Here is a 72,089-nt window from a genome sequence, read left to right on the forward strand (position 1 = left end):
GGGCCACTATGGGGCATAATACTGTGTGCAGGGGCCACTATGGGACATAATACTGTGTGCAGGGGCCACTATGGGACATGATACTGTGTGCAGGGGCCACTATGGGGCATAATACTGTGTGCAGGGGCCACTATGGGACATAATACTGTGTGCAGGGGCCACTATGGGGCATAATACTGTGTGCAGGGGCCACTATGGGACATGATACTGTGTGCAGGGGCCACTATGGGGCATAATACTGTGTGTAGGGGCCACTATGGGGCATAATACTGTGTGTAGGGGCCAGTACGTGGCATAATAGTGCAGGAATGTGGTTTGGGCACTTGTGGGAGATGGGGGGGTTGAGTCGGTTGGAGTCAGGGGGAGGCCCCATGTGAAATGTTCAGCTTGGGGCACAACCATTCCTAGTTACACCACTGGACAAATGTTATGCTATACACCCCTCACCACCCTGCCCTCCGATACTCTTATATTGATGTCTCTTTTGAATGTTACTTTCTGACATTTAACAATTCTCCATAGATACAATCATTGCACTTATTTACACTTACTCTTTGGATGCTGAGTCTGTACTACACGTACAAGATGGCTACACATAGTCATGTCTCTATTTTTCTCACCTCCAGGCTCTGCCAGGCTGAGTTTGCTCCAGAGCTATTATTTCTTTGACAATGACGTTTTTACCATGTGGACGACATTGATGATCGAAGACCTTGAAATCCTCACCATCTACAATGACACTCACCATATTGTGTTCAAGCAAAGCTGGATGGAGAGAAGCCTGCCTGAGTTTGAGTGGTCGTTCTACGATATGTCATCGACCAAATATTTGGATGAAATCCTGATGTACATGAAAATGATCGTTAAAAAAATTGAGTTTACCTGTAAGTAATATGTAATGAGTAGAGATGGAGACAGGAGACGAGGCCTGAGATCTAAGTGTCATGCACCTTTATGCATAATCTGTATAGGTGGCCGGTGGACACAGAGTATTACACTACAGCAATACGTAACCTTCCAAGTCTACAGCAGTATCAGGCACAATCAAGCATGGCGGTGCCATCAGTAAACCTGTAAAATGGTGGAGCCAACCTTAGAACAAGTGTTTGTAGAGTCCCATTGGGAGGTTTACGATACGTTTGTACCTGTAAGAGCTTGTCTTCATAATATTATAATGGAGCGAACCACTGGAGAATGTGTGCTGTTCATGGTATGACCCTAACTTAGAAAGTTCTGGATAGAGAAGGGGAGGAGGCACTTGGTCTCTTTCTTCCCAATCCGGGAGGAAGTAGTAAGAGAGTAAGAAGAAGCCCTGGTTAGGCTGGAAGTTACCAACTCTAGGACAGTAGTGTGGTGTTCTGTAATCAGGAGATGGGATTTATCCCTGCTTATGTTGTAAAGGGTTGAAATGTGCGAGATCGGTATTAGAGATGGGTGAAATGATTTGTGAAATGAGCCGGATTTAATGCAAATATTCCAAATGTTTCATTTCTTACTGAAAAAAAACCCTTTGGAATATGGTTCAGGCAAACTAAAATGGCCACCGAGGCATCACCTGACATCAGCTGACAACCTGTGAGCCAATACTGAGCATTAGATGGGGATGTTACATTGTTGATGTCTCAGACACAATATAAGATTTTATCAGAGGAAGAAAGAGCCATCTTGGGATGTGTTCAAGCTGAGAGACACTTCTATCTTCATTGCTGCAAAATCCAGAAGACAAGTGCTGCAAAGTTTAGTTAGATTTAATCAATTTTAGGTAGATAGCTGGGAAATCATAGGAGTGGGGGGAGGGAGAATTTCTGCACTGTGCTGTGATGTGGTCGATCGCATTATTCCATGCCATATTGCCACTCATGTCTCAGAACAGATGACCAGTTTGAGCTCCATCATTGTCTACGGGAAATAGAAAGGGTCAAAGAAATACAAAAATTGACTGAGCAATAGAAAAACATTGTCTAACCAGATGGACTGATATTTCTATGGCACCATGCTGATGGGAGGGTCAGAATTTGGGGATCAACAAACCCTTCCTGTCAGGTATCAGCAGTTCAGGCTGGTGGAAGTGGAGTAATGGTGTTTGGTGAATGTTATCCTGGTGCACCCTGGGTCCTCCGAAACTCTGGATAATATCTGTGTACACCATGATAAATACTGTGGTCCAGAAGGCAATGGTCCAACATGTCATTTCATAGGTGTCTCTAAACAAGTGGCCATGCTGTGTATATTGCAAACATTTCTCTATGCTCAACATGGCAGAGTTACATGTAAGTGGCGATGACCGCGAACAGAAACATCCAGCTACAGCACAGCAGAGCACCAATGTCCCCTGATCTCCCCAGGTCATAGTGTATATCTCATTCTGTCTTATTCTCATCTTCAGGGTTTATGTCTATCTGTCAATTTGTTGTTTTCCCAGTTCCTGCAACACTTCAATTTCAATCTGCATTTATCACCTCTGTGGAAGATCCTGAAAGTAACTATTACAGGATTGCTGTCAATGGAGAAGATTTGGTTTACTTAAACATGATAGAATATGTGTGGGTTGCAGAGCACAGCCCTTATTCCCAGGCCACAGAGCAATTCCTGAACGAGGTCGTCCCGCGCAATCTCTATAAGGATTACATTAATATTTGCAAAAGAATGGCCGAAATATTTGGAGAAGCCGGGAAGGAAGCGTTATCAAAGAAAAGTAAGTCAGTCCGAAGTGGTCATGAAAACATTTCCATAAGTCCCGGTGTCATCCACTCTCAGGTCACAGAATATCTCCCCAACTACCCAATAAAACTATACCATGAGAGCAAAAGCAAGTGGTTGAGCCTGAACCATATTGCAAGGGAGCCACATGTATTCATGGCCAGTCCTTTTACTAGTTGGCTCCCATTCTTCTCTATGGGAGTTAGAGGAACAGTTCCGGCCACATTGGTTGGTGCGAGGAGCAGTTATATGAGCTAGGAATAACCCTGTAAGTAACTGCTATTGTTCTCTAGGGGGAGTAGTAGACATAATGGCCGATGTTGGCCAATGTGACTATAACTAATTCAAAAATTCCCAAAAATTTGCAAAGGTCACCTAATTTTTTAACATTAGCTGACTTCTGTTCCTGTCCTTAATGATTATTTTATTTTAGTGATATGTAGAACATTTTAAGTAATGTCCATCTATCTATATCAGGTAAACCAGAAGTCTATTTCATCATGAAGTCATCAAACCCAGAGCCAGAGCTTGAGTGTTTAGTAACTGGTTTCTATCCAAGATCAGTCAATATAACGTTATGGAAGGACAATGAGAACATGATGGACAATGTGATGGTCTCCGAGACTCTCCCTAATGGTGATGGAACCTACCAGGAAAGAGCAATAGTGACAACAGGTTGGGAAGAACAGACAACCGTCTACTGTAAGGTGGAACACATCAGTCTGGAGGAACCACTGGTGAGACAAATAAGTAAGTGATGGATGGACTGATGGTCTGGTAGGACTGGGAACGTAGAAATCTCTGATTTTGTTACTGTTGAGCTTAAAAAAGAAGAAGGAAAAAAGGAGGAACCGATACAATGCTGCAATGCCAATTCCAAATAATCAATTTGGCTGCATTTCCTGTGTGACTTTAACACAAATACTAGATACAAAGTATATACATTACTCAACATTGAACAAGGATCACATATCAGAAGGTGAAAGTTACACAATAGAACATTTCCCCTAATATGTGATCTGTGTTCTGTTGTGTAACTTTCACTTTCTGATGTGTTCTGTGTTTCCCTGTGAATAAAATAGGGTTAGATGAGTTTCCCAAATCATTGCATTCCCATTTTCGTCACATTGTACACAGCGCCCAACTCTTTTTAGAAAGTTATTTTACACATTTATCTATTTCTTTATTCTATATTTCTTTTCAACAGGTAATGCAGCCGTATTATCACTTCTGATTTAGGTTCTAAGAGAATGCGACTGCAGAAGTGACGACCAATATGGCTGCCCGTCTAGTAGACACGTCTGAAATAATGTCATTCACAAAAAAAAAAAAAAAAACCTGTCATACCTTTATAGTCTTTTAATTGTATTGTCAATAGAATTGTGTTACATTTCTGGTCATTTTTACAATTTAGGTTTCGGCCTCATATTGTGGAAACAGCAGAAACAAAATGCTGCGTTTTACAATACCGGCAAACTGAATGAGATTCTGGCTAATCCCGTTCACACACTGCGGAAAAGCTCAGCATGTCAATCTTACCTGCAGACACACTTTGCGCTTTCCCTATAGATTTAATAAGGGAAGAAAAAAAATACAACTCATTTCCGCTTCATTATTTCCCGCAGTATTTTTTAGCTGTCAGTACATGGAGTCTTAGTCTGAAAGTTCGTAGAATTAAGGCTGGTCTTACACAACCGTATTGAATGTATGGTCCGCAAGTTGCTGATCGGCAACATAGACTCCGCAGATGTCCGTGTCCTGCCGCCATAGAGTTCTATGGGCCAATCCATGCAGTGCTGCAATTCACGGCCATTACGGACATGTCCTATAAATTGCGAACCATGTTTGTGGCCCGGCCACACCACGAATAAAATATCCGGTGGTGTAAGAGGCCACATTGAATATAATGTGTGAAAACCCTCAATTTCGGACCATTTGCAGACTTACATTAAGACCAGCCTAAGAAACAGATATTCAACCAATATTAACAGCAGGAAATCTCCTCTTTTATCAGATATGAAGCACAATGCGGTAACTTGGATTGTTATTGGCGCCATACTGGGAGTTGTTACCTGTGTGACTGGACTGATCTGGCTTGTGAAGAAGAGGCGCAGGTAAGACGTCTCCAGCCAGGATCAACTTGATGTCATTAATGATAAACTATGCAAGACAAAACCTTAAGACAGCCATAGGCCTTCCATTGTTGTCAGCAGAAAGCTCTTCCTCCTCATCCCCCCATTAAACATGCATGCCTACTCGGAGTGACCTCTGAATGGGCGGAGGGGAATATCTTTCTGGGAACAATAGGATCGGGCATTTATCTTTGTTCCCTAGGCCCTATCTATTGAGGAAGAGCCAACCCTGCCGAAATCAGTGAGTTCAGCCGCCATTAATCTATTGTGTATGGGCAGCTCTAGGAATTGTGGTTTTCCTGTAACGTCATCTCCTGTCTTATTGGTTTTGGGAGAAGTGAAGAGAACAAGGTTCATATTGTTACTATTTTATAATCCCATTGCACAGCTGCCATAGTCTATTACTATTCTACTATATTCTGTATGGTCATATATGGAAATATTGTCATTTATCTACACAGTTTGCCATAAACTAAGAACACTAGACAGTCTAACAATGTCCTAGATTTGGGATGAATGTGGCAGACTTGTACGGTAGATTTGCCCCCAATAAGTCTATTTTATCCAAACACATCAAGAAATTTCAAATACAGCATGTCCACAATCCAGACAAAGCTACAACTCATAAGGAGCGATCAAACCTGGAATACAACGATACAAAGAATAGAAGAATGCACAGAATTCATTTGAATGGGTTTGGAAAGTGTCTGGCCGTGAGCGCCTGTAGCGTTTTATGCTCTCCGCGGCAAAACCGTTTTTTTTTTTAAACCGGACACAGAGTCTTGCATGTCTGACTTTGTGTCCGGTTAAAAAAAAAAAACGGTTTCGCCGCGGAGAGCATAAAACATTCACGGGCGCTCACGGCCGGACACTTTCCAAACCCATTCAAATGATGTGATGTTCAGATGTGAACCCGGCCTTATAAGGAAGCATTAATATCCAGCGTATAATGAGTACAAACAGGAAATCTATCTCGGTGGTTGATCTATTTTTATATTTGATACTTTAGATTTTAGACACGATGCTTTATTGGATCTACAAGAAACAATTCCATATCATACAACTGTTTCATATATCTGTACAACCAGATTGCAGAGTGTAGATTGTAATAAGGCACATACTTTTGACGTCAACATTAAATAACCAATCACAGAAGCCACGTGTCCTCAGCCATCTGGGTGCACTCATCATTATGGAAGGCACGATGGATCAACACCAGTATTCATCTATCCTTGCAGACCATGTTCACCCCTACATGCAAAATGTTTGTCCTCAGGTTGCTGGCATCTACCAGCAGGACAATGCCACGTGTCATAAAGCTCGCAGTGTACGTGCTTGGTTCGGGGAGCACCAGGATGAGTTTACCATACTCCAGCATATTCCCCGCACTTGAATCCAATTGAGAGTCTGTGGGACCATCTCAATCGGGTTGTTCACACCATGGATGCTCAACCGCGGCACTGGAGTCGGCATGGCTCAACATCCCAGTGACATCATCACAACATCCACCCTCTCTTCCTGCAGGTCTCGCAGCGGTCCGCTCTGCCAAAAGGGGGTTATTGTGGATTTGGACAGGTGGTGACATTAATGTGACTGGACTGTGTAGTACCAGATTGTAATATACCATCAGTTGCCAATTAGATATATATACTTCCATGTTATAGGAAGGCACCATATGATAGCAAAATTCCAAGGTGTAAATCACTCGTGTGAATAAACCCACAGGATAGAAAAATATATATTTTTTTTACCTTTCTGCTCCATCATGTCTGTCTTTTCATGTTAAACAGGACTTACACATCAGCAGCCGGGAGGACCATGGACAGAATTGTATGGAGGACTACAGACGGGAATGTGTCGATGCAATGATGAATCTTTTCTACAATAAAGTTTAACCTCTAAATAACAACTTTCCAGAGTACTAACAACCAGACATATTAATATTGGATTGATAAAATCTATAAAAACCTTTACAATGAATATTTTATTGTATATCTGCTTTCTATATCCAATATTAAGCAACTATTCATAAAGTCCTACCTACATCTAGAATTTTAAGATTTTCTTGCTGTAAAACCTTTGTAACTTCTTCACCTCACTAGTTGTCCTGTTGCTCCTGATATAGATATGACAGCGCACTGATCCTGGGGGTTCTCTCTGCTTTTGCGCCCTCCCTCTTCTCAATGGATAGCAGCAGGGAGGGTGAGGGGCCCTTCTTAAATATATTCTGCTGACCAACTGCTTCTTTGGTCATTAAAGGGTTAATTTTCTCTTCTCTGACAATGGAAGACTGTGTATCAAAAATCGCCTTTTCCTGTCTTCAATGCACCAGAGGATAGACGGAGAGAACAGTTACAGTACACAGACGGCCAGCCAGAAAGAAGATCAAGAAAGTTATATCAGCCCTAGTGGTGTGAGGTTCCCCTGGATTCTGGGGCCACTTGGAGATGCAGCTACTGTCACCCCGATAGTCATGACAGTTGCAGCCATTGTCACCCCTATAGTCATGACAGTGTTTGGCAGGCAGTTCTGGAGTGAAGTAGTATTGGCATTTGGCTTTCTGTGAGTGATTGATATATATCCTGAATATATAGATACCCTGTTTCCCCGAAAATAAGACCCCCCCTTTCACCTCCTGGACCACCTACAACCGGCAGTCATGCCGGCGCTCTGCTAAGCCGCTGCATAAGACATTGCCGAAAATAAGACAGGTCATATATTTTGAAAGATAATTTAATATAAGACACTGTCTTATTTTCGGGGAAACAGGGTATGTATCCTGACAGAGTATCTTCATAGGAAAACAGGTTGTGGTCAGAAGGGGAGGAAGGGAATTATGGAGGTCAGAAACTGAGCAGAGCTGGAAGGAGACCCGATAAAGGAAATTACATGTTTGTAGGTCGTGAAAAAACCTAGGGAGGAGGTTTAGGAAAGTGAGAGTCAGATGAGGAATTGGGTTGTCATTGGAGATGATAAAAAAAATATCAAAATATGTATTTCGTAACAAAGCAAATGAGGAAATCATCAAAGAACTGAGGGGGGCGGGGACACCAGATATATCCGTATAGTATACAATGTATATGGTCAGATTGTAATTACTGTAGTGTTATATATAGTGTGATAGTGATCTGTATATAGGCACTGCATGTATAGCCTTCTTTATAGGATTATTATAGGAACAATACTATACATGAGATGTATCCCAGTCATAAAGAACTCTCTATACCTGTATACTGATCAGAAAGAAACATTCTCACCCGTTTCTTCTGTTCACCCCTTAAATATGAAACATTTAAAAACCCATCTACATTATACCTGTGACATCACCCGCCTGCTATGCGCCCCCTCCTCCAGGATCTGCACCCCAATAGCACCATTATATTTTCACCTTGCATTGGCCAGAGTGGGCGGTCCTTACTGAGGATCATGTGACTGTGTGCTTACTAGTTATTGGCTGCAGTGGTCACATGATGTCAAAGGCAGGGTTCCGGACTGGTGGAGGATTCAGAATTAGAACTAGAAACTTTTCAGTGTTACGTTGGGCACCTTGGGCAGATGTCTTATTGATACCCTCTGCGAGTAACCCCGTGACCTACCTACTGATTCTCTGCTCGGAGCACAAGCTGTAACATAAAAGTTACCAGAAAATAACAACAGGTCACTAAAGTCAACCAGAAATTTGGCTTCGGCTTAGAAGTCATCAAATGTCTCATGAGACCAACAGGTATGACGCTCACATTTTACAGGTTACGGAATATTAATCTATTAAATACATACAGGGTCAATAGGTCATCCCCAAAGTTCCAGAACATGTTACAATGTAAGTTCACCACTAGTTACTACTGATAGCTCCACAGTCTGGAAGGTTCAGTCTACCAAGATCCCTATAGAGAAGAAAAGTGGAAGTAAAAAGCCTCCGATGATGAGGCCGGAAATCTCTCCGATACTCATGAAAGTCTATTCACCGATTCTTGTGGACAAGACATTAAAAAGTAGCAAATTGGGTTTTTCCTTCCTTCTTTGCTTCCAGGAATGTGACCAGATTTAGATCATTTACGACACTTTGCCTTCTAATCCATTTTATCTTGTTTACTCTTACTCTTCCTTTATTTCTTCTACATCTTCTCCCGATATATCGACCCCCACATGTGCATCGTAAGGTGAAATCACATGATAGAAATATTCTTTATTATAAATTCCATTTTACACTTCCATACAAACAGGATGAGGCTGAAGAAGTGAAACCCGGTGTTGGCCGAGTATGACACATCGATGGTTTACTTGTCGCAGTTCCAAAATCCTGAAATCTGTGACTTTGATAAAAACCTCCGCTCTGCAGTGATTTGTTCCACACTATGGTGACTCCTGCATTGTACGATTATTTATAGCGTTGATAGTCTTATATTCTGAATTTATACTTCCTTCTGGGGAACCACAGCCACCGCGGGAGAAGCTTCTGCCATACGGCACATAGGTCAACATCAGGTGGCGGAGGAGAGACGGAAAGTGACTTGGCAGGTATCATTCACACACTGACTGGTAAGTTACCCAAATGTGAGTGCTCAAGGCTCCTGCATGTTACATCCTACACAAAGACTTGGTTAAAAAACAAGTTTCTCGACTTTCACCAAGAGTTAGGAAAGGACAAGGCAGAAGAGAAGGGAGGGGGAAAGAAGAATGTTCTGTGTTATATCCACGTTATTTCCTTCTGTTACCACGGGGTATAGGATACTGACCCACAATAACTTCTGGGGAAAGAGTCAATGTATCAAGAGACTTTATATAAGTTTTACATAAAGAGGAATTGTCTCAGATTAATAAGGAACATTCAGTGTAGTGTCTAGAATAAGGTTATTGGTTCTCTACTACTGGTTTGGCCGTACATGTACCCAGCAGGGAGACAAGGGAGGAAGATGACGAGCCGCGCCTCTGCCCCTCTGCTGTATGACATCAGTACTACATGGCCCATTGTAGAAGTTACTTTGTCATAAAAGTGATACAAATATGTTGTTACTGTAATCGTGCCAAACATCATTCAGAATGCAGATTGAATGCCAGAAAAACAAAACACAAGAAATAGTGATAATGTTTTTTCACATGGATGCCTCAAAAATGTTAATGTCAGCTGAACAATGCACTATATGTACCGTAAGATCAGGGCCGCACCAGTAATGAGGCGAGGTGAGACGGCGGTCTCAGGCGGCAGGGGTCGACAGTCGCGGCAATTTTATTTATTTATTTTTTTTGCTTTTTTTTTTTCTAAGCTAGCGCTAGTTTACACCTGTGCATCATCACGCCACCTGTGCTGAGACACAGATATCTTATATTGCCGGGTGCCTCAGTATTGAGTTGGGGGGGAGACATCTTTAGATCATCCGCCTCAGGCAGCAGAGAGGCTAGGTTCACCACTGCTTAAGATGGTGGCAGCTAAAAACAAGTTATGAATTTTGGAAGGTGTAAAATATGAATAAATTCAGCAAGGCTTAACCTGCAAACTACCCGGCGTCCTTAAAGGGTTAAATACACTAATATTTCATTGTTTCTTGGTTTTTCAGCAATAAGATGAAACCAATGACAGCCACGATAAAACTGACAATGATCCTTCTAAGTAGTGTCCAAGGTGCAGGTAAGAAAGTTGTGACCTTCTTCAGGTGCTGTACGATGGCAGGTTACACTTCAACCAATACATCCATGTCTGGCTTTATGGAGAACTTTTAAGTCTGAAAAGCCCAATATCATCCATCATCTGATCGGCGCTGTCATCTTGAGCATTTTAATGTTTTGTCGTTCCAAATCTGTTAATCCATTCCACAGATATAAGCCCCGTTAGTGTTGAAGCAAATTAGAGTATTGTGCCCAAATGGGAGATAACACCCTATGGCATACAGCACACTGTGACCCCGCCCCTGATAAACCACAGTGTTACCGCCCACTTGGCTAGTAGATCCAAATTTCATTAACACTAACAGGGCTTATATCTTTAGAATGGCTGAACGAATGTGAATAAACCAAACACCAATATACTTGGGGTGATAAGGTGAGGCATGTTATTGGACTTTCAAACCTTTAACTTTCTTTTTATGTAGTTATATCTCAATCTACCGTAAACTGAGTTCTGTAAAACCTAAATATTCCAGGGACAATCACAGACAGAAGTGGATCCCTGGGCAGGATCAGTCTATGGGCCCCTGTACGGGATCAGCCAATGGGTCCCTGGGCTGCATCAGTCTATGGGTCCCTGGGCAGGATCAGCCGATGGGTCTCTAGATAGGATCAGCCGATGGGTCCCTGAACAGCATCAGTCTATGGGTCCCTGGGCAGGATCAGTCTATGGGTCCCTGGGCAGGATCAGTCGATGAGTCTCTGGACAGGATCAGCCGATGGGTCCGTGAACAGCATCAGTCTATGGGTCCCTGGGCAGGATCAGTCTATGGGTCCCTGGGCAGGATCAGTCGATGAGTCTCTGGACAGGATCAGCCGATGGGTCCGTGAACAGCATCAGTCTATGGGTCCCTGGGCAGGATCAGTCTATGGGTCCCTGGGCAGGATCAGTCGATGAGTCTCTGGACAGGATCAGCCGATGGGTCCGTGAACAGCATCAGTCTATGGGTCCCTGGGCAGGATCAGTCTATGGGTCCTTGGGCAGGATCAGTCTATGAGCCTCTAGTCAGGATCAGTTTATGGGCCCCTGGGCAGGATCAGTCTATGGGTCCCTGAACAGCATCAGTCTATGGGACATTGGGAAGGATCAGTCCATGGGTCCCTGGGCAGGATCAGTCTATGGGACATTGGGCAGGATCAGTCTATGGGACATTGGGCAGGATCAGTCCATGGGTCCCTGGGCAGGATCAGTCTATGGGCCTCTAGTCAGGATCAGTTTATGGGCCCCTGGGCAGGATCAGTATATGGGTCCCTGGGCAGGCTGAGTCAAGTGGGCCACTTGAGGTCCAATAGAACAGTGGCAGGACACCTTCTATATTTATATTATTTGTTCAATTCCTAAAAATAACTGCTGTTAAAGTCGCAGTGGACCCTCTTTATCTATTAGACCCCTATGCAGATGCACAGGTGGGTCATATGATAAGTCACACCCTCCCCTGACTCCACCCCCTCCAATACTCATATTAATATCTTTTTTGAATGTTCCTTTCTGACATTTAGAAACTCTCCATAGATACAATCATTGCAGAAGACTCTTGTGTATATATATATTCTCTAGATACTGAGTGTAATATCTGCACTGCACATACAAGATGGCTACACATAGTCATGTCTCTATTTTTTACACCTTCAGGCTCTGCCAAGCTGAGTTTCCTCCAGAGTTATTATTTCCCTGACAATGACACTGTAACCTCGTGGGCGACATTGATGATCGAAGACATGGAAATCTTTACTGTATACAATGATACTCCCCCGATGGAGTTAAAGCAAAGCTGGGTGAAGGGAAGCCTGGAGGAGTTTGACTGGTTGTTCTACGATATGTCAGTAGCCAGATATTTTCATGAAATCCTGATGTACAGAGAAATAATCGTTACAGAAGTTAAGTATACCTGTAAGTAATATAGAATGAGTAGAGATGGAGACGTGGACCGAGATCTAAGTGTCATGCCGCTTTGTATAGTTTATGAATAGTAAAGAGTAGGGTTGAGCGATCGGGATCCGATCCCGATCTTTTCCAGCAGGATCGAGGTCGGAGGTTATTTCCCACAATGCTTGGCTACTGGTCAATCATTGTGGGAAAAGCTACAGTATCAGATGAGCGAGTACTATTCGAAACTGACAAATCCTCCCTGCTGTGCCGTATACTCGGCTCTGCTACATCTCAGATGTAGCAGAGCTGAGTATACGGTAAAACAGGGACAAAGCAGGAGAGTGGCAGGCTGCGGTAAATAACTCTGTGCTACGCTGCTGGGAGGACGACGAGGCACTCACCATATAATAAGCCATGGCTGAAGTTCGCGAGTAGATAGATACTACTATACATTGACTTGTCTATCTACTCTTCTGCTTTGTCCCTGCATAATCCAAATTGCATAATCCAGAAGACAAGTGGAGCAAAGTTTAGTTAGATTGTACAATTTTAGGTAGATAGCAGGGAAATCATAGGAGTGGGGGGAGGGAGAATTTCTGCACTATCTCTAAGAGACGTAGAAAGAGGACAAAGATAAATAAAAATTGACTGAGCAATAGAAAAACATTATATAACCAGATGGACTCCTATTTCTATGACACCATGCTGATGGGAGGGTCAGAATTTGGGAATCAACAATCCCTTCATGTCAGGTATCAGCAGTTCAGGCTGGTGGAAGTGGATAAATGGTGTTTGGTGAAGGTTATCTTGATCCTCCGAAACTCTGTGTATACATGATAAATACTGTGGTCCAGAAGGTGCAGAATGGTCCAACATATAATTTCATAGGTGTCTCTAAACAAGTGGCCATGCTGTGTATATTCCAAACATTTTTCTATGCTCAACATAGAAGTTACATAGAAGTGGCGATGACCGCTAACAGAAATGTCCAGCTACAGCACAGCAGAGCAACATTGTCCCCTGATCTCCCCATGCCATAGTGTACTGTATATCTCATGCTATAGCTCATGTCTTATTCTCATCTGCAGGGTTTATGTGTAACTGTCAATTTGTTGTTTTCCCAGTTCCTGCAACACTTCAATTTCAATCTGGAGGTGTCGCCTATGCGGAGGATCCTGAAAGTTACTATTTCAAGGTGGCCGTCAATGGAGAAGATGTGGTTTACCTAAACTTGACAGAATTCGTATGGGTTGCACAGAACAGCCCTTATTCCCAGGCTGTAAAGGAATTCATGAACGAGGTCATCCCGCGCAAGCTCTATAATTATTACCTCAATATTGGGAAAAAAATGTGCCGAATATTTGCATTGGCTGGGAAGGAAGCGTTATCAAAGAAAAGTGAGTCCATCCGAAGTGGTCATAAAAACTTTTCAGTAGGTCTCGGTCTCATCCACTCTCAGACTGCTTAAAATACATTTCTAACCACCCAATTAACATATACCGTGGGTACAAGAGCAAGTCGTTGAGCCTGAACCATATTGCAGGGGAGCCATCAGTGTTCGGGAGGATTAAAATACAAGTAATTCAAATAGTATTTAAAATACTCGTCAGGTATTTGTGTTTGTAATTACAATATTTTTATACAGTATTTTACGGATTTTAATTATTGTCTAAATTCAAAACAAATGTTGTCATTTAAATAACCCGCCTCACCGCCCTTAAAAAAAAAAAACAGCAGTGCGATTCACGTCATCACTCTTGTTTCTCGTATCTCGTGCGAGGTGCGACGAGCGGAGGGAAAATTCCAGCGCGTTCCTGAAACGCAAGTCCGCCTTGTAGTGAAATGTGATTTAGTTTTTAGTTTTTAATCATCTCGATCCCCTAAACCATTCTGTAAAATAACTTCAAAAATGGAGGAAAATCTTAATATCAGTGACGGAGACGCAACCCACAATGATCAGATCTCGAGGCTCCACATCTCCCTGCAATTTTGGACTGAACTTTTTTCAAATTAATAAGACTGGCAGGGGCAGGACAAACAGTGTCTAATGCTTACTGCAAGGCCTGTCCAAACAAGTCACTCACCGGTCAAATAACCCTGTCTAAGCTTCTCACCTCTGCCAGATCAGTCCTCTCTGCGCCAAGCTGACGAGATGCAAGTACATCGAAACAGCTGTCCTTGGCTGAGAAGACTTTATGTGGTATAAGCCCAACATCAATGCAAACAAAGGCCTCTGAGAAGGTCGGCATGATGTTAAAGGGAGCGCCCTCTATAGGCTTGCTTGGCTGAGACTCCGTCTTCCTAATTACATCATGGAAGACAGACTTGCACCTTCTCAGTCAGCGCCCTCTATTGGTGTGCATACTTGAGGCACTGGCATCCTAATTACATCATGGAAGTCAGATTTGCATATTCTTCCCAGGGTCAAATAAACTCAATGTCCAACGTCCTTAAGCACTTATGGGGAAATTATTTAATGACATCAGGGTTTGGTTTTTATTTTACAATCCCCAACCCCAAAGCAAATTTTTAAAACCAGATGTACGGTTTAGGGGCGCGTGAGCTGAAAGCGATAAAAGACTTTTCCTTTTTTTCTTTGGACGGTTTATTTTTTACCGCACTATTAAAAATTAAAATAAAAAGTCGATTTAAAATTAAATATAAAATTCTATAAAATAGAAAAAACAAAATGAATATCCTTTTTTAAAGCAAGTAAAATATGTTCAAAGAATTTTTTCACGTGTCTCGAGATTCACGAGAATTGACGAGAATCTCACCCGCGCTGCGTTATATATATGTGCGCTATATATTACGCTCACGTAACATAAATAATGTAGAAGAACTTTGAGTTTTGGAAATAAACTTAAACTTCTTTTTCCATTTAGCCTATAATCAATTGTTCCATTTTTAGTTTTTATTAAATTTTTGTTTAAATTTTTCAAGTATTTTAGTATTTTTAAAATACTTTTGAAGTTGTATTTCAAATACTTTCCCAAAGTATTTTGCCAAACACTGGGAGCCACATGGGACCATAACAGCTCCAAACAGTAATAAGACCATTTCCCCCTGTTACCCCTTAAAATGTTGCAGTCAATGGCAACTATGGCAGCTGTAGAGTTGTATACCGGCAGATCTCTAACCAGTTGGCTCCCATTCTTCTCTATAGGAGTTAGAGGAATAGTTCCGGCCACATTGGTTGGTGCGAGGAGCAGTTATTTGAGATGGGAATAACCCTGTACTGTACTGTAATAACCCTATTGTTCTCTAGGGGGAGTAGTAGACATATCTGACTATAACTAATTCAAAATTCCAAGAAATTTGGAAAAATCACCTAATTTTTTTAAATTTTGCTGACTTGTGTTCCTGTCTTTTAATTTTAGTGATATGTAGAACATTTTTAAGTAATGTTCTTCTATTTATATCAGGTAAACCAGAAGTCTATTTCATCATGAATTCATCGAACCCAGAGCCAGAGCTTGAATGTCTAGTAACTGGTTTCTATCCAAGATCAGTCAATATAACTTTATGGAAGGACAATGAGAACATGATGGACAATGTGATGGTCTCCGAGACTCTCCCTAATGGTGACGGAACCTACCAGGAAAGAGCAATAGTGACAAGAGGTTGGGAAGAACAGACAACCGTCTACTGTAAGGTGGAGCACATCAGTCTGGAGGAACCACTGGTGAGACAACTAAGTAAGTGATGGATGGACTGATGGTCTGGCAGGACTGCGGATGGAGAAATCTCTGATTTTGTTACTGTTGAGCTTAAAAAAGAAAAAGAAAAAAAGCAGGAACCGATACATTGCTGCAATGCCAATTCCAAATAATCAATATGGTTACATTTCCTGGGTCACTTTAGCACAAATACTAGATACAAAGTATATACATTACTCAACATTGAACAAGGATCACATATCGGAAGGTGAAAGTTACACAATAGAACATTGCACCTAATATGTGATCTGTGTTCTATTGTGTACCTTTCAGCTTCTGATATCTTCAATGTTCTATTGAGAATAAAATATCACTTCTGATTTAGGTTCTCGGAAAATGTGACTGCAGAAGTGATGACCAATATGGCTGCATTTTTAGCAGACAAATCTGAAATAATGTCTTTCGCAAAAAAAGATTGTCCTCTCTTTATAGTATTATAATTGTTTTGTCATATCTAATAGAATTGCATTATCACATAACTTAAATTTCTGTTCATTTTTACAATTTAGATAAAACCCTCTTTCGTTTTCGGCCCCATATTGTGGAAACAGCAGAAACAAAATGCTGCATTTTATAATACCGGCCGAGTGAATGAGATTCTGGCTAATCCCGTCCACACACTGCGGAAAAGCTCAGCATTTCAATCTTACCTGCAGAGACACTTTGTGCTTTCCCCATAAGAAAAGCAAAAAAACACGACTCATTTCCGCAGTCTTTTTTTCCTGCAGTATTTTTTTGCTGCATTTTACAACATGGAGTTTTAGCCTTAAAGTCAGGAGAGTTAAGAAGCAGATATTCAACCAATATTAACACCAGGAAATCTCCCCCCTTTATTTTCTCCATTTACAGACATGAGGCACAATGCGGTAACTTGGATTGTTATCGGCGCCATACTGGGAGTTGTCATCTGTGTGACTGGACTGATCTGGTTTGTGAGGAAGAAGCCCAGTTAAGACGTCTCCAGTGTGTATCAACTTGATGTTTGTGATCCTAAAATGTTTAAGGCAAAAGCTGATTTAGGCTAATGCCCCACATTGCGGAAACGCAGCTTGTTTTGTTGCAGATTTTGCTGCGGATTTTTTGAGCCAAAGACAAGTATGGATACAAAAGGAGTAGGAAATATATAGGAAATTCTTAAACTTCTCCCTTCTCCTCAATCCACTCCTGGCGTTGGCTCAAAAAAACGCAACAAAATCTGCAACAAAAAAAGCTGCATGTCCGCAAGGTGGGGCTTTAGCCTTAAGTTGGACATAAATCTTCCATTGTTGTCAGCAGAAACCTATTCCTCCTATGAACATACACGCCTACACGGAGCGACCTCTGAATGAATCTACAAGACACAATTCCATATCATACAACTGTCTTACATCTCTGTACAACCTGCAGATTGTAATAAGGCACATATAGATGTCTACGAGCTCATACTATACATCTCTATGTCTACAACTAGTACCAGATTGTCATATACCATCAGTTGCCATGTTAGATTTATATATACATCCTATGATAGCAAAATTCCAAGGTGTACATCACAGGTGTGAACAAACCCACACGATAGAAAAATATAGATACAATGATTTTTTTAAATCTTTCTGCTCCATCATGTCTGTCTTCTCATGTTAAACAGGTCAAACCCATCAATAGCCGGGAGCACCATGGACAGAATTGTATGGAGAACTACAGATGGGAAGGTGTCAATACAAAGATGAAGCCTGGACTTTAATAATGTTTAACCCCTAAATAACAACTTTCCAGAGGACTAACAACCAGACATGTTAATATTGTATTAATAAAGCTATAAAAAAAACCCTTTACAATGAATATTTTAATGTATATTTGCTTTCTATATCCAGTATTGCGACTTTTTGAATAGTTGCTTAACTAAATCTAGAATCTCCTATGATTTTGTTGCTGTACAATCTTTGTAACTCCTTCACTTGACTGGTTGTCCTGTTGCTCTTGATATAGATGTGACAGCACACTGATCTAGCATTTTCAACCAGAGTTTATAATTTCCTAGCCTCTGCTCATGACTTTGTCTACATGTTGTTGGCGTCGATGATCCACCTATATTCAGTAAATTGCTGCCGTCAATGGTTTGCCTGCTCCAGCGATTTGGCATCTGTCAAACTGGCCTGCCGCTGAACTTGTTCCTCGCACCGTGTCTGTGATTGTTCCGGCATCTCAGCTGCTCGCTGGAACATCCTATAATAAGTGTATTGCTGGCGTTAATGATCATCCTCAGCTCCACTTCAGAACTCTGTTGACTTCTGACTTCCTTCATAGCTCTTGTTATTTTAGAATTTTGCGACAAATTAGATTTTCTTAATTTTTAAAATGAGAAAACTGCCAATTTGGATTAAAGGTGGTTTCCCATCCAGTGTGTCAGCACTGCCTGGAGCAGATCAGATAATATGCAAATGCATGTACACAATTCACTGAGCTTTAGCTGAGTGTTACATAGAGAGATAACAGCCCTGGGAACTCAGATAAGCTGCTGCAAGAGCAATGTAATATAGTATGTGACCATAAATTCACAATAGTCGTGAACCCATGTCATTTACCGGGATAAAAAGTAACTGTGTTAAGATGTGTTAATGGAGGTTACAATCTATTTATGTGCCAAATTTCATTCCAATATATTAAGCCATTTTTGCGTGATTGAGGAACAAACCCACAAACTTTCACATTTATAATATTAGTAGGATATTCTGCCTTCTTGTAACATCTCTGCCTGTTCGGGTCTCTGCGCCACCCTCAGCTCGCATGCGGCAGTGCAGGAGGCGTGTGCAGTTTAGAGTTTTTGGTTGCACTGTGTGAACATGGCTCTAGTTCTTTAATTGAATTTGCACCACACCCGTCTTCTGCTCTTGTCTGCCTCTGTCCATGAAGTAGTTAAATTTGGTCTTGCCCTGTGATTGACAGCCTGTCTTCCTGTCAGGTTCAGGGCGGGTTCTTCCTCCCCTATTTAGTCTTGGCTCACATTTACACCGGTGCCTGTTATTGCCTCGTGCTTTCTGGCTTTCTCTTGCTGTCTATTCTTGTATTCTGATTCTTGGCTTTTGGTTTTCCTATTGACTAGTCTTATGGATTTCGATTTGGCACTGCATTGCTCGACTGTCACTGACCCCTGGCTAGCTGACCTCCCTTTGTTGTTATTATTGTCTTGTCTGCGTTTGTGTGTCACATATATAGGAAGGGATCGTCTCCAAGTTGCCGCCTATTACGTAGGATAGGGCCTGGAAATAGGAAGGGACAGTGGAGGCTTCAGCTTAGGGCTCACTGTCTCTTGTGCCCCTTCTTCCAGGGTTCTCCAGCAGCTACTAGGGAATTGTCATCTAAGCAATTCCCTAACACTTCTATTCTTCTTCCATCTTTATAAATTTTTGTGTCATAAAGCAAATATGGTTTGTCTGCTCTGGCGTTTTGGAAACTGTCAAGAATGAAGCAGAACAACAATAAGAAGTCATATCTACAGTACCAAACATGGAGGAGAGGAACCTGAGGAACCTCAACAGCAAGAGGAGGAGAAAAAGTAGAGCAAGTCCAGGCAAGGTCCAGAAAAAGGAGACTATTTGCAGTGCATACCAAACAGAATATGGCTGAAACATTTGAGGAGCCCAACTGATGGAGAGCCCTGTGCAAGTAAGAACCTAGCTATAGACAGCAGGAGGGTCCGGACACTGAGAATAGATTGTAAGGGAGAGTTTCGTGAGGGATGATCGGATTAGTAGTGAGATATCGACATTCACATGACAATGAATCCGCAAAACAATAAATCTTCTGGCCATGTCCAAAGTAAGAGGTTCAGGGGAGAGGAATAATTCCCGAGGAACCTCAGCAGCAAGAGAAAAGATTGAGCAGGCACATGATACCCCAAATAAATAGACAAGACAATGGCGAGGAGACCAAGACAGAGCAATGTCCATAAGGTCACTAGGGTGAGACATACTGAGGAGGAGTTGGTTTTCTGTGTCAAATATTACAGAGAGATCCTGACAAATCACTAGAGACTTGTCACCATTAGATTTCACCTCCACGAGATCTTCTGAGTTATTTGTCAGGGACATTTCTGCAGAGCGAGGAAACCATATTATAAAGGATCCAGAGCTAGGTTAGCGGAGACAGTGGATTGGGTGAGAAAAGACGAAGAGTTCCCCAAGTATAGAAATGGAGGGGAGATTCGAGACTGGTCACATGAGACTATAGAGTACATGTAATAGGGTCATGGTGGTCTATTGAAGAGAAGATAGAATAATACCAGAGGAAGAAAGAGAGAAGATAAAGATGATAGCGAGTAATGAAAGCTGGAATGGACAAGGTGCGATTGAATGGGATCATTGATACCTGTAATGGGGGGCAACTAATGTCACCACTATAGTTACGACAGCCAGGTCTGGAGTGATGTAGTATTGGGGTGTGGACTTCTGGGAGTGATTGATGTGTATCCTGAGTATATAGATATATATCCTGACAGGGTAGAACATCTCCATAGTAAAGCAGGTTGTGGTCAGAAAAGTAGGAAGGGAATTATGGAGGTCAGAAACTGAGCAGAGCTAGAAGGAGACCCGATGAAGGGAATGGCTGTCTACATGTCTGTGAAAAACCTAGGGAGGAGGTTTAGGAAAGTGAGAGTCAGATGAGGAAATTGGGTTGTCATTGGAGATGTTAAAGTAATCAAAATATGTATTTCGTAACAAAGCAAATGAGGAAATCATCAAAGAACTGGGGGGGGGGGGGGCAGATATATCCGTATAGTATACAATGTATATGGCAAGATTGTAATGACTGTAGTGTTATATATAGTGTGACAGTGATCTGTATATAGGCACTGCATGTATAGCCTTCTTTATAGGACTATTATAGGAACAATACTATACATGAGATGTATTCCAGTCATAAAAAACTATCTGTACCTGTACAGTTGTGCTAAAATGTTACATACCCCAGCAGATTATTTGGGGGGTTTTGGCCTTTTTTGAGAGATTATGAATGATAAGACAAAACCTTTTTCTCCGCTCATGGTTCGTGGTCGGGTGAAGCCATTTATTTTCAGACTTCTGTGTTTTCTCTGTTTAAATCATAATGACATCCAAAAACATCAAAATGACCCAGTTCAAAAGTTCCCCTCCCCCAGTTCTTAATACCGTGTATTGCCCCCTCTGCTTGAAGTCTTTTGTGGTCGTTGTGGATGAGGCTCTTTATTTTCTCCCATTTTTTCTTGTTCCTAGGCTGTCTTGCATGTCCTGAGCTCTTGAGATTTCCCCAGAGGGGCTCAATGATACTGAGGTCCAGGAGACTGAGATGGCCACTCCAGAACCTTCACTTTCTTCTGCTGTAGCCAATGACAGGTCGACTTGGCTTTGGGTTTTGGATCATTGTAATGTTGGAACGTCCCAGTCTGTCCCATGCGCAGCTTCCTGGCTGATCAGTCTCCAGTATTTGCTGCATTCATCTTTCCTTTGACTTTGTACAAGTTTCCTGCACCTTTGCAGATCACACATCCCCACATCATCAGTGATCTCCTCGCGGCTTTACAGTAGGAATGGTGTCCCTTCCATCATAGGTCTTGCTGACACCTCTCCAAATGTAATGTTTATGGTTGTGGCCAAAAAGTTTTGTCTCATTGCTCCGAGCGACCTTGTTCCAGAAGTTTTGAGGCTCATCTCTGTGCTATTCGGTGTATTGAGGACGAGATTCTTTGTGGCATTTGCACAGTAATGACTTTCTTCTGCTAACTCCACCTTGTAGCCCATTCCATTTCACGTGCCTCCTTATTGTGTATCTTGAAACAGCCGCACCGATAGTTCTCAGAGAGTCCGGGATTTCAGCTGATGTTATGTCTAGGAGTTTCTTTTCATCCTGAACAATTTTCTGGGCAGTTGTGGCCGAAATTTTGGTCGGTTTTTACAGAGCTAGAAACTTTTCAGTGTTACATTGGGCATACTCGGGCAGATGTCTTACTGACAGTGCTGCACCTCCAATGAGGCGACCTGAAGCGACCGTTGCAGGTGGCGGTATGCCAGGGCCTCGGGAGGGCGGCATTTTTGCTGACCTAAGCCAGTCCAGGACAAGCTGTCCTGGACTGGCTTAGCGTCACCATGTCTGCAGCCCAAGCGAGCGGTGTATTGGGGTGGCCCTGCTGGACGCAGCGCTGCTCCAGCGGCCGCCCCTCACACTCAGGCAGAGAGCAGGTCCTCTCCCTGCTTGCTCTCTGCCTGCGAATGCCGCTCGCTCCGCTCGGCCACGCCCCCTTTCTGCTCGGCCCACCCCTTTCTTGCGAACCGCCCCCTCAGCTCTGCCCCTCCTCTGGGGGGGGGGCTTTCTGATGCCGCTTCAGGCGGCAGAAAGCCCAGATTCACCCCTGCTTACTGATACCCTCTGCCAGTGACCCCGTGACCTACCTACTGATTCTCTGCTCGGAGCACAAGCTGTAAATTAACATAAACGTTACCAGAAAATAACAACAGATCACTAAAGTCAACCAGAAATTTGGCTTCGGCTTAGAAGTCATCAAATGTCTCATGAGAACCAACAGATAAGACGCTCACATTTTACAGGTTACGGAATATTAATCCATTAAACACATACAGGGTCAATAGGTCATCCCCAAATCTCCAGAATAGGTTACAATGTAAGTTCACCACTAGTTACTACTGATAGCTCCACAGTCTGGAAGGCTTCAGTCTACGAATGTCCCTAAAGAAAAGTGGAAGCAAAAAGCCTCCGATGTTGAGGCCGGAAATCTCTCCGATACTCATGAAAGTCTATTCTCTGATTCTTGTGGACAAGACATTAAAAAGTAGCAAATCCAGTGTTTTCTTCCTTCTTTCCTTCCAGATTTAGATCATTTACGACACTTTGCCTTCTAATCCGTTTTGTCTTGTTTACTCTTACTCTTCCTTTATTTCTTCTACATCTTCTCCCGATATATCGACCCCCACATGGGCATGGTAAGGTGAAATCACATGATAGAAATATTCTGTATTATAAATTCTATTTTTATATCCATACAAACAGGATGAGGCTGAGGAAGTGAAACCCAGAGTTGGCCGAGTATGACACATCGATGGTTTATATGTTGCGGTTGATTAAACCTGAAATCTGTGATTATGATAAAAGCCTCCGCTCTATGGTGAATTGTTCCACACTTTGGTGACTCTTGTATTGTATGACTGATAGTCTTATATTTATTTAAATTTCCTTCCGGGGAACCACAGCGACCGCGGCAGCACTTCTACTAGACGACACATAAGTCAACATCAGGTGATGGAGGAGAGACGGATATCACACAAGACGGTGACTGGTAAGTTGCAATTGTTATTGTATCATCTTTCTCCTTATTTATTGGTTATTTAAGAACTTAGTTCTTACTGTACTGTGCAAAAGTCTAAGGCAGATGTGGAAAAATACTGCAAAGTCCTAATAGCCCTTTGGATGAGGAGTCCTGGAAGTGATGATATGACGCCCACAATCCCGAGTCCTGATCTCATCCTCGTCCAGTCTGTCTGGGATGACGTGAAGAGACAGAAGGATTGGAGAAAAACACATCCACAGAAGATCTGGGCTTAGTTTTCCAAGATGGTGGGAACTGGGAACAACCTCACTGCCGAGGACCTTCAAGCACTGTCTGCAAGAACTGAGAACTAGTGGAAGGAACGGCCCACAATAACTTATAGGGAAACAGTCAATGTAATGAGAGACTTTACGTAAGTTTTACGTAATTGTGATTGTTTCAGATTAATGAGGAACATTCAGCGTAGCGTCTAGGATATGGTTACTGGTTCTTCTCCATGAAGATTCGGTGGTTTCACTATACATGTACACAGCAAGGAGACAGGGGAAGAGGAGGACAAGCAGCACCTCTCCCCCTCTGCTGTACGACATCAGTACTACATGGTCCATTGTAGAGGTTACTCTGCTTCATGTATCGTAGTCCATACGGCAGAGGCAGTTAAAGGAACACGAGCCCGCACCTCTTACCGTACATCATGGCGGTCCCATCTACTGCTTTTAGAGCTTATGTACTCTACACTAATATTTCATTATTTCTTGGTTTTTCAGCAACAAGATGAAAGCAATGACAGCCGCGATAAAACTGACCGTGATCCTTCTATGTGGTGTCCAAGGTGCAGGTAAGAAAGTTGTGACCTTCTTCAGGGGATGTACGAGGGAGGGTTACATGTCATACATGTCTTGGCGCACTGATACATTATATAGAAGAAAAAGTTAGATCAGTAAGGTTTAGTGTCAGGAGGCTGCTGCGAAAGAAAGACCACAGTGCTAACAATCCACCTATGACATATAATATAAGATATTATATCTATGCAATGTCAGCACTAACTGAGATCCTTTTGTGATCCAAAAATTTCTATTGATGGATTTTAGTTCTTAAACTAATATTATTGGTAAATTTCAAAATTGTGCTTGGACGATTCCTAATAACTAGAGATGAGCGAACACTAAAATGTTCGTGGTTTGAAATTCGATTCGAACAGCCGCTCACTGTTCGAGTGTTCGAATGGGTTTCGAACCCCATTATAGTCTATGGGGAACATAAACTCGTTAAGGGGGAAACCCAAATCCGTGTCTGGAGGGTCACCAAGTCCACTATGACACCCCAGGAAATGATACCAACACCCTGGAATGACACTGGGACAGCAGGGGAAGCATGTCTGGGGGCATAAAAGTCACTTTATTTCATGGAAATCCCTGTCAGTTTGCGATTTTCGCAAGCTAACTTTTCCCCATAGAAATGCATTGGCCAGTGCTGATTGGCCAGAGTACGGAACTCAACCAATCAGTGCTGGCTCTGCTGGAGGAGGCGGAGTCTAAGATCGCTCCACACCAGTCTCCATTCAGGTCCGACCTTAGACTCCGCCTCCTCCGGCAGAGCCAGCGCTGATTGGCCGAAGGCTGGCCAATGCATTCCTATGCGAATGCAGAGACTTAGCAGTGCTGAGTCAGTTTTGCTCAACTACACATCTGATGCACACTCGGCACTGCTACATCAGATGTAGCAATCTGATGTAGCAGAGCCGAGGGTGCACTAGAACCCCTGTGCAAACTCAGTTCACGCTAATAGAATGCATTGGCCAGCGCTGATTGGCCAATGCATTCTATTAGCCCGATGAAGTAGAGCTGAATGTGTGTGCTAAGCACACTCATTCAGCACTGCTTCATCACGCCAATACAATGCATTAGCCAGTGCTGATTGGCCAGAGTACGGAATTCGGCCAATCAGCGCTGGCTCTGCTGGAGGAGGCGGAGTCTAAGGTCGGACCTGAATGGAGACTGGTGTGGAGCGATCTTAGACTCCGCCTGCTCCAGCAGAGCCAGCGCTGATTGGCCGAATTCCGTACTCTGGCCAATCAGCGCTGGCCAATGCATTCTATTAGCCCGATGAAGTAGAGCTGAATGTGTGTGCTCTCCTACATCAGAGCCGAGGGTGCGCTTGAACCCTTGTGCACACTCTGCTTCATCAAGCTAATAGAATGCATTGGCCAGCACTGATTGGCCAGAGTACGGAATTCGGCCAATCAGCGCTGGCCAATGCATCCCTATGGGAAAAAGTTTATCTCACAAAAATCACAATTACACACCCGATAGAGCCCCAAAAAGTTATTTTTAATAACATTCCCCCCTAAATAAAGGTTATCCCTAGCTATCCCTGCCTGTACAGCTATCCCTGTCTCATAGTCACAAAGTTCACATTCTCATATGACCCGGATTTGAAATCCACTATTCGTCTAAAATGGAGGTCACCTGATTTCGGCAGCCAATGACTTTTTCCAATTTTTTTCAATGCCCCCGGTGTCGTAGTTCCTGTCCCACCTCCCCTGCGCTGTTATTGGTGCAAAAAAGGCGCCAGGGAAGGTGGGAGGGGAATCGAATTTTGGCGCACTTTACCACGCGGTGTTCGATTCGATTCGAACATGGCGAACACCCTGATATCCGATCGAACATGTGTTCGATAGAACACTGTTCGCTCATCTCTACTAATAACCAATAAGATAAGATAATCCTTTTATAGTCCCACCATGGGGACTTTATACAGGACCTTTTACCAAGTCCGAAAAGCCCAATGTCATCCATCATCTGATCGGCGCTGTCACCCTGAGCATTTTAGTGTTTCATCGTTCCAAATCTGTTCCTCCATTCCACAGATATAAGCCCTGTTATTGTTGATGCTAGAGTATTGTAGCCAAATGGGAGATAACACTACATGAAATACAGCAGACAGAGACCCCGCCCCTGATGAACCACAGTGTTCCCGCCCGCTTGACTAATAGACCCTAATTTGCATAAACACTTAAAGGGCTTATATCTTTGGAATGGATGTGGATAAACCAAATATCAACATCTTTAGGGTGATAAGATGACACACGTTATTGGCCTTTATTACCTTTAATTTTCTCTTCATGTAGTTTTGTCTTAATCTGCCAGGTAAACTGAGTTCTGTAAAACCTAAATATTCCAGGGGCCATCACAGACAGAAGTGACCCCTGGGCAGGATGAGTCTGTGGGCCCCTGGGCAGGATGAGTCTGTGGGCCCCTGGGCAGGATGAGTCTGTGGGCCCCTGGGCAGGAGGAGTCTGTGGGCCCCTGGGCAGGATGAGTCTGTGGGCCCCTGGGCAGGATGAGTCTGTGGGCCCCTGGGCAGGATGAGTCTGTGGGCCCCTGGGCAGGATGAGTCTGTGGGCCCCTGGACAGGATGAGTCTGCGGGCCCCTGGGCAGGGTGAGTCTGCGGGCCCCTGGGTAGGATGAGTCTGTGGGCCCCCTGGGCAGGATGAGTCTGTGGGCCCTGGGCAGGATGAGTCTGTGGGCCCCTGGACAGAATGAGTCTGCGGGCCCCTGGGCAGGGTGAGTCTGCGGGCCCCTGGGTAGGATGAGTCTGTGGGCCCCCTGGGCAGGATGAGTCTGTGGGCCCTGGGCAGGATGAGTCTGCGGGCCCCTGGGCAGGGTGAGTCTGTGGGCCCCTGGGTAGGATGAGTCTGTGGGCCCCCTGGGCAGGATGAGTCTGCGGGCCCCTGGGTAGGATGAGTCTGTGGGCCCCCTGGGCAGGATGAGTCTGCGGGCCCCTGGGTAGGATGAGTCTGTGGGCCCCCTGGGCAGGATGAGTCTGTGGGCCCTGGGCAGGATGAGTCTGTGGGCCCCTGGGCAGGATGAGTCTGTGGGCCCTGGGCAGGATGAGTCTGTGGGCCCTGGGCAGGATGAGTCTGTGGGCCCCTGGGCAGGATGAGTCTGTGGGCCCTGGGCAGGATGAGTCTGTGGGCCCCTGGGCAGGATGAGTCTGTGGGCCCCTGGGCAGGATGAGTCTGTGGGCCCTGGGCAGGATGAGTCTGTGGGCCCCTGGGCAGGATGAGTCTGTGGGCCCCTGGGCAGGATGAGTCTGTGGGCCCCTGGGCAGGATGAGTCTGTGGGCCCCTTAAGGTCAAACAGAACAGTGATAGGGCCCCTTCTATATTTATAAACCCAGTAGGAAGCTATGTGCTGCTGTTAAAGCATACACACTATTCATTAAAGTGAGAAGTACCCTGCCCCCTTGTGGAAACCCCGCCCCTTAGCTGCCAAAATACTCATCAGGCATACGGGTTTATTGTCTATTTATCAGTAAATTTGTGGGGTTTGTTGTGTTGTATAATTCCCCAGGACCCTGGTTGATTAGATCAATGATTTATTGGGTTTTTGTGAAAGGTTTCTGGAATGTATTTAGGTTAAAACGAGGGTTATTGTTACATTGTGAAATAGGTGATTAATCAAGGCTCAGGGGTTTTTATCAAAACATGGGGGTCAAAACAGTCATTTAGGGATAGTGATTATCATGCTGAATCATTGTATTATCCATGAGCTGAAGTTAATGTCTCTGAGTGGGAGTTAATTTGTAGAATGTGTTATACATGGAATGGGAATCTGTGTAGGAATTTATTAACGCATTGTACACCCCTGAGAGGTTGTAGAAGTTTTGCCTTTTGTGCTGCAGACAATCACCCAGCAGTGACCCAGCAGTGACCTAGCAGTGACCCAGCAGTGACCTAGCATTGACCTAGCAGTGACCCAGCAGTGACCCAGCAGTGACCCAGCAGTGACCTAGCAGTGACCCAGCAGTGACCCAGCAGTGACCTAGCAGTGACCCAGCAGTGACTCAGCAGTGATCCAGCAGTGATCCAGCAGTGACCCAGCAGTGACCTAGCAGTGACCCAGCAGTGACCTAGCAGTGACCCAGCAGTGACCTAGCAGTGACCCAGCAGTGACCTAGCAGTGACCTAGCAGTGACCCAGCAGTGACCTAGCAGTGACCCAGCAGTGACCTAGCAGTGACCCAGCAGTGATCCAGCAGTGATCCAGCAGTGACCCAGCAGTGACCTAGCAGTGACCCAGCAGTCACCCAGCAGTGACCTAGCAGTGACCCAGAAGTGACCCAGCAGTGACCCAGCAGTGACCTAGCAGTGACCCAGCAGTGACCCAGCAGTGACCCAGAAGTGACCCAGAAGTGACCTAGCAGTGACCTAGCAGTGACCCAGCAGTGACCTAGCAGTGACCCAGCAGTGACCTAGCATTGACCCAGCAGTGACCCAGCAGTGTCCTAGCAGTGACCTAGCAGTGACCCAGCAGTGACCCAGCAGTGACCTAGCAGTGACCCAGCAGTGACCCAGCAGTGACCTAGCAGTGACCCAGCAGTGACCTAGCAGTGACCCAGCAGTGACCCAGCAGTGACCTAGCAGTGACCCAGCAGTGACCTAGCAGTGACCCAGAAGTGACCCAGAAGTGACCTAGCAGTGACCTAGCAGTGACCCAGCAGTGACCTAGCAGTGACCCAGCAGTGACCTAGCAGTGACCTAGCAGTGACCCAGCAGTGACCTAGCAGTGACCCAGCAGTGACCTAGCAGTGACCTAGCAGTGACCCAGCAGTGACCCAGCAGTGACCTAGCAGTGACCCAGCAGTGACCCAGCAGTGACCTAGCAGTGACCCAGCAGTGACCTAGCAGTGACCTAGCAGTGACCCAGCAGTGACCTAGCATTGACCCAGTAGTGACCCAGCAGTGACCCAGCAGTGTCCTAGCAGTGACCTAGCAGTGACCCAGCAGTGACCCAGCAGTGACCTAGCAGTGACCCAGCAGTGACCCAGCAGTGACCTAGCAGTGACCCAGCAGTGACCCATCAGTGACCTAGCAGTGACCTAGCAGTGACCCAGCAGTGACCCAGCAGTGACCTAGCAGTGACCCAGCAGTGACCCATCAGTGACCTAGCAGTGACCTAGCAGTGACCCAGCAGTGACCCAGCAGTGACCTAGCAGTGACCCAGCAGTGACTCAGCAGTGATCTAGCAGTGACCTAGCAGTGACCCAGCAGTGACCCAGCAGTGACCCATCAGTGACCTAGCAGTGACCTAGCAGTGACCCAGCAGTGACCTAGCAGTGACCCAGCAGTGACCCAGCAGTGACCTAGCAGTGACCCAGCAGTGACCCAGCAGTGATCTAGCAGTGACCTAGCAGTGACCCAGCAGTGACCTAGCAGTGACCCAGCAGTGACCCAGCAGTGACCTAGCAGTGACCTAGCAGTGACCCAGCAGTGACCTAGCAGTGACCCAGCAGTGACCCATCAGTGACCTAGCAGTGACCTAGCAGTGACCCAGCAGTGACCCAGCAGTGACCTAGCAGTGACCCAGCAGTGACCCAGCAGTGATCTAGCAGTGACCTAGCAGTGACCCAGCAGTGACCCAGCAGTGATATAGCAGTGACCCAGCAGTCACTTTTTAAAACTTTGTGGGGTTTTTTCTGTGTTAAATTTGCATACAGTCATTAGCTTTATAAATTGCCAGGGGTTTTAGCATCTACCATACTAATATAATGCAGAGGCGCCTCATAAGACATGTCCTGGCACTATAACATATAATAATATAGCACAGTGCTTTTATAGACATGCCCCAGACATGTCTGTGTGATTGTATAGCTAGCGAGGTTCATGCTCCTAATATGTGATGTGAGAGATGTATCATGCACATGTTCATTCTAATTAGCACACCCCACCTAACTATACACCCCTACACCCCAATGTAATATAGCCAGCACCTCCGGAGGTAGCTAAAAAGGAAGAGGGCGGGGGATCTGTCACAACATAAAGGAAAGGGGCGTGTTGGGGCATATTGGCGAGAAGTGTTTTGGCAGCTAAGGGGTGGGGTTTCAACAAGGGGGCGTGGTACCTGTCACTTTTACGAAAAGTGTGTATGCTTTACTACTGCTCCACTTTACATATTAGAACCCTATACATAGGTGGGTCATATAATAAGTCACACTCCCCCCCAACTCCACCTCCTCTGATACTCTTATATTGATATCACTTTTGAATGTTACTTTCTGACATGTAAAAAATTCTCCATAGATACAATCATTGTGGAAGACTCTTATGTACTCTTATATACTGAGTGTAATATCTGCACTACATGGACAAGATGGCTACACATAGTCATGTCTCTATTTCTCACCTTCAGGCTCTGCCAGGCTGAGTTTCCTCCAGAGTTATTATGTCTCTGACAATAACATTCTAACCATGTGGGCGACATTGATGATCGAAGACCTTGAAATCTTTACTGTGTACAACGGTACTCACCAGATTGTGTTCAAGCAAAGCTGGGTAAAGGGAAGCCTGCCTGAGTTTGACTGGTTGTTCTACAATATGACAATAAACAAAGAGTTCGAAGAAATCCTAACGTACAGGAGAATGATCACTAAAGAACTTGGAATTAACTGTAAGTAATATGTATTGAGTAGAGAAGAAGACAGGATACGTGGACTAAGATGTAGGTGTAAGGAGCCATCATGCAACACCCATCTATGGGCCCATAATCTACATCCTATGACAAAGTGTTACACTACAGGGAAATGTAAACTTCCAGACATACAATAGTGTCAGGCACAATCAAACATGGCGGTTCCATCAATAAACCTGTAAGGTGGAACCAAGCTTATCACAAGAGTTTGTAGTGGCCCATTGGGAGGTTTGCAGACACGTATGTGCCTGTAAGAGCAAGTCATCACATTATTATAATAGAGAAAACCACTGCAGAATGTGTGCTGAGTTCATAGTACAACCCTGACTTAGAGAGTCCTGGATAGGGAAGGGAAGGAGACAGAGAGAAAGAAGTAAGAGAGCGAGAAGCCCTGGTTACGCTGGAAGATAGCAACTCTAGGACAGCGGTGTGTTGCGCTGCATTCAGGAGATGGGACGTATCCCTGCTTATCATGTGGGGGACAGAAAAGTGCACAATCAGTGATAGAGTTGTGTAAACGATTTTTAATGATTCAACCCAAATATTTTAAAACTTTAGTTTTCTTTAATGGAACCAAAACTTTGCAACATGTTTCAGGTTAGGTTCTAAGCTGCACTCGGGCTGTTCGGGCATTCTATCCATAACTCCACTTAAAAAATGCAGAGAGAAACGTCCTAGAAGTGTAAGGATTGGAGTCAGGGTCAGGCAGTGCAAAGTGACACAGCTGGGAAAGCAACACTGTGCAACTAATGACAAAAGGGGTCGCAGGCCCTGCAGCTATAACTATGCTGTAATATCTGAGATGAGGCAGACCAATGCACTTCCTAATTGAAGTGCGCCTACCACGGCTCCTAACCTTCTATCCCGGTGGCTAGGATAAGGGGAGAGGATGCCCTGAAAGTTCTAGGGACTGGAGTCACGGGGTCACACCTAAACAGAAAGCACAGTGTAAATGCAATGCAAAACAAAAGACAAAACAGTATGGAACCAGGGAGGACCACAAGTCCCAGCAGTGACTTAGAAGAGAAGGCGAGGTCAGACGAGCAAGAGGTCAAGCCAGGAGATATAATAAAGGTACCAAATCAAAAGACAAGGGATAGCCAAAAATACAAGCCGGGTATATAACCAAGGAACAGATAGAATACAAACAGACAGGGAATCAGACTGAGCAGGGGGACCAGGAAACACAAAGTGAATGGCTGGCAAGGATCCATGCCTGGGTGGGGTTTAAATAGCAGCAGAGAACACACCTGATGGCTAATGGCATGGAGACTGAAGGCAAGGAAAAGATTAACCCTTAATGACCTAAGCACACCCAATAGAACTCCTAACACGTCTCCCAGGGAGACGCCGCGCAGCAAGGAGACCGCCGCGACTCCGTATCCTGACAAGCAGAACTTTTTTCTCTGCCTTTTTCTGCATTTTTTTCTGCATTTTTAACCCTAACCCTAACCTCTAACCCATAACCCTAACCCCTAACCCTAACCTAACATTATAATCTATGGGGTCCATGGGTTTCTATAGGTAACTGCTTTTTTAAGTGGATTCGGTTTCTGTTCGTGGGGTCCCCAAGCAAACTCCATGAACTGAAACCCAAACGCAAGTGTGATCCTAGCATCAGGCATATTAAAATGGTCCTAAGGCATCAGGCTGAGGGAGGATTACAACCAGGGAAAAACAATACTACCACCATATGACACCCTGCAGGGCCCCCAAGCCCTTCAATAGCCTAGGAAGAGAGCTAAAGAATCTGGTTGAGATACTTGCCACCATGGCTACTTGCTTTATTACAACTCTCAACTGATATATTGTATATTATATATTGTATAATACTGTATATTGCAAACATTTTCCTGCGCTCAACAAGGCAGAGTTACGTAACGTCCATCTACAGCACAGCAGAACAAAAATGCCACCCTAACACCCCACCTCATAGTGTATATGTCATTCTGTCTTATTCTCATCTTCAGGCTTTATGTCTAACAGTCAATTTGTTATTTTCCCAGTTCCTGCAACACTTCAATGTCAATCTGGAGATGTCGCCTACGTGAAAGATCCTGAAAGTTACTATTACAAGGTGGCCATCAATGGAGAAGATGTGGTTTACCTAGACATGGTAGAATATGTGTGGGTTGCAGACCAAAGCCCTTATTCCCAGGCTGTAAAGAAGTTTCTGGACAAGGTCATCCCGCACAGCCTCTATTTCCAATACATTCATATTTGCCAAAAAATGTCCCAAGCATTTGCAGTGGCCGGGAAGGAAGCGTTATCAAAGAGAAGTAAGTCATTCTGAAGTAGTCACTAAAAAATGATCTGACTATAATTCAAAAATTCCAAGAAATTTGCAAAGGTCATCTAATTTTTTAAATATTGCTGACTTATCTTCCTATATTCTAGCCGTAGTTATTTTCTCCTATCTATATCAGGTAAACCAGAAGTCTACTTCATCATGAGGTCATCAAACCCAGAGCCGGAGCTTGTGTGTCTAGCAACAGGTTTCTATCCCGGGTCAATCAATATAACTTTATGGAAGGACAAAGAGAACATGATGGACAATGTGATGGTCTCCGAGACTCTCCCTAATGGTGACGGAACCTACCAGGAAAGAGCAATAGTGACAACAGGTTGGGAAGAACAGACAACCGTCTACTGTAAGGTGGAACACATCAGTCTGGAGGAACCACTGGTGAGACAAATAAGTAAGTGAAGGCTGGACTGATGGTCTCTAAGTTTGAACCGAAACAATGTTGCAACCCCAATTCCAAATAAACAATATGGCTGCATTTCCTGTTGTCTCTTTTGTAGAAATTTTAGTGGCAAAAAACACCCCAAAGAATTGGGATGCCGTGTAAAATCTAAGTAAACAAGATGACAATGATTTGGAAATTTCATATAAATATACAGTATATTATTCACAATACAACACAGATCACATATCAGAAGGTGAACGTAACACAATAGAACATTTCACCTAATACATGACCTGTGTTCTGTTGTGTAACTTTCACCTTCAGACGTGTTCTATGTTCTACTGTGAATAAAATAGGGTTAGATGAGTTTTCCAAATTATTGCATTCTTGTTTTCTTTACATTGTAACTCTTTTAGAATTGAAGTTGTTTGTTTTATATCTATAGGATTTTTTTTTGCTGCAGCTGATATTTCTGCCAAGTGACAACAGGGAATGCCGCCATATTTATTATCACTTCTGACTTAGCTACTCAGAACATGTAACTTCAAAGATGACAACCAATATGGCTGCACTTATAGAAAACACTTCTAAAATAATCACTTTGAAAAAAAAATTGTAATATCTTTATCCTACTAATCCTATCCTACTAATATTATAGTGAAAGTTTGTGTGTTTGGATGTTTGTTCCTCAATCACGCAAAAACGGCCAAATGGATTTGAATGAAATTTGGCACATAGATAGATTGTAACCTCAAATAAAATATAGGCTACTTTTTATCCCAGTAAATAACATGGCTTCATGACTGTTATGAATTTATTTTCACATACTATATTAAACAGCTCTTAGCTGCAGCCTTATCTCAGCCAGGGCTGTTATCTCTCTGTATATACACACACTAACCCAGTATGTAGATAACTTTGCATATTATCCGATCTGCTCCAGTGCTGACACACTGACATGGGCAAACAACTTTAATCCAAATTGGCAGTTTGGCAATTTTTAACATGCCTGGAAAAAGAGAATCTAATTTGTCACAAACAATGAGAGCTATGAAGGAGCCAGAAGTCAGAGTTCTCCTCAAGAACAAATGAGGGGGATCATCGATGTCAATAACACACTCATTATAGGGGCCACACGGTGGCTCAGTGGTTAGCACTGCAGCCTTGCAGCACTGGAGTCCTGGTGTTCAAATCCCGCCAAGGGTATAAAACCATCTGCAAGGAGTTTGTATGTTCTCCCCGTGTTTGCATGGATTTCCATCCCATATTTAAAAAAAAAAGACAAACTGATAGGGAAAATGTACATTGTGAGCTCTATAATGGGCTCACAATCTACATTAAAAAAAAATAAAATAAAATAAAATAACACACTCATTATATGGCGTCCCAGCAAGCTGCTGAGATGCCACAACAATCAGGGGCACAGTGCAAAAACCAAGTTCAGCCGCAGGCCAGCTTGAGAGCTGCCAAAACCCTGGAGCATGTGGATCATAAATGCCAACAACACGTTCATTATATGACGTCCCAGTGAGCTGCTGAGATGCCAGAACAATCACAGGCATAGCGCCAGGAATGAGTTCAGTGGCAGGCCAGCTTGACAGCTGCCAAAACGCCGGAGCATGCATATCATCAATGCCAAGAACACACTCATTAATATGGTGTCCCAGTGAGCTGCTGAGAGGCTGGAACAATCACAGGCACGGTGTGAGGAACTAGTTCAGCAGCAGGACAACTTAAAGCTGCTGAAATGCCAGAGCTGGCAAACCATCAACAGCAGCAATTTGCTAAATATAGGCGGATCAACAACACCAACAACCCGCAGACAAAGTCACAGGCAGAGACTAGTAGTATTATAATTGTGTTGTATTATCTAATATTGTATTATCACATTACTTTAATTTCTGGTCATTTTTACAATTTAGTGTAAATCCTCTTTATAGTCATTAGAGTTCTGAAACTGATTTTTACTCTGTTTTGACATCAGAAAAACTCCAACCTGTATTTCCTCCATTTACAGATATGAAGCACAATGCGGTAACTTGGATTGTTATCAGCGCCATACTGGGAGTTGTTATCTGTGTGACAGGACTGATATGGCTTGGGAAGAAGAGACGCAGGTAAGACGTCTCAAGCCGGTGTCAACTTCATATCTAGAATTCCAAAATGTTTAAGGCAAAAACTGATTTAGGCTGAGGCAAAACATTGCAGAAACACAGCATTTTTGTTGCAGATTTTTTTTTAAGTCAAAGCAAGAAATGGAATGAAGAGAAGGGAGACATATAAGGGCTTCATATATATTTCCGATTACTTTTGTAGCCATTCTTGGCTTTAGATTTTAAAAAAAAGCAGCAAAATCTGCAACATAAAAAGCTGCATGTCTACAACGTGGGGCCTTAGCTTTAAGGTGGACATACACATCCCACTGTGGTCAGCTGATAGCTATTCCTCCTGATCCCCCTATAAACATGCACACCAACCCTAAATGGATAGAAGGAAATATCTTCCTGAGAACAATAGGATTGGGCATTTATCTTTCCTTCCCATAGCCCTATCTGTTCAGCAATCTCATGACCTATCTCAAGTTGTTCTGACATTTTGTCCTACATCTTCGACCTTTGTAAACCCCATTGCACAGCTGCCATCGTTTCTTACTATTCTACTATATTCTGTATGATCACATATGGATATACTGTTATTTGCTTACACGGCTTTACTTGTCAGTTTCAACTTGTAAAATTTTGACACTTTGTTTGCGTAAAGTCTTAAAGTGCCCCAGATTTGGGGTGAATGTGGCAGATTTGTATAGTTTACTTGGCTTATCTGGCAGTATTAGTAGATTTGCCCTCAGTTTGTTTATTTTTATCCAAACCCATTTCTAAACACATTTCAAATACAGAATGTCCACAATCTGAACGTAGCAGCAAAATTCCAAGATGAAAATCACTAGTGTGAACAAACCTACAGGGTTATTTTTTTATCTTTCTGCTCCATCATGTCTGTCTTTTCATGTTAAACAGGACTTACATGTCAATATCTGGGAGGACCATGGACAGAATTTATGGAGAACCACAGACGGAAAGGTGTTGATACAAAGATGAAGCCTGAACTCCAATAATGTTTAACCTCTAAATATCAACTTTCCAGAGTACTAACAACCAGACATGTTAATATTGTATTGATAAGGGATATATATATATATATATATATATATATATATATATATATATATATATACCTGTACAATGAATATTATATTGTATATTTGCTTTCTATAACCATCTAAAAGTCCTACCTAAATCTAGAATTTGTTGCGGTAAAATCTTTGTAACTCCTTCACCTCACTGGTTGTCCTGTTGCTTCTGATATAGATAGGACAGCGCACTGATCCTGGAGGTTCTCTCTGCTTTGCTTCCTCCCTCTTCTCAATGGATAGCAGTAGGGTGGGTGAGGGGGTTGTACAGGGAAGATGAGGGGGATAGAGAGTTCAGAAAACACCTGCGTTTTCAGGGAGAGAAGATCAAACCAGTTGTACCTGTAGCACACACAAGGCAGGTTACAGGGGACAAGGAGTTATCACCTAGACTGTGTAACAGCATAGAGCAGCCATGACATAATATGCACAAGAGAGAGGAAGGTAAGCGTGGCGGGTCTGACATGTATTGATATATGTTTATATCATTGTGCTGGTGAGGGGTAATGGAGGGCTCGAGAGCACGGTGGTGGTAATCGATGGCGGTCCGCCTAGTGGACTGTAGATAGGTAATAGTATTTTAATACCGGTTAATGTCTAGTATTCTTTTTACATAAATAATTGTTTCTAATGTTTCATTATACATTTTTGATGTGGACAATTGCAGAAATGAACTTGGTCAGAAAAAAAAGATGAAAGGTTTGATAAATTTGACTTTCATTGTTATTATCAATATTTTCATTGGAATCCAGTCGCATTGTTTTTTGACAAATTTTTTGTTTCATAGATATTTAAAAAAAATAAAATTATTATAATTATTTTTTTTTATTGTATTTTTTTATTATTGACGGCTGTCCCTGTGTTTTTATCTATGTTGTGCAAATTACTATGAAAACTTTCTGTGTTTTCTGCCACTTGAGTTTGTTATTCAAACAAAAAGGAGGACAAATTCCTGAGGAACCTCAACAGCAAGAAGAAGAGAAAAAGTGGAGCAAGTCCAGACAAGGTCCAGAGAAAGGAGACTATCTGCAGCGTATGCCAAGCAGAGTGTGGCTGAAACATACTTGGCCCTGATCCAACTCTTATCACCGGCTACTATTGATGATTAGACAGGCTCCGCTCACACAGTTATAATGGAGGAGATGATCCTTCAGCCGTACTAGCTGTATACTTACTTATGGTCTCTTAGATTACTTTGCTGAGTATAAAAAGGAAATGTTGTCCCCTAGCAGGCACAGCTGGTACTGGATCTAGCTGACAATGTAATTCTGTGCTAAGTGGGGTTGAGCGATCGGGATCGGAAAAGATCGGATCCCGATCAGCAATCGAGTAAATTTCACGATCGCGATCGGGTTCCGATCCTGCCTAAAAAGGATCGGGAACAGAATTCCGATCCCAATCGCTTAACCCTTACCTGCAACTCAACTTAACTGTAACTTACCTGCACAGAACAGCCTTCAATTTTTGGACTCCACGCTGTGTAGTGAATAGGTTTGTTTTTAAAATCCGATTTTCGATCATTAAAAAATCCCATTGACTTGCATTACGATCGAAATTGGAATTGGGTTCGGATGGAAAATGATCGGAAATTTTTTTAAAAACAATCCTGAAATCTCAAGATGGGCTCAACCCTAGTGCTAAGCCATTACAGGATTGGTAGCAAGTGCAGAAAAAGTGACTTTCGAAGCTTAAGATAATGTCTGATCCGGCGTCGTAGACTATCAGATGAGGGGCACGGGGGTGACAAAATGTGATTTTGTCTACAATTTTATATAATTTTATTCTTATACATATTTAACCCTTAAATGCTTGACTATGGTAAATGTCTCTTTTCTACTGTGAACTATGGAGTGTTACCTTGTGCTGGATCCTTTATGTTATTTATAGCAGTGACTTCCACTTCCTTTGGAGAACCTCGGGGTTAGAGGTTGCAGATCTACAATACTGCACAGAAGTCAACCTCCGTTGGTGGAGGAGAGACGGAATTCACTCAAGAACTTGACTTGGTCCGGGTGGCGCTAACCAGTAAGTTACAATCTATCCACAAATGTGTGTGTGCTTGTGTGCGGGTAACATATCTGGACTTGTGTTATCTACCAGTTACCAGAGTTATAAAAGACTTATGTCTATCAAGTTAAACCAAGCGAAGGGGCCGAAGAGCAGCGGTGAGAAAAACGAAAGTCCTGTGTGTTCTAGTAGTGGATGTGCGCCTGGCGCTGGGTCCAGCATTATGGGGCGCTTTACTTGAGCTAGTTGCAGACACAGCGGCACTTGACCATGGTGTGACAGTATCACATCTGCTTTGTCACATGTTGGTATTTCCCTTCCTCGTCAGCACTCACAAGGCTCAAGGTAACAGCACTTTTATTTTTGCATTGCATAGGAAGAAACCCACTGCAAAAATCTGAATATAAGAAATGCAGATTTTGATACAGATTTATTGTGGAATCACAAAATCTAATGTGGAAAATTGACAATGACTATGGGAAAGGTGAGACAATACCCCGGGCACATAGACTATGGCACGGATAGGGAACGTTCGGCTCTCCAGCTGTTGCAAAAGTACAACTCCCAGCATGTATATTTGCTCTGCTGTTCTTGCAACTCCCATGGAAGTGAATGGAGCATGTTCGGAGTTGTAGTTTCACAGCAGCTGGAGAGCCAAAGGTTCCCTACCCCTGGACTATGGTATTTATGTCAGGGCTGCTCCAGCTAGTCCACAATCTCAACCCCCCCCCCTCTCCCTGTAGCACTATTATACCTGGCATATATCCCAATATCCTCTTTGAGGTCATGCAGGCCTCAGCAGTATCATGGGGCACGCCAGCGTAATGACACCAGGACACCCCATGTGATCACTGAGGTTCAATCAATGGTGACCTCTGGGGCACTTTGCCTCAGTCACAGGGAGAAGAAGACTGAAGAGGATGCTGGAGAGAGTTGGAGTAAGGATGCCCAGGAGAGTGGAGGCACAAGGCACAAGGAAGTACAAGAAGCAATGGGATGAAACTAAAGGGAAAGAGATACAGATTAGACATTAGGAAAAACCTTCTGACAGTGAGGGTAGTGAGAGAGTGGAATAGGCTGCCTTCGGGAGGTGGTGGGCGCTCCATCAATGGAAATCTTCAAGCGGAATCTGGATAAACATATAGCTGGGATGATTTAGGAAAACCTGCACTCGCAGGGGGTTGGACCCGATGGCCCTTGAGGTCCCTTCCAACTCTACCATAAGAATAAGGTGAGTATTTGCGTTATTATTTTTACTCACCTGCCCTGGAATTCCACTTATTTTACTCTGGGGTCTGAGGAGACCTTTGTGGAGCATATTGTACTGTGTGTTGGCCACTGCAGAGCGTATTATACTGTGTAGGAGACACTGTGGAGCATCTTATACTGTGTGGTGGCCTCTGTGGAGTATATTGCACTGTGTGAGGCCACTGTAGCACATATTGTATTGTGTTGCGGCCACAGTGGAACATGTTGTCCTGTGTGGGGATCACTTTGGAGCATATTGTACTTGTTGAGGCCACTGTGCAGCATATTGTACAGTGTGTGGGGGACCAGTGTGTATCATATTGTACTATGTGAGAGCTAGAGCGGAGCATATTGTACTGTGTGGGAGCCACTGTGGAGCATATTATACGGTGTGGGAGCTAGTGTGGAACATATTGAACTGTGTGGGAGCCCGTTTGGAACATGTTGTACTGTGTGGGGGGCCACTGTGGAGTATATTGTACTGTGTGGGGGGCCACTGTGGAGCATATTGTACTGTGTGGATAACACTGTGGAGCATATTGTACTGTGTGGAGGACACTGTGGAGCATATTGTACTGTGTGGAGGACACTGTGGAGCATATTGTACTGTGTGTAGGCCCCTTCAATATTTATATTGCACAGTATCTGTTTTATAGCAGACATGATATTATTACAGGCTGTAATAACATTAAACACTCATTAAAAAAACATTGTTCAAAAGTTTGCAAACTTGGCTACAGTTGTGTGAATGGGGCCATATTGTGTTTATCTTTTAAAACTAAAGATATTAATGTGTGAGTTGTTTTTTTCTCAAATAAAACCTCATTATTAAGGTTACATTGTTGTGTTGGGACTTTGTGATACACTTGGGTTACACTTTGGGTGCTCAGTCTCTAAAAGGATTTCCCTTACTGGTCTAGGTCAAGAGGAACTGTAAATATGGCGCCACTCCAAGTAATGATCCCTACAGACCTCTATTATTTGTTTGGGAGTCATTCTGGACCTAACAGATCACTTTAACCCTTTAAGGATGCAGGGTAGTTCGTACGTTAATGTTTGGCAACTTTTTTCATATTTTCCTTCCAAGCCATTCAAAATTCGTAGCATTTTTATTTTTCTGGAAGGAGGAAAGGGTTAAGTAAGTTAATATCTTATTATTTCTTGGTTTTGCAGGAACAAGATGAAAGCAACTGCACCCACAGTAACAGTGACAACGCTCCTCCTAAGCTTTGTCATAGGTACAGGTAAGTACGCTGAGAGATTATTAAGACAAAAGTTGGAATGGCTACTCTTAGTGTCAGGAGGCTGCTGCAACAGCAGACAAGTCCCATTGCTAACAATTGTTGTATATCTACACGGATCCACAAGAATTGTCTCTGGTGATAGTAACGTAAATGTCAGCACTAACTGTGGTCATTATGAGACGTGGACTTTCAGTTCTCCGAAGATTTCCATTGTTGCATTTTCGTTCTGTGAGCACAAACATTGCAATTAAAGGGGTTTTCCAGGCTTATTAATCGATGACCTGTCCTTAGGATAGGCTTCTAGTTTATGACCTTTCCTTTAGGATAGGTCATCAGTTGATGTTTGGTGGGGTCTGATACTCTGGACTGCCAACGATCAGATGTTTGGATGAGCAGTGCGCTCCTTCCACAGATCACCAAGGACAACGACGTACATTGTATAGTTTCTGTGCTTAGTATCACATTAAAGGGACTGACCTGGAACAGACCATGACATCAACAAACGTGACACCACATGGCCTGTGAAATGGAAAACACACTACCACTTCAAATAAGTGAGCCACAGGGGTGGTCTGCAATTGATCACCCATCCTAAGGATAGGTCATCAATTAATAAGTCTTGGAAAACCCCTTTAACTAGTTACTACCTTTAACTAGTTACCAAGTCTCTGGGAAAACCCCTTTAACTAGTTACCACCCCAAGATGTACTACTACATCATGGGAAGGGGCCTGTTCCTGTGAACTGATGTCATATTATGTCCTAAAGATGGAGGAGCTGAGTTGGCGCCATTGGGAGAGCTGACACCGCTGACATCCTGCTCTAATGCCTGCGAGCTGTGAACACCCCCTTCATGGCCATTTAATCCCTTAGATGCTGACATCACTAATAATGGTGGCACCTAAGGGGTCTCTTGGGGTTTTGAATACAATAAAGGCCCCCACACCACCATCATAAGTAAACCTATAAGATTCTGGTAGCAACAGAGTCACTTATAGCTTGTGAACTATCGTACATTGCAATGCATTATAGTAGCAATATAGTAGTAAAAAAATCAGTAAAGTATTAAATGAAAACAAAATGATAAAACGTAACACAAATAAAAAAAAAAAACAATGAAAAGAATCCACATTTGGTTTTGTGTCCATAACCAGCCATACTATAAGAATAGAACATTATGTATCCTGCACAGTGAGCTCTGATGATAAGTATATACTGTCTGCACTACGTGTACAAGATGGCGACACATGGGCAGTCACTTCTCGGCTTTCCACCCCTTCAGGCTCCATCAGGATGAGTTTCCTCCAGAGTTTTGTCTTCTCTGATGATGACGATTTAACCCTTTGGGCCTCAGTGATGGTTGAAGACATTGAAACCCATTCCATCTACAATGATACTCGCATGTTTACACCCAAGCAAAGTTGGTCAAAAGCAAACCTGAGTGAGACGGACTGGATGTTCTACAACATGTTCCTGAGCACCTACTTCTATTACTTCAAGATACATAGTTATTCTATCGCTCAGAAACTTGGAATTAAAGGTAAGTCATATGTAGTGAGTAAGAATGCAGACAGATAGGACAATGTAGATTGAGATTTAGTCCTCATACCGCTCTGTACAATTTAGGGATTGTTTGGAGCTTTGTGTGGCTCCATCTATGGTCCCATACTCTACGTCCTATATCTAATATATTATATAAAGATGTGCTATATACACATGTAGGACTAACTTCAAGAATATCAGTGCCACATACAGGCAGATTTCTGCTCATTTTCCAGACGTCAATCTGGGAGAGCCCTTCACGGGGTCATTAGCAAATAGCAGAGGATAAGTCCAGGCAAGATGGCCACCCCATAAAAATGTATAGGAAATAGAATAAGAAAATCTACAATGAGAAAAAAAATCAGATTAGAAAAAAAGTATAAGGAAAATATTTGTTTTTGTACCGTGTTATCCAGTGGGTAGGAAATATTTAAAAAAATTTAAAAAAATCTATCACTTTTTTTCTATAAAAAAAAACAAAAAACTTGAGAGTCTTCAGTAGTTGATAACTTTTTTAATGGCTAACTAATAATGATGGTAGATTGCAACGTTTCGAAGCTCTCTGCTTCTTCTTCAGGTATATCTAAAAACAATTTCTGAAAGATTTATATTTATGTACAAGATGGACACATAGGAATAGAATTCTAGGAGGGAGGGTGGAAGAAGGTTATTGGTTATACAACTAAACAATTCATCAGCTTGTAATGTTCTTATCAGTTCACAGAGTGTCTTTATGGCTGTCTCAGTTCAGTGATTTCTATAGCATGACATGAACCCATGTGAGAGATTCATCCCTTTCTCGAGAGTGTCAAACAAGGTCATGCACCTGTACTCATAAATCTGTCTCTGTTTGCTGGATTTAAAATTCCCTCTTAAAACCAAAATTTTCATGTCATTGGTTTTATTATGATCCTCATTGCAGAAATGGTTTGATACGGGAAGGTCCAGTCTTTGTTCTCTAATTGTATGGCGATGTGCGCTCATTCTCATTCTAAGCTGCTGTCCAGTCTCTCCAACATACAGATTATTAGTGGGACATTTGGTGCACATTATTACATACACTACATTAGGTGTGTTACAGGTGAATGTACCTGGGATTTTATATTCCCTGTTAGAGTTTGGTATCTCTATCCTTTCGGTGGTCAGTATGTGAGGGCAGGTTTTGCACCTTTTCCGTCCACATGGGAATGTTCCTGTGTTAGTTGGAGGTGACAGTGAGCTGCTGACAACCATATTCCTGAGGTTTGGTGGCTGTCTGTAGCACAGGAGAGGGGGGTCTGGATATATGGATTATAGACAGTCATCTTTTTGCAGTAGTGGATGTAATTTGCGTGTGATTCCTCTCAGTGTCTCCAGGTGGGGGTTATATGTGATGACCAGGGGCACCCGAGTGTTTTCCTGTTTGGTATTGTATTTTAATATATCTGATCTTGGTATTCTGGTGATCTGGTTTTCAATAGTTCTTGGATGGTAACCCTGTCTCAAGAATGTGCTTTTGAGGCCTCCAAGGTGTTCGTCTCTATCTGCAGGGTCTGAACATATGCGATGGTATCTGATGGCCTGGCTGTAGACAATGGAGTTCTTTATGTGTTTAGGATGAAAGCTATCCCATCTTAGGTAGGTTGGTCGGTCAATCAGCTTCCGATACAGTGAACTGAGACAGCGAGCCATAAAGACACTCTGTGAACTGATAAGAACATTACAAGCTGATGAATTGTTTAGTTGTATAACCAATAACCTTCTTCCACCTCCCTCCTAGAATTCTATTCCTATGTGTCCCTCTTGTACATACATATGCAGCCTTCAGAAATTGTATTTAGATATACCTGAAGAAGAAGCAGAGAGCTTCGAAATGTTGTAATCTGTCATCATTATTAGTTAGCCATTAAAAAAAGTTATCAACTACTGAAGACTAGCAAGTTTGTTTTGTTTTTTTATAGAAAAAAAGTGATAGCTTTCACAATCTGGTTCTAATACATAAATAAACATCTCCCCTTTAGGTGGTCAATGGCTTACAGAAACTTCCATCTGCCATAAGGCAAGAACAATGGCCCAGCGTGGTCTATATCTCTGTCTCTATCTGTATCTTAATTTCTTTAGAATATTTATATCTATAACTGTGAATTTATTATTTTCAGCTCCGGTAACAGTTCAATGTCAAGCCGGAGCTGTCGCCTTTGTGGACGATCCTGAAACGTACTTTTTCAAGGTGGCCATCAATGGAGAAGATATGGTTCACTTAAACCTCACAAAACATGTCTGGGTGGCAGGACACAGTCCTTATTCCCAGGCAATTAAGAAAATCCTGGATAAAGACACAGTCACCACACGGTCCATCTATAATCTCTTGACAAATTTTGGACAAAAATTGTCCCGAACACTTTCAGTGGCAGGAAAGGAAGCAATATCAAAGAAAAGTAAGTCCTTCTTACGTGGTCACCACAAGGTCATTACTTACATCCTCACGTCATCTTCTTCTCTCAGGTTGAGTAAAGTCTCTTACAATTGTCTTTTAATAGAATGTAGTTCTTGGACAACTTTTATGGTCACTATTTGGTAGCCAAAAATGTCAGACAAAAGCAGCAAATTAGGAATTTTTTATGATTGTGTTACCAATTCACAATGAGCAGAAGGATGACGATGACGATGTTTAGAACTTGCAACTTTCAGGCTCCACATCTCACCATCCACTGCAGCCTCGAGACTACCATTATATCATAGACAATCATCTTGGCTATCTCATACATAAATGTGACTTGTGACTATTTAGTATATGATTAGTTATGTAGAGTTTTGCATTGTTTCTGTTTTGCTCCTGGTGGAGGAAAAACCTTCTTTCTTGTATCCTACAAATTACAACCTGTTCTCACATTCTCTATAGCTCAGGGTGTTATTAGATGATTCCCAAGAGAAAGGTCACTGCTTCCAATTGAGGATCAGCCATGAAGAAGATTTCCAACAAAAGAGGAACAGCGTCATCCGGCCATGATACAGTTATGATACATGAGTCAATGAGACTGTATCATGTGAGCGCCATGACAGTTGGAAAAATATGAAATGAAGTCCTTCCATCCATACAAAGAGGTGGACATCCAGACAAAATATCAAAGTCAACAGGTCATCACAAGGTCTATCAGTTCTGGTGCGACCATCACGGCAGTAGAGGTGGCTCGTATGCTTTGTAATAGTGAGATCACAGAGGACCATGCCATGTCCTTTACACAAGTCTGGCATGGTGGCCTGAAAAAAGGTGAAGAAGCCTTAAGTTCAAGATTGTCATAAGAAGTGTTGGCTCAAGTTTTCAAGAAAGTAGGAAAAGTGGACAGTAGAAGATTGGAAACGGGGATATGGAGTGATGAGACGAAAGGCAATACACTGGGCTCTGATGAGTCTGGAAGAAACAAGGGACAAGGGGCTAGCAGATCAGAAAATTAATTGATTGGTGGAGGAAGCCTGATGATATGGGGTTGTTTCACAGTCAAGGACGATGGCTACTTGACCAGGATTGATGTTGGTCTTAATGCTGCGCTATATGGCTTAATAAGACTCCACACATCTAAATGGTGGTTCTCTCCCTATGGAGTGACGGTATCCCCTCATTTCTGCGCTATATGTGATAGTATCGTACAGATGAGTTACTTCATGAACTTGAGTACTATGGGTATGAAAAGGACGACATCGTTTTCAAGCAGGACAACGGCCTGAAGCAAACGTCGAGATTAGCAAATAAATGGTTAAATGACAATAAAGTAGAGGTGCTGGATTAGTCCCCAGACCTAAACCAAATCAAATATTGAAGAAAAAAGCTATATTCGTTTCCAAGTATGCACCAAAATTGGCAAGAGACGTGGGATCAGATTTCGGTTGAATCAAGCTTAAATCTGATTACGTATATTATATGTAATATGTCCTATAAAGATACAAGGTTCATACTTCATTTATCAGACTGAGGAGGGGGGAGGGGAAGGAGAAGCCCCTGGAAAAAGATAACTGCAGTTACTAAATCCTGTTACACGTAGTACCTAAAATAGCTCTTAGACTCTATTATTTCTAGATAATTCTCTACCACTGTATAGAAGGAAGCAATACATTTCCAGCATCTTCCTTCTCCCTCCTCCTTTTTTTATTCTAGTCCTGGTCATTTTCTTCTCTCCATTCCAGGTAAACCAGAAGTCTATTTCATCATGAAGTCATCGAAGCCAGAGCTTGTGTGTCTAGCAACTGGTTTCTATCCCGGGTCAATCAATATAACTTTATGGAAGGACAAAGAGAACATGATGGACAATGTGATGGTCTCCGAGACTCTCCCTAATGGGGATGGAACCTACCAGGAAAGAGCAATAGTGACAACAGGTTGGGAAGAACAGACAACCGTCTACTGTAAGGTGGAGCACATCAGTCTGGAGGAACCACTGGTGAGACAACTAAGTAAGTGATGGATGGACTGATGGTCTGGCAGGACTGGGAACGTAGAAATCTCTGATTTTGTCACTGTTGACCTTAATAAAGAAAAAGGAAAAAACAGGAGGAACTGAGACAATGCTGCAATGCCAATTCCAAATAATCTATATGGCTGCATTTCCTGTGTGACTTTTGCTGAAATTTCATAATTTTGCAGAAAATTCAAAGAAAACAAGAATTCAATAATTTGTAAATCTCACATAGATATATATAGAAATCACATGTCACAAGGCGAAAGTTACACAATAGAACATTCCCCTGATACAGCGCCTTGCGAAAGTATTCAGCCCCCTTGAACTTTTCAACCTTTTGCCACATTTCAGGCTTCAAATAGAAAGATATCAAATTTTAATTTTAAAGTGGGACACATTACAATAGGATTGCTTGCACAGCACTCCTTGGGATGGTTAAAGCTTGGGAAATCTTTTTGTATCCAAATCCGTCTTTAAACTTCTACGCAACAGTATCTGGGACCTGCCTGGTGTGTTCCTTGGTCTTCATGATGCTCTTTGCTCTTTATACAGAGCCCTGAGCCTATCACAGAGCAGGTGCATTATACGGAGACTTGGTTACACTGGTGGATTCTATTTATCATCATCAGTCATTTAGGACGACATTGGATCATTCAGAGATTGGAACTGAATTGAACCGAGTGAGTTTGCTGCACTGAAAGTAAAGAGCCCGAATAATATTGCTTTTCAGTTTTTTATAATAACCAATAAATTTCATTCCACTTCACAATTGTGTCCCACTTGTTGTTTATTCTTCCACCAAAAATTAAAATTTGACAGCTTTATGTTTGAAGCCTAAAATGTGGCAAAAGGTTGAAAAGTTCAAGTGTGCCGAATACTTTGGCAAGGCGCTGTATATGTTCTATGGTCTGTTATGTAACTTTCACCTTCAGATGTGTTCCATGTTCCACTGTGACTTCAATATGGTTATACGAGTTTTCCAAATTATTGCATTCTTGTTTTCGTTACATTGTACACAGCGTCCCAGCTCTTTCAGAATTGAGGTTGTGTTTCTTTGCCTATATTGGAATTTTTTTGTTGTTGTTGCAGCCATATTGGTTATCACTTCTGACTTATCTTCTCAGAAAATGTAATGTCAAAATTGACCACCAATATGGCTGCCTTTCTAGTAGACACTTCTGAAATAATGACTTTCGCAAAAAAACAAAAACAAACCCAAATTGTCACATCTTTATAGTGTGATAATTCTTTAGTAATATCTAGCTTTGTATTATCACATAACTTTTTACAAATTAGTGAAAATCCTTTATTCAACCAATACTGACACCAGGAAAACTCCGACCTGTATTCCCTCCATTTGCAGATATGAAGCACAATGCGCTAACTTGGATTGTCATCGGCTCCATTATGGGAGTTGTTATCTGTGTATCTGGACTGATCTGGTTTGTGAAGAAGAGACGCAGGTAAGATGTCTCCAGGCGGTAGCAACTTGATGTCTAAACACACAGAATTGAAAGATATCTGTAACGTCTTCTGTGTCCGGGAGGTCTAATGGGATCTTATATGGTGAAGAGGTTGGAGTCCAGTCCTTTTACAGCCTTCTCCTATTCACAAAGATCCCATCAACCAAATACACTGCAACAGAGAATGAAGGTGCACGGCCATGACAGGGAAGAACTACAATATATTGGGCGATGGAGATCTTTTATTTTACTTGCAAAGAAACCTTAAAATCCAGGTGGTGGTTGACCTGTTATTATTCATGATATGCTAGATTTTAGAAATGATGCCTTATGGGATTTACAAGGAACAATTCCATATCATACAACTGTTTTACATCTCTGTGCAACCTGCAGATTGTAATAATGCACATTGTAAGCGGATGGCTGGTCAGGTAATGGAGGGGGTGTAAGCCGATGGCCGGTCAGGTAATGGAGGGGATGTAAGCGGATGGCCAGTCAGGTAATGGAGGGGTGTAAGCCGATGGCTAGTCCGGTAACGGAGGGGGTGTAAGCCGATGGTTGGTCAGGTAACGGAGGGGGTGTAAGCCGATGGTTGGTCAGGTAATGGAGGGGGTGTAATCCGATGGCTGGTCAGGTAATGGAGGGGGTGTACATCTCACCCAGACTACTCAGGTGGGTGAGATGAGAAAACTCCAGGAGTGTTTGTTCTCAGGAGATAACTTTCATCTGCTCAGCATTTTGGTAAATGCTCAGTACTGGGCTGGATTTTTAGGAATGGGAGGTAGGATTGGTAGTGGGACCTGTCATTCCACCCTCCTCCAGTCCACACTTTGGGGATGTTCCGGCAGTGACTCAGCTGCAGAGAGTCTCCTCGTCAAACTGGTTCTAGATTGTAATATACCATCAGTTGCCATGTTAGATTTATATACTTCCATGTTATAGGAAGGCACCAAGGTGTAAATCACTAGTGTGAACAAACCCACAGGATAGAAAAATAGGAATAAAATTATTTTTTGTATGTTTCTGCTCCATCATGTCTGTCTTATCATGTTAAACAGGACTTACACATCAATAGCCGGGAGGACCATGGACAGAATTGTATGAAGAACTGGAACTGGATGAAGCCTGGCCTTCAATAATGTTTATCCTGTAAACAACAACTTTCCAGAGGACTAACAACCAGACATGTTAATATTGCAAGGGCTGTATAAACCTTTACAATGAATATTTTATTGTATATTTGCTTTCTATATCCAATATTAAGCAATTATTCCAAAAGTTCTATCAAAAGCTATAATTTTACGATTTTGTTGCCGTACAATCTTTGTAACTCCTGCATCCCACTGGTTGTCCTGTTGCTTCCTCAAGACAGCAAACTTCAGGCAATGGTTCGCCACCATGCCTGGAAATTGTCTATAAATATTTTCCCTCTTGACTTGAAGTTAGTCCAAAAATACAGATGGGGCTTTAATAAAAATGTTTGGTTTTTTTCATTGTTATTAGCAATATTTTAATTGAAATCTAGCACCAGAAAAACACTCATCTAGCTATTTCTAGAGATGTAATGGGTCGGTATGATCACTCTGCACATTCTTGGTGGTTGCAAAACCCTGAAATCTCCTGTCTGTAGTTTATACTTATACTATGTGACTTTCATTCTTATTTTTGTGAATTTTGTGTCTAGATTATAAAAAAAAACATTATTTAATCATTTTAATTAAATAAATAAATGTAATAAATAATAATAGTAATAAAAATAAACATTAAAGATTTCTGGTTATTTCAATTGAACAAGTTTAAAGGGATTTGACCATTAAAAACTTTTTTTTTTCTCTCTAACACGTCGGAATAGCCTTAAGAAAGGCTGTTCTTCTCCTACCTTTAGATGTCTTCTTCGCCCCACCATTCGGTTAAAATTCCGTTTTTCGTCGGTATGCAAATGAGTTCTCTCAGAACACTGGGGGCGGGCCCCAGCTCTCAAACAGCACTAGGGGCGTCCCCAATGCTGCAAGAGAACCCTCCAGCGCTGCATCTATCTTCACCTGGAACGTCCTCTTCTTGCGTCTTCTTCCGGCGCAGGCGGTGTAATTTGCAGGCCTAGGGGAGAGCTGACTGCGTATGCCCACAAGAAAATGGCCACTTACTGTGTAAGCGGCCATTTTTCTTGTGGCTGCGGACATGCGCAGTCAGCTTTGCCCGAGGCCTAGACGTTACTATGAAAACTTTATGTGTTTGGGGTCACTTGAGTTTAATAGTCTAATAAAAAAAAAGTAGGGTTTCTAGAAAATAGAAAAAAAAATTTTTTAAATTAAATCAGGGTTCTTTGAATATTTTTAGGCCAGGTTACCCATCATACAGGCTGTATTTTATGTAAATTTGTTTATTATTTAGTTTATAGGGCAGATACCGTTTTTTCTTAAAGGGGCTCTATCAGCAAAATCATGCTGATAGTGCCCCACATATGCATGCATAGCCTTTAAAAAGGCTATTCAGGCACCGGTAAAGTTATATTAAACTACCCCCCCCCCCGTTTTAAAATAATAACTTAAAAAAGAATGTTCTCTACTTACGGATCGTGCACGCTGGGCGGGCATTCAGGGTGCGCCGTCTTCTTCTTCCCCGCCTCTTCTTCCTCTGACGTCTTCGGGTCCCGTCCTCCTCCGGCGCTTGCTCGCGGACGCTGATAAAAAAAAAATAGCCTGGGCGCATGCGCAGTAGCACGCGGCTTCTACTACGGCTACTGCGCATGCGCCCGGGCTATTTTTTTTTATCAGCATCCGCGAGCAAGCGCCGGAGGAGGACGGGACCCGAAGACGTCAGAGGAAGAAGAGGCGGGGAAGAAGAAGACGGCGCACCCTGAATGCCCGCCCAGGGTGCACGTTCCGTAAGTAGAGCACATTCTTTTTTAAGTTGTTTTAAAACGGGGGGGTAGTTTAACTTAACTTTTACGGTGCCTGAATAGCCTTTTTAAAGGCTATGCACGCATATGTGGGGCTCTATCAGCATGATTTTGCTGATAGAGCCCCTTTAATAAACTCTACTTTGTATTCGTTTGCAAAAAGTATATCTATTTTCATTGAAATTTTAATTTTAATTTTTGAACACTTTTTAACATTTAACAACTCCAAAAATGTGACTTTCATAGAGGTTGTTTTGGAAGAATGAATGTTTTGTGGTCCACAGATTCAAGCAAATTTAATAGGTTTGGTGGTTTTTAAAGAAAATATTGTGACCGTGTGTCTAGTTAGCAAAATGTAGAATTGGCTGGAAATACGTCCACCAGTGCCAGGGCTCAAGCATAACTCCAGATAACTCCTTTAGGCCGGGGCCCCACAGGACATAAACGCCGGGATTTGCCCTAAATTTTTTGAGTGACACTTAGGTAGCTGAGTTACTGATACTATCTGCCAGTGACACTGGGACCTACCTACTGCTAAAATCCTAAACAGTATATTAAAATGAGTTCCCAGAAAAGAAAAAAACTACAGGTTACAAAAATCTACCGAAAATGGAGCTTCACCTCTCATGAACTACAACAGATGTAACGCTCACAGTTCATAAGTCTCAGGATATTAATCTATTAGACCCATACAGGATACATTGGAGTAGAATTGGGCGAACCTCATGAGACTGGTTTGCAAACATTTGTGAGGTTCGTCCCGTTGGTTTGTTTCATACCAAACATCTTCGGATAGAACCAGAATAGTATAATAAGTGGAGGCCCAGACGAAGTGAGGAAAAGGTTTCAAAATCCGATTTCCGATCATTTTCCAGCCGATTCCGATTGTGAAATTTGCTCAATTGCGGATCGGGATTCGATCTTTTCCGATCCCAATCGCTCAACCCTATCCCTGTGGCCTGTATGTAGAATGGCGTTTCATGGGTGAACCCAAAGCTTTTGGAAATGATGGGTTATATCCCGATGTGAATGAATGAGTTCATCCATACATAAGTATCCTCAGTCAAATCACAAAAATTCTTTATTACTTTTAAATGTAAATTTTTTTACAAGTCTACCCAATCTGTAGGAGGCCGAGAGGGTGAAGCCCGGGATCAGGATCATTTTATATAAATTTATTCTTATGGATACGTAAACCTGGAATACGTGACTGTGATGAATGTCTCTTTTCTACTATGAATTGTGGCAGTTTTTCTCAGTGCTGAGTTTTTTATATTATTTATAGCAGTGACTTTCACTTCCTTTGGAGAACCTCGAGGTTAGTGGGTGCACACATCCACAATACTGCACAGAAGTCAACCGCAGTTGGTGGAGGAGAGACGGAATTCACTCAGGAACTTTATTTGGTCAGGATCATCCAGTCAGCACTAACCAGTAAGTTACAATTGTTAGGGGGAGATCACACTGCTGTTGCTAATGTCCGTTGCTGTCTTCCATCATTACATGACAGCAACGGACATTAGCTGCTGCAGAGAAGGGTCCCAGGCTGGTTATGTGTCTGTTCCCATTGATACTAATGTAAACAACATGATGGAAGTTACTTTTGTAATGGAAGCTAAAGCCATGCATGTTATTTACATAGTGTCAATGGGAATGATCTGTGACAGTTAATGTCCGTTGCTGTCACCTGATAACAGAAGACACCAATGGACATTAGCAACGGTAATAGGAACTCTAACTGAATAATCCTGATCCTTTTTTATCTTTTATTTACATTTTGTTCATGCTATTATATATACAGTCTATCTATCTATCTATCTATCTATCTATCTATCTCCTATCTATCTATCTATCTATCTATCTATCTATCTCCTATCTATCTATCTATCTATCTATCTATCTATCTATCTATCTATCTATCTATCTATCTCTATCTCCTATCTATCTATCTCTATCTCCTATCTATCTATCTATCTCCTATCTATCATCTATCTATCTATCTATCTATCTATCTATCTATCTATCTATCTATCTATCTATCTATCTATCCCCTATCTATCTATCTATCTCTATCTCCTATCTATCTATCTCCTATCTATCTATCTATCTATCTATCTATCTATCTATCTATCTATCTCCTATCTATCTATCTATCTATCTATCTATCTATCTCCTATCTATCTATCTATCTATCTATCTATCTATCTCCTATCTATCTATCTCCTATCTATCTATCTATCTATCTATCTATCTATCTCTTATCTATCTATCTATCTATCTATCTATCTATCTATCTATCTATCTATATATCTATCTCCTATCTATCTATCTATCTCCTATCTATTGATCTATCTATCTATCTATCTATCTATCTATCTATCTATCTATCTATCTATATATCTCCTATCTATCTATCTATCTATCTATCTATCTATATATCTCCTATCTATCTATCTATCTATCTATCATCTCCTATCTATCTATCTATCTATCTATCTATCTATCTCCTATCTATCTATCTATCTATCTATCTATCTATCTATCTCCTATCTATCTATCTATCTATCTATCTATCTATCTATCCAGAACTATGTGTGTATGGGTAACATTTGTGCAGAAAGTTATTTATTTGTGCTATATACCAGTTAGGGGGTGTTCACTTGCGCCCCTGTGTGCCTTGTGTCATTCCACCGGGTTTCCACCCTAAGCCCCAGAGAAACTGCATAGGGGACGGCTTCCCAGCGGTCAGTGTTATACTATTCATTTGAATGGGTTTTAAAAACTGTTTTTTTTTTTGGCCAGAGACAAAGTTGGACAATCAGGACTTTGTGTCTGGCCAAAAAAACGGTCTCCCCGCGGAGAGGCTGAATATACAAATACTGGCGGGTTGCTTTTAAAACCCATTCAAATGACCCACCCACTCCCCGAAAAAAAGGCTCCAGAGATCAGGTGTGACTGCACCCACTACAGTTCTATGGGCTATCCCTGGGTATCTAATGTTATTACCTATGTTGGTACAATCCAGGCGTGGTGATATGGTGTAATTGTTCACTTACATTATGGTGGTGTCATCCAGGCATGGTTTGGTGGTGCTATTTAGGAACTAATTTATATAAACTGATGCCAGATTTTGGTACAGCACATGCTCGGCGTTCCCCAATAGAACACAGGAACGCCTCCAAACACCAGGACCTAGACAAGTAGCCTGGGCAGTACACGGGCACTCGCCACTATGGTGAATGTGGTTTACCACTAATGGCGACCTATACCTGGAATTGCCATGTTGAAAGTCCAATTGCAGGGCCAGCAATTAGCAACACGCTGTGAATGTTACCTGTGGGGTCTCGTGCTCATGTTATAGCAGCTAACACTGGTGAGCAAAGGCATAATTGACAAGTATAAGTGGATTTTTAATGGGGTGTAGTCAGAGTTCCTAGAGCTGTGAATACTGCCCCGCTCCTAGTGATGGTCTCTACAGGCCACCATTATTGATTTTCAAGGCATTTTGGACCTGACAGATCTCTTTGAATAAATTAATATCTTATTATTTCTTGGTTTTGCAGAAACAAGATGACATCAACTCCATCCACAGTAACAGTGACCATGCTCCTCCTAAGCATCGTCATAGGTAGAGGTAAGAAAGTCGTGATGGTATATGGTGGCATGATACATATCTATGTGAGTTATAGTCCATGGTCATGTGATGAACACAATTACTACAAATTGTATAAAATGTTGCACAAACAATAACAGTATTAGTCTGAAACTGAACAACCCCTAACCTCTGGACTGGCCATTTTACCTTTATTTAGCACGTTACCTTTATGCTGCCCGTTAAGATGATTTTGGTGGTGTTTTATTTTTTTTTTATTTTATTTTCCCCAAAAAAATGGGGCAGATTTACGAGATCTGGAGTCACTAATGCCAACCTTCATAATCCAGGAGACATGCACCCCCTCCTGGCTGGCGTACATATCTCACTTCATTTATGCCAGATTTCTGGTGGCAATGTTGAGAAATCTGGTCGTGGCCCCCGACCTCACTCGCCAGTCCTCCTCCTATTCACGGTAGAAGCAAAGTCAGCACAAAAGAAGAAAAGTCACAATTTTTTGCACCAAGCAGAGGAAACTTTTTACCCCTTATATGTCAGAAAGCTGCCATTGTCAAAGTATTAGACTAAGGCTTGTGAGTGTGATATGGGAACCTCCAGTGGACCCCATGTCACCACACACAACCTGCAATCACATCATGGAAGTGTCGATGGGGCAGCAATCACAAACAGACCTCCTAGATGCCGCCATCATTAGGGGTTAAAGGGCCACGGTCTGTATTTGTACAGATTATAGCGGTTACAGGAGGATTCCAGTAGTGTCGCAGCCGACATCCTATTCCTATCAGACCCTCTCAGCTTTTGAGCCGGTGCCATCACCATGACCTACTATTACGTCAGATCGCAGGAACAGGTTCCCATTGCTAATGTAATAGTACCTGGGTGGAAACCGGTTATAATTGCTTAAAAACCAAAAGAAAATTAACTTATGAGAACAAAAATACCAATTCTTTCTGTCCTGGGTGGAAAAATAGGCATCACCATAATGTCACTTTGATTGATCTTTGTTATGGGGCCCTTTTCCTTCTATGTCCATCACTTCTATGTAAATCTGCTGTATAGTCACAATCTAAGAGGCGGGATCGATCTGATCATGTCTTCAGAACTCATCCATTTGGTCCATTATCGATACATGGAGATCCTGGGTATTACATAGTTACATAGTTACATAGTAGATGAGGTTGGATAAAGACATTAGTCCATCAAGTCCAACCTATAACCCTACAATCCCTACAGTGTTGATACCAGTCAAGTGAAATCCTCATCTCCACCCCTTCAGGCTCCATCAGGATGAGTTTCCTCCAGAGTTTTCTCTTCTCCAGTGATGATGTTTTAACCCTGTGGGGCTCACTGATGATTGAAGACATTGAAACCCACGCCATTTACAACGATACTCGCATGTTTGTGTTCAAGCAAAGTTGGTCGAAAGCAAACCTGAGTGAGACGGACTGGATGTTCTACAACATGTTCCTGAGCACCTACTTCTATTACTTCCAGCTACATAGTCATTCTGTCCTTAAAGAACTTGGAATTAAAGGTAAGTCATAGATAGTGAGATAGAGTATATATAATTGGTGGCGCGTTCCTTTCCAGTGGCCAATGATTAATAAGTTGCAATAAGGCAGAGAACAACGGCCCCATAACTTGGCCCCATAACTCGGCCCCATAACTCGGCCCATTGTGTATATCTTCAGGGTTTATATCTAATGACTTTATTGTTTTCAGCTCCTTCAACCGTACAATGTCAAGCCGGAGGTGTCCTCTACATGGACGATCCTGAAGCTTACTTTTTCAAGGTGGCCTTAAATGGAGAAGATACGGTTTACCTAAACCTCAAACAACGTGTCTGGGTTGCAGAGAACAGTACATATTCCCAGTCTATTCAGAAAATCCTTGATAAAGACAGGGTCACCAAACGCTCCATTTATAATGTCTTGACAAATTATGGACAAAAGATGGCCCGAGCACTCTCAGTGGCAGGGAAGGAGGCGATATCAAAGAAAAGTAAGTCCTTCCTATGTGGTCATCACAAGGCTTACTTACATCCATGCATCATCTACTTCTCTCAGGTTATTCCAACCATGGAGAATTGGCTGACAACCCATAGAGAAAATCTCTAAAACTCAGCTACATTTTTAATGACTTATATTTGCAAAAATGCTTAGCTTTTAATTGTCTAAAAATGTAAAAATGGTTATGTTCTTTGGACAACCTCTTTAAGCCTTCTGCCATTGCCCTCTTGGCTAGGGGTTGAGCCGATCTTGAGATTTCAGGATCGATTTTAAAATCTGATTTTCGATCATTTTCCAGCTAATCCCAATTGTGCAATTTGCTCGATCGCCGATTGGGATCCAATCTTTCCCGATCCCGATCGCTCGACCCTAGTCAATGCTACTCTATGGGAAAAGTCACTTTTAGGGTTGAGCTGATCTTAAGATTTCAAAATCCGATTTTTGATCATTTTCCAGCCGATCGGGAGATTTGCTTGATCGCCGATCGGGATCAACCCTCAATCCTACTCTTGGCCCGAGTAGTACAAATAATAGCTGTTGTTGACCAATCGGGCTATGAACGAGTCTAAGTAATTACACATATCCACACAAATAACTGCCAACACTTATGGCAAGACACCCAAACCATATACAACTAGCACACAAAAAGGTAACAAGGTCTACGCAATAGTTACTCTCTTTGCAATTTCAGGGGCATTTGGAGTCAAAGGGCAATGATTTTAAAATTTTGATTTACCAAAAAGTACAGTGCTTAACAATAGAAAGATGCAATAAACAAGTCAGATACATACAAGCAATGCAAACCAAAAAGGAATCAAACAAATAGACCTGGTGCTTAAGTCTGGTTGTGGATGACCAGATCTACAGGCTAATAAGCTGTATCCCCAATATATCTGTCAAAGAAGTCCTGTGCCTTCCTTAAACCTCCCACCTGTGACTGGACTTCCATCATTTCCCTGTGTTGGAAATGTAGAGCTTTTGATCAGCAAGTTCTCAGGTGACCCCAAGCTTCAACGTCTGCTGCACCCAGAACCCCGGACTTTCTAAATAGAATTATTACATGGAGCTGAGAAGTGGGTTTGCAATTACCATAATGTACACAGGAAACTCTCTAGCATAGATTGTTCCTACTTACCCCTGTGGGTGATATATGGTGGGCGGTGAGCTTGGAGTTACCAGGGGAGTTTGCATGGTCCTGCACACAGCTTGGAGACATCACACACCCACGTTCCCGCACACAGCTGGGAGCCATACATGAAGTCAGACAGTACACATAGGCTATCTCAGAGACCATACCTGCTGCAGATCTACAATCTGGAATGGCGTCTACCGCTCCTAGCCCTGGTGTAGATCTAGCAGTTCAGGGTTTACAGGTCCTACCTAACAGCACCCAGGAGAAGCAGAGGAACCCCACACAGAGGCCTAGTCTGAAACCTGCCTGAGTACTGGAGCCTATCCCTGACTACTGTCATTCACTCTGTGGACTTTGAGGAGATTTTAGTCAACGTGTGAGCACCCGGCGGGCGTCGGCTCACACTATTTAAAGGGAAGTCCCCGCCCAATAGGGGCGATGGTGATGACCTCACCGCTCATGCTCAGTAGGGGGGAAATGGCACTTAGCTTGTGAGCAGCTCCAAAACGTCTGAGCATGCTCAGTAAGGTGAAAGCTGGATGGTTAGACTGACCCACAGGTGGCGCTGTGTGCTATGATAGCAACCTGAGGGACCCAATCCTAACAACTGCACACTGCTCTAATTCACCTCCTTGCTCCTTCCCTTCCCTGGCCCTTCATTGTCATGTTCCATGTTCATACCGCCATCATACAGAAACCCTCTGAGGTTTCCCATCCGCACTCCGAGCTCCAGAATTCTCACTTGCACATTTAGAAATAAACTAATATCTCAGCAGCGTAGGTGTGTATATTCATGGCCAAAAAACTGTGTCCTTGAGGTGAGCCTGACCTATTTGTGTTGTTACTTGGATACGGTTCACCATGAATATTATAGTGATATAGAGAGTAGAGATGAGCGAACACTAAAATGTTCGAGGTTCGAAATTCGATTCGAACAGCCGCTCAATGTTCGTGTATTCGAACGGGTTTCGAACCCCATTATAGTCTATGGGGAACAGATACTCGTTAAGGGGGAAACCCAAATCCGTGTCTGGAGGGTCACCAAGTCCACTATGACACCCCAGGAAATGATGCCAACACCTCTGGAATGACACTGGGACAGCAGGGGAAGCATGTCTGGGGGCATCTAACACACCAAAGACCCTCTATTACCCCAACATCACAGCCTAACAACTACACACTTTACACACTCAATACCACCTCTCTGACAGTAGGAAAACACCTTGAAACATGTGTATTTGGCACTTGCAGTGAGGAGAGCTTGTCACCAGCAGTGAATTTGGCCCTTGTAGTAAGTTGAGGTTGGCACCAACATTTGTTTTGAAAATCAGGGTGGATTGAGCCTCTAACCAGCAGAGTTTGGGCAAATTCATGGTGGAGGGAGCCTCTAAAAACCCCAGTTTGGACCAATTCATGGTGGAGGGAGACTCTAAAAACCCCAGTTTGGACCAATTCATGGTGGAGGGAGCCTCTAAAAACCCCAGTTTGGACCAATTCATGGTGGAGGGAGCCTCTAACCAGCCCAGTTTGGGCAAATTCATGGTGGAGGGAGCCTCTAACCAGCCCAGTTTGGACCAATTAATGGTGGAGGGAGCCTCTAACCTGCCCAGTTTGGACCAATTAATGGTGGAGGGAGCCTCTAACCACCCCAGTTTGGACCAATTCATGGTGGAGGGAGCCTCTAACCAGCCCAGTTTGGACCAATTCATGGTGGAGGGAGCCTCTAAAAAACCCAGTTTGGACCAATTCATGGTGGAGGGAGCCTCTAAACAGCCCAGTTTGGGCAAATTCATGGTGGAGGGAGCCTCTAACCACCCCAGTTTGGACCAATTCATGGTGGAGGGAGCCTCTAAACAGCCAAGTTTGGACCAATTCATGGTGAAGGGAGCCTCTAAAAACCCGTTTGGACCAATTCATGGTGGAGGGAGCCTCTAACCAGCCCAGTTTGGGCAAATTCATGGTGGAGGGAGCCTCTAAACAGCCCAGTTTGGGCAAATTCATGGTGGAGGGAGCCTCTAACCAGCCCAGTTTGGACCAATTCATGGTGGAGGGAGCCTCTAACCAGCCCAGTTTGGGCAAATTCATGGTGGAGGGAGCCTCTAAACAGCCCAGTTTGGGCAAATTCATGGTGGAGGGAGCCTCTAACCAGCCCAGTTTGGACCAATTAATGGTGGAGGGAGCCTCTAAACAGCCAAGTTTTGGGAAATTCATGGTGGAGGGAGCCTCTAACCAGCCCAGTTTGGACCAATTAATGGTGGAGGGAGCCTCTAAACAGCCAAGTTTGGACCAATTCATGGTGGAGGGAGCCTCTAAAAACCCCAGTTTGGACCAATTCATGGTGGAGGGAGCCTCTAACCAGCCCAGTTTGGGCAAATTCATGGTGGAGGGAGCCTCTAAACAGCCCAGTTTGGGCAAATTCATGGTGGAGGGAGCCTCTAACCAGCCCAGTTTGGACCAATTAATGGTGGAGGGAGCCTCTAAACAGCCAAGTTTTGGGAAATTCATGGTGGAGGGAGCCTCTAACCAGCCCAGTTTGGACCAATTCATGGTGGAGGGAGCCTCTAACCAGCCCAGTTTGGACCAATTCATGGTGGAGGGAGCCTCTAAACAGCCCAGTTTGGGCAAATTCATGGTGGAGGGAGCCTCTAAAAAACCCAGTTTGGACCAATTCATGGTGGAGGGAGCCTCTAATTAGCCCAGTTTGGACCAATTAATTGTGGAGGGAGCCTCTAACCAGCCCAGTTTGGACCAATTAATGGTGGAGGGAGCCTCTAACCACCCCAGTTTGGGCAAATTCATGGTGGAGGGAGCCTCTAACCAGCCCAGTTTGGACCAATTAATGGTGGAGGGAGCCTCTAAACAGCCAAGTTTTGGGAAATTCATGGTGGAGGGAGCCTCTAACCAGCCCAGTTTGGACCAATTCATGGTGGAGGGAGCCTCTAAACAGCCCAGTTTGGGCAAATTCATGGTGGAGGGAGCCTCTAAAAAACCCAGTTTGGACCAATTAATGGTGGAGGGAGCCTCTAAACAGCCAAGTTTTGGGAAATTCATGGTGGAGGGAGCCTCTAACCAGCCCAGTTTGGACCAATTCATGGTGGAGGGAGCCTCTAAAAACCCCAGTTTGGACCAATTCATGGTGGAGGGAGCCTCTAAACAGCCCAGTTCGGGCAAATTCATGGTGGAGGGAGCCTCTAACCAGCAGAGTTGGTGGAAATCAGGGTGGAGGGAGCCTCTAACCAGCAGAGTTGGGGGAAATCAGGGTGGAGGGAGCCTAGTATTAGCAGAATTGTGCAACGCTTATAGTGGATGAGTATGAGGATGCGGAGGAATTGGAGAGGTTGAGTACAGACATGGAGTTTCATGTTGGGGTGCTTTACACAGGTGGGCACAAAAATGACGGCTCTACCCAGTGGTGGTTCATTTTTATCAAAGTGAGCCGGTCGGCACTCTCAGCTGACAGACGGGTGCGCTTGTCAGTGATGATGCCACCGGCTGCACTGAACACCCTCTCAGATAGGACGCTGGCGGCAGGACAGGACAGCACCTCCAAGGCATATAGGGCAAGTTCAAGCCACAGGTCCAACTTCGACACCCAATACGTGTAGGGCGCAGAGGGGTCGGAGAGGACAGGGCTGTGGTCGGAAAGGTATTCCCGCAACATGCGCCTATACTTCTCACGCCTGGTGACACTAGGACCCTCCGTGGCGGCACTTTGGCGAGGGGGTGCCATCAAGGTGTCCCAGACCTTAGACAGTGTGCCCCTCGTTTGTGTGGACCGGTGAGAACTTGGTTGCCTACTGGAGGAACTGCCCTCCCTGCCGCCAACGTCACATGCTGGAAACATCTCCATCATATTCTGCACCAATTGCCTGTGGCAAGCATTGATGCGATTGGCCCTCCCCTCTACCGGAATAAAAGACGAGATGTTGTTTTTATACCGGGGGTCAAGGATAGCAAAGATCCAGTACTGGTTGTCCTCCATGATTTTGACAATACGCTTGTCGGTTGTAAAGCACCCCAACATGAACTCAGCCATGTCTGCCACAGTGTTAGTTGGCATGACTCCTCTGGCCCCACCGGAAAGTTCAATCTCCATTTCCTCCTCATCCTCCATGTCTACCCATCCGCGCTGCAACAATGGGACGATTCGAAGTTGCCCGGAAGCCTCCTGTATCACCATCACATCATCGGACAACTCTTCTTCCTCCTCCTCCTCCTCCTCCTCCTCCATTAAACGCAGTGAAGTGGACAGATGTGTGGACCTACTCTCCAGCTGTGACGGATCGGATGCTATCCCTAACTCCTCTGTGTGATCTGAGTTATCCCTGATGTCAATCAGGGATTCTCTCAGAACACACAAGAGCGGGATTGTAAGGCTCACCATCGCATCCTCAGAGCTCACCCTCCTTGTGGACTCCTCAAAGACCCGTAGGATGTCACAAAGGTCTCTCATCCATGGCCACTCATGGATGTGAAACTGAGGCAGCTGACTTTGTGGCACCCTAGGGTTTTGTAGCTGGTATTCCATCAAAGGTCTCTGCTGCTCAACCACTCTATTCAACATCTGAAACGTTGAGTTCCAGCGTGTGGGGACGTCGCACAAAAGCCGGTGTTGTGGCACATGCAGGCGTTGCTGGAGAGATTTTAAGCTAGCAGCGGCTACTGTCGACTTGCGAAAGTGGGCGCACATGCGCCGCACTTTCACCAGTAGCTCTGGAACATTGGGGTAGCTCTTTAGGAAACGTTGCACCACTAGGTTGAAGACGTGGGCCAGGCATGGAACATGTTGGAGTCCGGCAAGCTCCAGAGCTGCTACCAGGTTCCGGCCGTTATCACAAACGACCATGCCTGGGCCCAGGTGCAGCGGCTCAAACCATATTGCCGTCTCATCGAGGAGGGCATCCCTCACCTCGGAGGCAGTGTGCTGTCTGTCCCCCAAGCTGATCAGCTTCAGCACAGCCTGCTGACGTCTACCAACGCCAGTGCTGCAACGTTTCCAACTCGTAGCTGGGGTCAATCTAACAGCGGAGGAGGAGGCGGTGGCGGAGGAGGAGGCGGTGGCGGAGGAGGAGGCGGTAGAGGAGGAGGAGGAGGGGGGTGTTCTTCTCGTGTCCCTGCCAGGAATGTTAGGCGGGGAGACGAGGTACACCGGGCCAGTTTGGGAAGCAGTCCCAGCCTCAACTACATTCACCCAGTGTGCCGTCAGTGAAATGTAGCGTCCCTGTCCGCATGCACTTGTCCACGCGTCGGTGGTCAAGTGGACCTTTGTGCAAAGCGCGGAACTAAGGGCCCGCCTGATGTTGAGTGACACGTGCTGGTGCAAGGCGGGGACGGCACACCGGGAGAAGTAGTGACGGCTAGGGACGGCATAGCGAGGTGCCGCAGTTGCCATCAGGTCCAGGAAGGCGGGAGTTTCAACAAGCCGGAACGCCAACATCTCCTGGGCCAGCAGTTTAGCGATGTTGGCGTTCAAGGCTTGCGCGTGTGGGTGGTTAGCAGTGTATTTCTGCCGCCGCTCCAATGTCTGAGAGATGGTGGGTTGTTGTAAAGAAACGCCTGATGGTGCCTTTGATGGTGCAGGAGAAGGAGATAAGACAGGACCAGGGGAGGATGAGGTAGAAGTCAACAAAGTGGCGGAGGCAGATGAAGTGGTGTCCTGGCTCGTCCTCTGGAGTGCATCGCCAGCACAGTCAGCAGTGGCAGTGGCAGAGGCAGAGGCAGAGGCAGTGGCAGTGGCGTGAACGGCAGGCGGCCTTTGTCCTGCCGTTGCTGCCTGCCACTGATTCCAGTGCTTGGATTCCAAATGACGGCGCATTGAAGTGGTGGACAGGTTGCTCTTCTCAGAGCCCCTAATCAATTTCGAGAGGCAAATTGTGCAGACAACACTATATCTGTCCTCGGCGCATTCCTTGAAAAAACTCCACACCTTCGAGAAACGTGCCCTCGAGGTGGGAGTTTTTCGGGGCTGGGTACGAACTGGAACATCTTGGGAGATTCCGGGTGTGGCCTGGCTTCGCCTAAGCTGCTGACCTCTGCCTCTGCCTCTAGCTACCCTTTTTGGTGCTGCACCTGCCTCAACATCCACACTACTTTCCCCGCTTGACATCCCCCCTGTCCAGGTCGGGTCAGTGTCCTCATCATCCACCACTTCCTCTTCCAACTCCTGTCTCATCTCCTCCTCCCGCACAATGCGCCGGTCAACTGGATGCCCTGACGGCAACTGCGTCACATCATCGTCGATGAGGGTGGGTTGCTGGTCATCCACCACCAAATCGAACGGAGATGGAGGAGACTCTAGTGTTTGAGCATCTGGACACAGATGCTCCTCTGTTAGGTTCGTGGAATCGTGACGTGGAGAGGCAGGTTGAGGGACAATGAAAGGAGCGGAGAACAGCTCTGGGGAGCAGGGACAGTTGGGGTTATTGTTCTGTGAAGCTTCGGAATTTTGGGAGGAAGGAAGACAAGACTGTTGGGTAATAGGAGGAGAGGAGGCAGAGTCTGACTGGCTGCTGGACAATGTGCTGTAAGCGTTCTCTGACAGCCATTGCAAGACCTGTTCCTGGTTCTCGGGCCTACTAAGGTTTGTACCCTGCAGTTTAGTTAATGTGGCAAGCAACCCTGGCACTGTGGAGTGGCGCAATGCTTGCTGCCCCACAGGAGTAGGCACGGGACGCCCTGTGGCTTCACTGCTACCTTGCTCCCCAGAACCATTCCCCCGACCTCGCCCACGGCCTCGTCCACGTCCCTTTCCGGGAGCCTTGCGCATTTTGAATTCCTAGTTAGAAATTGGCACTGTATACCAGTAGTAAAAATTGTGGGTGCACGTAACCCCAATATATTCTTTGAATTCCCAGTCAGAAACTGGCACTATATGGCAGTAGCAAGAAATGAGGGTATTTGTATTCCCAATATACTCTTTGAATTCCCAGTCAGACAATGGCACTGTATACCAGTAGTAAAAATTGTGGGTGCACGTAACCCCAATATATTCTTTGAATTACCAGTCAGAAACTGGCACTATATGGCAGTAGCAAGAAATGAGGGTATTTATAACCCCAATATATTCTTTGAATTCCCAGTCAGACAATGGCACTGTATACCAGTAGTAAAAATTGTGGGTGCACGTAACCCCAATATATTCTTTGAATTCCCAGTCAGAAACTGGCACTATATGGCAGTAGCAAGAAATGAGGGTATTTGTATTCCCAATATACTCTTTGAATTCCCAGTCAGACAATGGCACTGTATACCAGTAGTAAAAATTGTGGGTGCACGTAACCCCAATATATTCTTTGAATTCCCAGTCAGAAACTGGCACTATATGGCAGTAGCAAGAAATGAGGGTATTTGTATTCCCAATATACTCTTTGAATTCCCAGTCAGACAATGGCACTGTATACCAGTAGTAAAAATTGTGGGTGCACGTAACCCCAATATATTCTTTGAATTACCAGTCAGAAACTGGCACTATATGGCAGTAGCAAGAAATGAGGGTATTTATAACCCCAATATATTCTTTGAATTCCCAGTCAGACAATGGCACTGTATACCAGTAGTAAAAATTGTGGGTGCACGTAACCCCAATATATTCTTTGAATTCCCAGTCAGAAACTGGCACTATATGGCAGTAGCAAGAAATGAGGGTATTTATAACCCCAATATATTCTTTGAATTCCCAGTCAGACAATGGCACTGTATACCAGTAGTAAAAATTGTGGGTGCACGTAACCCCAATATATTCTTTGAATTCCCAGTCAGAAACTGGCACTATATGGCAGTAGCAAGAAATGAGGGTATTTATAACCCCAATATATTCTTTGAATTCCCAGTCAGACAATGGCACTGTATACCAGTAGTAAAAATTGTGGGTGTATATAGCCCCAATTCTATTGCTAGGGGACTTGCAGGGTATTTCTGGGGTGAAGGTGGGGGGGCACACCGTTGGAACGGGTATCGGGGTATATATCGGGTATACGGGAATACACTGACAGTGTATTCCATTCAGGATCCTGGGAAAGCTGGGTTGCGGCGATTGAGCCCGTCAGTGCCACGTTACACTGACAAGCTTCTCCCTGGAATTTAGCTCTTACAAGAGCTGTTGGTTGTCTTCTCCTTCCTATCCTAGCCTGTCCCTGCCTACCCAGAATCTAAGCCCTAGCTAGCTGGACGGAAACCTCCGTCCTCGGTGAATTGCAAGCTCAGAATGACGCGAAGCTGGGCGGCGCTGTTCTTTTAAATTAGAGGTCACATGTTTTCGGCAGCCAATGGGTTTTGCCTACTTTTTTCAACGTCACCGGTGTCGTAGTTCCTGTCCCACCTACCCTGCGCTGTTATTGGAGCAAAAAAGGCGCCAGGGAAGGTGGGAGGGGAATCGAGTAATGGCGCACTTTACCACGCGGTGTTCGATTCGATTCGAACATGCCGAACAGCCTAATATCCGATCGAACATGAGTTCGATAGAACACTGTTCGCTCATCTCTAATAGAGAGCTTTTTTTTATCCTAGGGATAGTCATTTTTCTTCTCTCTATTCCAGGTAAACCAGAAGTCTACATCATCATGAAGTCATCGAAGCCGGAGCTTGAATGTCTAGCAACTGGTTTCTATCCCGGGTCAATCAATATAACTTTATGGAAGGACAAAGAGAACATGATGGACAATGTGATGGTCTCCGAGACTTTCCCTAATGGTGACGGAACCTACCAGGAAAGAGCAATAGTGACAAGAGGTTGGGAAGAACAGACAACCGTCTACTGTAAGGTGGAACACATCAGTCTGGAGGAACCACTGGTGAGACAAATAAGTAAGTGATGGATGGACTGATGGTCTGGCAGGACTGAGAACGTAGAAACTTCTGTTAATGTTGATCGGAAAAATAGAAAAAGAAAAAAAGGAAGTGAGACAATCCAGATGGGCTTGTACGTGTGCGCCTTCTTCTAGCGAAGGTTACAAACTGACTAGATGCAAAAAATTTCAAGAAAAAAAAATAGTTTCACGCATGTGAACAAATAATAAAAGTATTTCTTATAGAAGTGATGGTTTAGTTTTCACAACCCTTGTCTATTTGCTTTCCAAATATGAGCCCCAGTAGAGAGACGATAGAACTCGTCCATCCACGTATCAAAGGATGTCCACCCAAAATGTAAAAGTAATTAATCAGAAGTCATTTATTACATTGTACTTATGGAGAGACTGGATGGATATTTTTGGGAGTTTTCCAGTTCTACAAAATTGACAACAGTAAATATATATATATATATATATATATATATATATATCACATCATGAGTTTGGTGTAAATCCTCTTTAAAGTCGATAGATTTAACAAGTAGATATTTCCCCAGTACTGACACACTTGTCGCTTCCATTTGCAGGAATTAAACACTCTGAGTCAAGTGCGATTGTTATAGGCACCATACTGGGAGTTGTGATCTGTGTGACTGCACTGATATGGCTTGTGAAGAAGAAGAAACCCAGGTAAGACGTCTCCAGCCGCTATCATATTGATATGACTAATCATAAGAAGTACCAGGAAAGCCTGATATAGGCTAAGTCCTCACTAGTAGGGTTGAACGATCGGGAAAGATCGGATTCTGATCGAGCAAATTTCACGATCAGGATCGGCTGGAAAATGATTGGAAATCGAATTTTGAAATCTCAAGATCGGCTCAATCCTAAAAGTGACTTTTCCCATAGAAAAGCATTGACTAGGGTTGAGCGATCGGAATTGGGAAAGATCAGGTCCCGATCGGCGATCGAGCAAATTTCACCATCGGGATCGAATGGAAAATGATTGAAAATCGGATTTTAAAATCGATCCTGAAATCTGAAGATCGGCTCAACCCTACACACTAGGCGTCCCGCAGCAAGAAAGAGCTGCGGGAAAAACCATGGCGCAACACAACACAGTGCTTTGGACAGAAAGTTTGCAGAGGTTTCCTCTGTGGGTTTCTGCTTCAGGGGAAACTGCCGGCGTTTCCGTAGGTATTGGAAATCGTGGCATTTCCGCAGTGCTGGTTTTACCGCAAAGTGGGCATGGCAGTCGCTAGAATCCCAATCACTTTGCCCTGACTGTAAAACATCACATTTTTCCCGCAGCATTTGTACTACAGGCAAATTGTGGCTTTTTGTCGTTCGGGTCCAGAGCCCCAGTCCACAGCATGATGCATTATTGCTCCATGTGACCTTCATATTGGAATAGGTCATGTATAGACCTCCAGGGGCTCAGTATGTCTGCTGCTGCTACCAGCTTGTAATATATAGTATGGGGATATAGTCCGTGCAGTAACAAGGCGCCACACAACAGCAAAATGCTACTGTGAAAATCACTAGGACAAGATAGAAAAATATAAATAAAGTTATTTTTCATCTTTTTGCTCCATCATGTCTGTCTTTTCATGTTAAACAGGGCTTACACATCAATAGCCGGGAGGAGCATGGACAGAATCCAATGGACAACCACAGATGGGAAGGTGTCAATGCAAAGATGAAGCCTGGACTCCAATAATGTCTATGGAAGACTGTGCATGTTTGTTTTTGTTTTTTTTTTTTTGGGGGGGGGGGTCCATTTCCCCATCCATCTCAACATCATCCAATCTGTCTGGGATGACATGAAGAGACAGACAGATTGGAACAAGCAACATCCACAGAAGATCTGGGCTTAGTTCTCCAAGATGGCGCCGGGAACAACCTCCTTGCCCAGATCTGCCAAATATTGTCTGCAAGTCCCAAGAAGAACTGATGGAAGGCAAAGGGCAAAGTTCACACCCAGAGGTGTAGCTAGCGGGAGGGGGGTGCAGAGGGAGTGTTTGCCGTGGGCCAAATAATTCTATGGAGCCTAACCCATGGTCGCTGTTGATGCTTTACTTTTAACTAGATCGGTGTCTGCAGATCTTTACATAATAAACATCCAGTACTAGAAAACATTGTGCGTCTCCCTACTACGATGGGGCAGCGGTGCACACTCTACGCAACGGATTTCGAAATCGCAGCATATGCACTGCGCATATTTTTCTGCAATTTTGGATGGGATTCGCTAGTGTCCTTTGCAGGAACTGTGTACAACTGCTGCCTACCACTTTATGGTCACTGTATAGGGATAATATCGGTGTAAGTAAGTCGAGAGCCCACTTGGACATGTTCGCCCCCTCTGTGCCCAACCCCTAGCTACGCCTCTGGTCACACCTAATATTCATGAGATTTAGATTTCTCATTATTGTTAATAAAAAAGTTTAAATATTAACCCTTTGATTTCTGAAAGCATTCCTACTTTTGCACAGCACTGTATAATGAAGCATGGAAATTAGATGATATAATACTGCCATCTCCTGTACATATAGAGCGCTGCAATACTGGACATTTACATTATTGTCTCAGTGTATCTGCAGTCTATACGTATCCTATATGCAGGGGCGGATCCAGGGCGGCGCGGCCGGGACCTAACAAAATGGTCCCGGTCGGCATGTCCCGATTCCAACTGAGCTTAGCGTTAAAGCAGGAGCTGACAGCTCCTGCTTTAAACGCCTATGTATTCAGCTCATCGGCGCCGATGAGCTGAATACATAGGCGTTTAAAGCAGGAGCTGTCACAGCTCAGCTCCTGCTTTAACGCTGAGCTCCGGCCTCTGACATTGTATGTATATGACATTGTATATGTGTATGAGGGAGAGAGCTGCGAGGGAACGAGGAATGGTGAGTGTGTGTGTGTGTGAGAACGTGAGAACGGCATGACACTGGGGCAGATAGAGGGGGAGAACGGCATGACACTGGGGCAGATGAAGGGGGAGAGAACGGCATGACACTGGGGCAGATAGAGGGGGAGAGAACAGCATGACACTGGGGCAGATGGAGGGGGGGAGAACGGCATGACACTGGGGCAGATAGAGGGGGAGAGAACAGCATGACACTGGGGCAGATGGAGGGGGGGGAAAGGCATGACACTGGGGCAAATGAAGGGGGAGAGAACAGCATGACACTGGGGCAGATGGAGGGGGGAGAACGGCATGACACTGGAGCAGATGAAGGGGGGAGAATGGCATGACACTGGGGCAGATGGAGGGGGGGAGAACGGCATGACACTGGGGCAAATGAAGGGGGAGAGAACAGCATGACACTGGGGCAGATGAAGGGGGGAGAATGGCATGACACTGGGGCAGATGGAGGAGGGGCGAACGGCATGACACTGGGGCAGATGGAGGGGGGAGAACAGCATGACACTGGGGCAAATGAAGGGGGAGAATGGCATGACACTGGGGCAGATGGAGGGGGGGAGAACGGCATGACACTGGGGCAGATGGAGGGGGAGAACGGCATGGCACTGGGACAGATGGAGGGGGGAGAACGGCATGACACTGGGGCAGATGGAGGGGGGAGAACGGCATGACACTGGGGCAGATGAAGGGTGGGAGAACAGCATGACACTGAGGCAAATGAAGGGGGAGAGAACAGCATGACACTGGGGCAGATGAAGGGGGGAGAATGGCATGACACTGGGGCAGATGGAGGGCGAGAGAACGGCATGACACTGGGGCAGATGAAGGGGGAGAGAACAGCATGACACTGGGGCAGATGGAGGGAGGGAGAACAGCATGACACTGGGGCAGATGAAGGGGGGAGAATGGCATGACACTGGGGCAGATGGAGGGGGGGAGAACGGCATGACACTGGGGCAGATGAAGGGGGAGAATGGCGTGACACTGGGGCAGATGGAGGGGGGGAGAACAGCATGACACTGGGGCAGATGAAGGGGGGAGAATAGCATGACACTGGGGCAGATGGAGGGGGGGAGAACAGCATGACACTGGGGCAGATGAAGGGGGAGAATGGCATGACACTGGGGCAGATGGAGGGGGGAAGAACGGCATGACACTGGGACAGATAAAGGGGGAGAGAACAGCATGACACTGGGGCAGATGGAGAGGGGAGAACGGCATGACACTGGGGCAAATGAAGGGGGAGAGAACAGCATGACACTGGGGCAGATGGAGGGGGGAGAACAGCATGACACTGGGGCAGATGAAGGGGGGAGAATGGCATGACACTGGGGCAGATGGAGGGGGGGGAGAACAGCATGACACTGGGGCAGATGAAGGGGGGAGAATGGCATGACACTGGGGCAGATGAAGGGGGGAGAATGGCATGACACTGGGGCAGATGAAGGGGGGGAGAACGGCATGACACTGGGGCAGATGGAGGGGGAGAATGGCATGACACTGGGACAGATAGAGGGGGAGAGAACAGCATGACAGTGGGGCAGATGGAGGGGGAGAACAGCATGACAATGGGGCAGATGAAGGGGGGAGAATGGCATGACACTGGGGCAGATGAAGGGGGGAGAATGGCATGACACTGCGGCAGATGAAGGGGGGAGAACGGCATGACACTGGGGCAGATGGAGGGGGAGAACGGCATGGCACTGGGACAGATGGAGGGGGGAGAACAGCATGACAATGGAGCAGATGGAGGGGGGAAAACGGCATGACACTGGGGCAGATGAAGGGTGGGAGAACAGCATGACACTGGGGCAAATGAAGGGGAGAGAACAGCATGACACTGGGGCAGATGAAGGGGGGAGAATGGCATGACACTGGGGCAGATGAAGGGGGGAGAACGGCATGACACTGGGGCAAATGAAGGGGGAGAGAACGGCATGACACTGAAGCAGATGAAGGGGGGATGGCATGACACTGGGGCAGATGAAGGGGGGGAGAATGGCACGACATTGGGGCAGATGAAGGGGGGAGAATGGCATGACACTGGGGCAGATGAAGGG

At 44.1% G+C, this 72,089-nt stretch overlaps 3 protein-coding genes across 3 annotated transcripts; all 3 read left to right on the plus strand.

Annotated features, from left to right (window-relative positions):
- The first annotated feature begins 810 nt into the window (after positions 1 to 810).
- Positions 811 to 6,735, plus strand: LOC142184459 (BOLA class I histocompatibility antigen, alpha chain BL3-7-like). Its single transcript, XM_075259338.1, has 5 exons — positions 811 to 884; positions 2,423 to 2,695; positions 3,178 to 3,450; positions 4,715 to 4,814; positions 6,623 to 6,735. Exons 1-5 carry the CDS (start codon positions 812 to 814, stop codon positions 6,699 to 6,701), a joined length of 798 nt encoding a protein of 265 aa, XP_075115439.1. The 5' UTR covers position 811; the 3' UTR covers positions 6,702 to 6,735.
- Positions 6,736 to 9,269: 2,534 nt separating this feature from the next.
- On the plus strand, positions 9,270 to 17,035 carry LOC142185522 (antigen-presenting glycoprotein CD1d-like). The gene is made up of 6 exons (XM_075260950.1): positions 9,270 to 9,371; positions 10,388 to 10,458; positions 12,127 to 12,384; positions 13,488 to 13,760; positions 15,789 to 16,061; positions 16,932 to 17,035. The coding sequence occupies exons 2-6, from the start codon at positions 10,395 to 10,397 to the stop codon at positions 17,033 to 17,035; spliced, it is 972 nt and encodes a 323-aa protein (XP_075117051.1). The 5' UTR covers positions 9,270 to 9,371; positions 10,388 to 10,394.
- Positions 17,036 to 30,757: 13,722 nt separating this feature from the next.
- On the plus strand, positions 30,758 to 36,718 carry LOC142185523 (antigen-presenting glycoprotein CD1d-like). The gene is made up of 5 exons (XM_075260951.1): positions 30,758 to 30,830; positions 32,858 to 33,130; positions 33,278 to 33,550; positions 35,559 to 35,658; positions 36,559 to 36,718. The coding sequence occupies exons 1-5, from the start codon at positions 30,758 to 30,760 to the stop codon at positions 36,626 to 36,628; spliced, it is 789 nt and encodes a 262-aa protein (XP_075117052.1). The 3' UTR covers positions 36,629 to 36,718.
- The last annotated feature ends 35,371 nt before the right edge of the window (positions 36,719 to 72,089 follow it).

The sequence above is a fragment of the Leptodactylus fuscus genome, chromosome 11, assembly GCF_031893055.1.
Source record: "Leptodactylus fuscus isolate aLepFus1 chromosome 11, aLepFus1.hap2, whole genome shotgun sequence".
NCBI lineage: Eukaryota > Metazoa > Chordata > Amphibia > Anura > Leptodactylidae > Leptodactylus > Leptodactylus fuscus.

Excerpts from the sequence above, each read along its gene's own strand:
- LOC142184459 (XM_075259338.1), top strand. The coding sequence starts at position 812 with ATGTCATCGACCAAATATTTGGATGAAATCCTGATGTACATGAAAATG. Across the intron at positions 885-2,422 it reads TAAAAAAATTGAGTTTACCT|TTCCTGCAACACTTCAATTT; the intron begins GTAAGTAATATG and ends TTGTTTTCCCAG. Across the intron at positions 4,815-6,622 it reads CTTGTGAAGAAGAGGCGCAG|GACTTACACATCAGCAGCCG; the intron begins GTAAGACGTCTC and ends CATGTTAAACAG.
- LOC142185522 (XM_075260950.1), top strand. The coding sequence starts at position 10,395 with ATGAAACCAATGACAGCCACGATAAAACTGACAATGATCCTTCTAAGT. Across the intron at positions 12,385-13,487 it reads TACAGAAGTTAAGTATACCT|TTCCTGCAACACTTCAATTT; the intron begins GTAAGTAATATA and ends TTGTTTTCCCAG. Across the intron at positions 13,761-15,788 it reads GGAAGCGTTATCAAAGAAAA|GTAAACCAGAAGTCTATTTC; the intron begins GTGAGTCCATCC and ends TATTTATATCAG.
- LOC142185523 (XM_075260951.1), top strand. The coding sequence starts at position 30,758 with ATGACAATAAACAAAGAGTTCGAAGAAATCCTAACGTACAGGAGAATG. Across the intron at positions 33,131-33,277 it reads GGAAGCGTTATCAAAGAGAA|GTAAACCAGAAGTCTACTTC; the intron begins GTAAGTCATTCT and ends TATCTATATCAG. Across the intron at positions 33,551-35,558 it reads ACCACTGGTGAGACAAATAA|ATATGAAGCACAATGCGGTA; the intron begins GTAAGTGAAGGC and ends CTCCATTTACAG.